The 72089-nt window shown below is 37.0% G+C and overlaps 5 protein-coding genes across 15 annotated transcripts; 2 read left to right on the forward strand and 3 right to left on the reverse strand.

Annotated features, from left to right (window-relative positions):
* Positions 1-432: 432 nt before the first annotated feature.
* On the reverse strand, positions 433-23355 carry LOC115212755 (zinc finger protein 676-like). 5 transcript variants are annotated; one of them, XM_036503744.1, is made up of 3 exons: positions 23290-23355; positions 16742-16850; positions 433-3596 (listed from the first exon to the last, which is right to left on the reverse strand). In XM_036503744.1, the coding sequence occupies exon 3, from the start codon at positions 3035-3037 to the stop codon at positions 1940-1942; it is 1098 nt and encodes a 365-aa protein (XP_036359637.1). In that variant the 5' UTR covers positions 3038-3596; positions 16742-16850; positions 23290-23355; the 3' UTR covers positions 433-1939. The 5 variants fall into 5 exon arrangements, with proteins under 5 accessions (XP_036359637.1, XP_036359634.1, XP_036359635.1 ...); XM_036503741.1 differs by lacking the exon at positions 23290-23355 and adding an exon at positions 20763-20985; XM_036503742.1 differs by lacking the exons at positions 16742-16850; positions 23290-23355 and adding an exon at positions 20763-20985.
* Positions 15679-16554, reverse strand: LOC115213178 (zinc finger protein 708-like). Its single transcript, XM_029782113.1, has one exon. It carries the CDS (start codon positions 16552-16554, stop codon positions 15679-15681), a length of 876 nt encoding a protein of 291 aa, XP_029637973.1.
* A 113-nt stretch (positions 23356-23468) lies between the features above and the next one.
* On the forward strand, positions 23469-27849 carry LOC115213035 (zinc finger protein 708). Its single transcript, XM_029781941.2, has 2 exons — positions 23469-23671; positions 25648-27849. Exon 2 carries the CDS (start codon positions 25850-25852, stop codon positions 27152-27154), a length of 1305 nt encoding a protein of 434 aa, XP_029637801.1. The 5' UTR covers positions 23469-23671; positions 25648-25849; the 3' UTR covers positions 27155-27849.
* Positions 27850-32909: 5060 nt separating this feature from the next.
* LOC115212975 (zinc finger protein OZF-like) lies at positions 32910-39202 on the forward strand. 3 transcript variants are annotated; one of them, XR_004999603.1, is made up of 2 exons: positions 32910-35289; positions 36856-37176. XR_004999603.1 is itself a non-coding variant. In XM_029781839.2 (2 exons), the coding sequence occupies exon 2, from the start codon at positions 37416-37418 to the stop codon at positions 38697-38699; it is 1284 nt and encodes a 427-aa protein (XP_029637699.1). In that variant the 5' UTR covers positions 33058-33328; positions 37335-37415; the 3' UTR covers positions 38700-39202. The 3 variants fall into 3 exon arrangements, 1 of the variants encoding a protein (XP_029637699.1); XR_004999604.1 differs by having other exon boundaries at positions 32910-33328; XM_029781839.2 differs by lacking the exon at positions 36856-37176 and adding an exon at positions 37335-39202 and having other exon boundaries at positions 33058-33328.
* Positions 39203-49635: 10433 nt separating this feature from the next.
* LOC115213019 (zinc finger protein 493-like) lies at positions 49636-57013 on the reverse strand. Of its 5 annotated transcripts, none has more exons than XM_036503732.1 (3): positions 56485-57013; positions 55237-55432; positions 49636-52876 (listed from the first exon to the last, which is right to left on the reverse strand). In XM_036503732.1, exon 3 carries the CDS (start codon positions 52702-52704, stop codon positions 51148-51150), a length of 1557 nt encoding a protein of 518 aa, XP_036359625.1. In that variant the 5' UTR covers positions 52705-52876; positions 55237-55432; positions 56485-57013; the 3' UTR covers positions 49636-51147. The 5 variants fall into 5 exon arrangements, with proteins under 5 accessions (XP_036359625.1, XP_036359626.1, XP_036359628.1 ...); XM_036503733.1 differs by lacking the exon at positions 56485-57013 and adding an exon at positions 55680-56085; XM_036503735.1 differs by lacking the exons at positions 55237-55432; positions 56485-57013 and adding an exon at positions 55680-56085.
* Between the last annotated feature and the right edge of the window lie 15076 nt (positions 57014-72089).

The following is a 72089-nucleotide window of genomic DNA, read 5'->3' on the forward strand; positions in this document are numbered from 1 at the left end:
GTGAGGTGAGTAAACTCCATTAGATGTGTGGTGTTAGTGCAAATAAACAATGGTGTGCAAAAGAGCTGAAAAATAAAATAAAATGAGTAACAGAAATTAGCTGTAATGTAGAAGATAGAAGAGTGTTATGTATATGAAGGGTGAAAAGTGAAGCAAGCCAAGTGGAAGGAGCTTGTGGAAGAGGCAGAAATGGTGAAGGCTACACCAAGATGCTGCAAATGTCACAGCCGTAAATGAGAAAAATCAGACACGAGGAAAAAATATCTTGTGGTATTTGGTTGCATCCATTTACGTATTGAGTTAAAAACTCATCTGAGGTGACTGTCTTTATTCTTCTGTAATTAATAAAACAAATACCTGTCAAAAACTGACTACAATCTCTCCCAAATATGTGGCTCTGTGACTAAGATGTGCATTCTTTTTTAATATAAATAAAATAGAGAAAACATTTTGCTGTAAAAATGATTTTTAATTTCATCTCTTTATAAAATATAATTTTAGAATGAGAATATACTTTGATAAATGTGGTTTGAAATGCATAATATACAAATACACAAGCAGAATGAATGGACCAAGTGTTTGGAGATAAGCGTGTTTACATAGTCCAAGAGTTTCAGCAGGTGTTTTAATAATAACAGCAGTTTATATCATTATTGTTTCAGCATCTATTTTTCTATGCTTGCATGGGTCAAACAGAATTTGCTGAGGCAGGCTTTCAATAGCCAGATGTTCGTCCTGTCACCAAGCAAGACATATTTCCATATATGATAGGAAACAAAGGATACGGATAATTTGACAGTGACATTTGTTTACAACTATCACATGATGTCAAACAAGGACACACATATACACAAACATACATATATGTGTACATATGTATACACACACACGTCTTTCAAATCTACTCACTGTATGTATACACACACACACACATCTGTCTATCAAATCTACTCACAAGGCTTTGGTCGATCTGAGGCCATACTAAAAGACACCTGTCCAAGGTATCATGTGGAGGAACTGAACACAAAACTATTTGGTTGAGAAGTGAACTTCTTACAACACAGAAGTATGCCTGTGCCTCACTATATAGAAATAAACGTAGACATACAAACTCCACTTGGTTGAAATATATCTATTGCAATGTTCCAATAATTTCAATATATTATTTCTCCAGTGGTTATATTTAGAAATGAGTAAATAAAACCTGCAGCTATACAGACTCACACATACATATCACCATTTAATATCCCATATTTGCATGGGTTGGACGGAGTTTGTTTTCCACAGCAGGATGTCCTTCCTGTCATCAACCCTTACCGGTTTCCAAGTGAGGTAATATTTCCCATGACCAGACATTACTTTCACAGATGGTTGGAAATGAAGGACCCCACTTACATGATGGTGATATTTGTTTACAACTACTACATGAAGACAGTAACACACACACACATATATATATATACAACAGGCTTCATTGTTTCTGTCTATCAAATTCATTCACAAAGCTTTGGTCAGGCAGAGCCTATAGTAGGAGGTACTTGACCAAAGTGTCATGCAGTGAAACTGAAACTGAGACCATGTGGTTGGGAAACAAACTTCTTATCACAGTGCCAAGCCTGCATGTACAAATATGCATCATATATCAATATACATTCACACACACAGAGAAAAGGATTTAAACAATTTAGCAATGATGAAAAATAGTACATAACATATTTGTTTTATTGTTACAACTGGTTGGTTGTAACAACAAAAAATACTACAACTGTCATAGGTTAAGAACTTTTTCCTAATTTGAATATTTTTTATGTATCTCTGTCATTTTTAGAAACAATAATCCTTGAATATAAAAATATATTAGAAGAAATAATTTTGAGAAAATACCTACAAAATACCAGTTACATTTGTCTTCAGTCCAAAATAAATTCATATTAGATTATCACTTTCCTATGTGAACACGATAATGAGATAATAAATTTCTGTTTCTTGAAAACCCTTTCTCACAAATATCACACTGGAATGATTTTTGACCAGAATGAATATGACTATGCCCTGACAAACTGCTGCTACTGGAAAATGATTTACCACAGATTTCACAGTGGTAGGGCTTTTCACCAGTATGGATACGTCTATGATCTGTTAATGCACTATTTCGAGGGAATGCTTTCCCACAAAATTCACAGCTAAATGGTTTTTCTCCAGAGTGAACACGTTTATGATCTGATAAACCACTGCTGCAAGAAAATCCTTTTCCACAGGTTTGACATTTGTATGGTTTTTCTCCTGTATGGGTATGTTTGTGAACTTTTAATTGACTGTCCCAAGCAAATGTTTGCCCACAAATTTCACAGTGGTACGGTTTTTCACCAGTGTGAACACGCTTATGAACTGATAATTTGGTGTTTCGCAAAAAAGCCTTCCCACAGATTTCACATGTATATGGTTTCTCTCCTGTGTGAACACGTATGTGATAAATTAATTCGCTGTTACGAGAAAACTTTCTATCACAAATTTGGCAGCTGAATCGTTTTTCTTTGTGAAGACGTTTATGACATGATAAGGTGCTGCTAGAAGATAACGTTTTTCCACAGACCCCACATTGATAAGGTTTTTCTCCTGTGTGACTATAAGTATGATTTGTTAATGCACTCTTCTGAGAAAAAGCTTTCCCACAAATTTCACACTGGTATGGTTTTTCTCCAGTGTGAACGCGTTTATGATCAGATAATTTATTGTTACGTGAAAATGCTTTCCCACAGATATCACACTTATATGGTTTCTCTCTTGTGTGAACACGTATATGATAAATTAGTTCACTGTTACGAGAAAATGATTTCCTACAAATTTCACAGTGGTGTACCTTTTCTTTATGAATACGTTTATGATGAGATAAGTAACTGTTACAAGAAAAGGCTTTCCCACAAATATCACAGGGGTAAGGTTTTTCACCGGTGTGAATACGAACATGAATTGTTAAGTGATCTTCATGGGTGAATATTTTCCCACAAACATCACATATATGAGGTTTCTCCTCCATTTTTATATTTTCCAACCAATAATGTTTTTATTTTTTCCTGTGAACACTTTTCTTATAAAACAACTCTCTTGCCAAATAAAAATTACTTCAGTAAACTTAACAGTAGAATTTATTTTCTACAGATGTTCTTCAGCTCCAAGGTAACTCTGATTGAGCAAGCAGTCCCATAATCAAATAGCTGAGCCATAACCCTTCCATCTTTTCTTGGAAGTAGTCAAAATATACAGGACTATATTGTCCAATGTGTCCTTTATTTTGGATTTTTTAAGATGACATGGTATGATGATATGCAGTAGAATTGACTGCTATTTCTGAATTAGAAGATGTAGAATTTGGAACATATTTCCAGAAATGTCCCATTGATCAAATGTTTGTTTCAATGAAGTAATGTTTGTCAATTCAAGACATGTCTGTGATATAAAGACTTTTCCCTAATATTAATCATAATATTAACCACATAACACTGTTACTCTCAGGTAACTGAACTAAATATCACACACTGGTTATTTCAGCTAATAATGGTGATATCTGGTAGAATTCCACTTTTCACAACACAGACCTGAAATTAAATAAAATAATTCTAAGTAAGTAACAATGGGGTGTAGATTAGCAAAGCAGTTATGTGGTACATGCAATATATTTAAGTTCACAGATATGTGTTTGTGATGTAACCTCGCATGATTTGAGTACATAGTCTTTATTAGACTATTGGCTGCATCAGTGTAACAAGTCAGAGTGAGGCTTGCAAAAGATAAATGGGCAACTGCTAGTCTTTCTAAAAAAAAAATCTTGCTCAGGCCTACACATATATTTGCAGATGCATGGTCAACATTGAGCAAAGGAGGATCTCACATCCTACAAGACTAAAGCCTCATGTAACATGTTTCTTCTCAACGTTTTTCACAATAAAGCTTATCAGGGCAATATAGTTGACATTACAAACTATATTATCTTCAAAATTTTGGCAAATTCTTGTGGAAAATAGGGCACTGTCCTTGTTACATTTTAGCCACATACCAGCTGAGATTGAGCAAATCTACGATATAATGACCAAGGCATACAAGCTGGCTGTTGTATTTTATATTTTTTATTTTCTTCTGTTTTTGAGATGATAAAGTGTAGTGTGAGGGAGATTTGGCTGCTATTTCTAGCACCAACCCAGGGTTACATTATTCAATGTGACTCTCCATTTTGCAGACATTAGGATATGATTCGAAATTTGACTGCCATTTCTAAGAGACAAAGCAATCACTTAGCAGCTCCTTCACTGACATGGATACTTTTAATTTTAATGATTAATGAAAAGGTTTTGCAAATGAAAATTCATGGAAAATGTACTGTGTGTGTAAGATATTTGAGGACAGATTTATGTTTATGAAAAAAAACCCAGATAAACAATAACACATAATTTTATTATCAAAAATTGCTGTGAGGATAAAAATAAACCTTTTCTATAATGTTATTCAATAAAGTTGCCTTCAGTTTCAACAACTGCTTCTATATGAGATCTAAATCATCTACATGCTCGTATCAAGTGGTCCTGGTTCATTTTGGACATTATTCTGACTATGGCGGCTTTCAAAGAATCTTTGGTATTATGGGCATGTTTATTGACCTCCCTCTCAACAACACTCTACATGTAATAGTCCAATGGGTTGAGATCTGGGGAATTAGGAGGTCAAATATTAGGGGTTATGTGACCATGAAAATTTCCAGCCATCCATTCCTGTGTTACTAGAGCCATGTGTGATAGTACAGTCTTACTGAAACACATATGGCCTTCCATTGCATACACTGTCTATCCAGGGCTTAACAATTATTTCCAGGACCTCAGTGTAGGTGGCATTGTTAACTCTAAGGCTTTGTGGAAAAAGTAAGGAAGCATCACATGTCCTTCATTGCTGTCAACGCTTAAAACCATGACAGTTGCAGGAAATTTTTTATGCATAACACTTGGAATTTAGAAGGGTATGCACATAACCATCTGTCATTTCTTCTGTTAACTTTTTGATCTTGGTTGAAGTTTTTCTCGTTTGAGAAAAATCAAATCAAATCTTTTTTCTGATAAATTGACCTTTCCTCATCATATAAGACATATCTGACTGTTCCTTCTAACACATGGAGATCTTTTGTAAATGACCTTATGGACTTTCTGGGATTGTAATCAATGGTCTGTTGAACTTGCTGAATAAATTCTGGTATTCTGATGATTTCAGAGCGTTTAGAATACTTTTCATACTTTGATACTGGTGATATGTTTCCATCTTCAGTCTCTAGCTCCTTACAAACTCTGCAGACAAAAGATCTGGCAACTTTGAAAAATTGAGATATTTCTAAATCGCTATGCTCAGCCTTTATAACCACAATAACAACATACCTCTTCATTTCTTGAGTAAGTTGAGGGTCTACCATTATTATTTTCTGAAACAAACATTATACAGTTAGCAAGAAGTGCAGCAATGACCCAAAAAAGGTATGTCCTCAAATACCTTATGTACCTGTATATAATATTATTAAACGCCTATTTCACTTCTATGTTGTTTGAGTAAATTTACAATCAAAAGATTTCCAACCATGACCACCTAACCCTTTCTTAATGATATCTAGTATTATATTATGTAGGCTTCCTTTTTTAAGTCGGAAGAAGGTAATGTGATAGAGATTTTGTCTGTTATTTCTAGCAAGCTGAGCAACCACACAGAAGAGAGTCCTTCACTTCCTTGTTGATACTGGTCAGTAAGCGCAAGGAGTTAGTGGTCCAGGAGAGGATGTGGACAGTAGAGCATCCATACAACGTATTGCGTATTTTACACAGGCATAAGGCAAAAAGTGGGTGGGGAGACAGTCCACCCTAGTACTTGACTAGTACTTATCGGCCCCAAGAAGGATAACGACAAAGTTGGCCTGAGCATGTCTTGAATGGAGGGCGTGTAAAATATTGATTTCAAATTTCGGTAGAAGGCCAGCAATTTCGGGGGAGGAATAAGTCGATTACATGAACCCCAGTGTCCAATTGGTACTTATTTTATCGATCCCGAAAGGATGAAGGGCAAAGTCGACCTCGGTGGAATTGGAACGCAGAATGTGCAGAGAATGAGTAAAGTATTAATGGCTGAATGAGGAAGTATAAAGATAAAACAAAAGCATGAACATGTGAGATCTTATTTTCATATCTTCTTCCCATAAATTGAAGTCGAAAGAAAGAAGGGACCACCAATGTTGCCGTATGTCCTACTAGAAACAGCAGCCAAATGTGCTTTAACTTAAATTCCGGTGTCTTGAAAAGAGGGACACGCTAAAGTACTAGAATAATTATACTTGAAACGCTTTTGATCACGGGTTCGATCAGTCAGGAACTGGTATAGGAGTGAACAGAAACAAACCGAAGTTTTGTGATAAACCGACAACCGAATCCTACTTTACACGCGCATATAACGGTAACATACTAGACTTTGACGTACGTTTGAAAGAAAAGCCCGTCCCCCGCCCCATATATATATATATATATATATATATATATATATATATATATATATATATATATACACACGTTCTTTGTTCAGTCAAAAGCATATAAAACATTATCTTTGATTATATATATAGTTATATATATATAAAGGTCAATTAATCTGTCGTAAACTTTTCATAACCCGTAATTTTTCATCATTTGTCATGACATAATTCAGTGACAATAAGAATACATAGTAAATATGAGTCATTAAAATGTTTATTTTTCGTTCGTTGACTCCTTATGATTTTAACCTTTCAACTCACGTTGAGTGTCTGACAATAAACAACTTATCCCTACCTCAACACAATGCTCTCGTCCCTCTTGTCTGCTTTCTCTTGGATTTCCTTAAACAATATAGTTAAATGGGGCAGGATAGTTCACATCTTTACCTTCTTTAAAAGTCCCTTATCAACTGTCACTATCCAATATTTAAATATTTAAATATATATATCTCCAATATTGGAGTTAAGCATGAAACCTAAACAGAAAACTAAATAAACCAGACTATGGCGACGGCGAACAGGAAGTACAGACTAAACTAATCTATGAAACATTAGTAAACAGACTAATGTTGAATTTACTTTACTTTCTTTAACTTTTTCTACCTTTTATTTCGTGTCTCTTAATACTTCGTTATTTTTTTAAAAATCGTTTAAATAACAAGGGCTTTGAAAATCTGATATTGTTTTTTTTGTAAGACCAGACTATATATATATATATATATACACCTATAGATATATATATATATATATATACCTATATATATATATATATATACCTATATATATATATATATACCTATATATATATATATATACCTATATATATATATATACCTATATATATATACCTATATATATACCTATATATATATCTATATATATATATATACCTATATATATATATATATATACCTATATATATATCTATATATATATATATATACCTATATATATATATATATATATATATATATATATATATATATATATATATATATATATATATATATAATATATATATATAATGATATCTTTTATTTGTTTTTATCATTGGACTCCAGCCATTCTGGGGCACTACCTTGAATGGTTTAGTCAAACAAATCGACTCCGGTACTTATTTTAAACGTGGTACTGTTTTTGCAGAACTGCTAATTTACGGGGACGTAAACAAACAAACACCGGTTGTCAAGCGGTGGTGTGGGAGAAACACAAACATATATATGTGACGGACTTCTTTTAGTTTTCGTCTGTCAAATCCTGTTACAAAGTTTGGTTGGCCCTGGGTTATAATGGAAGGCACTTGCCTAAAGTGCTGCGCATTGAGACTGTACCCTAAAACACATCTTTGGGAAGCAAGTTTCTTATTATATAGCCACGCCTGCGCCTATGTTTGTATGTGTGTTTACATTTTGCCCCTCCCATCTCAGCAAAAGAAAAAAGTCGAATGAGAAGAAAAGAAAGTATCCAATACGAGATATAAAAATTCATCATATTTACTGAAAACTGTGACTCAGTTTCACGTTTCTCATTTTTGAACAGTAGATCGCGGGGATACGGCCGCTGAAATATCGAATGTGTGTGTGTGTGTGTCTGTAGGCATAACTACGCAAGTGTCCCCCCCCCCCAAAAGTTTTATCCTCAGAGCTTTCAGAAATATTAATATTTTTCTATGAAAATTTCTACAACAACCTTTCAGATGGTGTACATTACGATTTTATCGGAATCTAAAGTGAAAAAGAAAATTGGTGGGCGCACACACATAATAGTGACACTAAAGGAAACTGGGAAGTTTGAAAAAATATGTCAGCATATATGCGTGACGCCCAACAGTTTTCTCCCCATATAAAAAGGTAAAGACTCCCTTTGGTCATGAATGACCATGAGATTACACCTAGAAAGTTCTCCTCCAAGGCACAAGTCCAGGCAATGTTGCTTATGGAAGACCAGGAGACACCCATGCTCACCAGCCTACCCTCAGCAAGCCACTAATGTTATTCAAGGGAAAAGCAAAGGTCGATACAGCTTGGCACCAGTGACATCACAACTCGTTTCTGCAGCTGAGTGAACTGGAGTAATGTGAAATAAAGTGTCTTGCTCAAGCACACAACAAACAGCCCAATCTGGGAATCAAACTGCTAACTACCTCATGGTTGTGAGCCCAACATTCTAACCACTGAGCATTTTCCCACCCAATGCTTTCCCCCACATAAAATCTATATATATAAAGCTGAAGTTGTCTGTGTGTGTGTGGCAGGTTTGGTAGCCTTCAACTAACACTATCTCCTCCGAGACCCTGCGGCGCAAGTTGACCAAAATTGAGAGTATGATAGAAGGCTTGCCCTTCATTCCGTAGAAGAAAAAAAAATTAAAATCGGACCATTGTTAACACCAAAAATTATTTACATCAAAAGGGTGCTTTTTATCTATGAAAATCCCTATTTTTTACAATTTTTTTACTGCTGCGTCGCCATTTTTCGGTGTATTTCAACCAGGAAAATGTTCACTTAAAGAGAATAACAAGCTACATAATGCAAAAATTTTTAGTTCTGATATAATCGTAATCTACGTCATCTGAAAGGTATTTATAGAAAATTTTATTGAAAAATACCCATTTTTCTAATAATAATAATGAAATTATTGTATATAGTGCTCAGGTGCACCTATGAGAAAATAAATTGGTGAGAGTGCACACTTGTGTAAGTATGCTGATTTGGCATTTGAAACCTTGTCAGTTCTGTAATGGACGAAGGCAACAACATGTCAGGTGATCTTATCCTACATTTCAGACAGTAGTTGTTCTAGTGTATTTTTGTGTGTGTTAAGAGTAATGGAAAATTCCATGCAGTTTCGCACCAAATCAGGGTTATAAATTGGTTTCAAATTTTAGTAGAAGGCCAGCAATTTTTGGGGGAAGGGATGAGTTGATTACATAGACCCCAGTGTTCACGCTTGAAATGAAGTCAAATCCAGCAATCATCAGAAATGACTGAATGGAAGAGTATAGTCTGAGCGCTTTGTCACAGAAGGCGACAGAGTCATATCTGGGGTTGTAAAAAACCAAAACGAAATTCGTAGATGAAATCATAAGCTCCCTCCAGCGAAAAGAATATTTAGTTCATCAGAATTACGTCCCTTGGTCAGTGTACAAGGTGGTCGAGTTAAATCTGACGATTTCTTATTTCCTTTTTTCAGGAACGCCTATTGTGTCCTTTGGTGCCCACGTCTCCGTTGCTGCCGTCTATGTCACGTCTTAGAGCTTTTCAGAGTTCACAGAGATCTTCGCAGCAGTCATGACGTCACATTTTGATATGCAAATCATCATGATACACCTCTTTTCCAATATTCAGAGGGCTTCTAGTATTCGATATCAGCTAATTTTTTCTCAGCTACAACTTTAATCTTTATGCTCTTCAACGCTGTAATTCACCCAACAAGGTGACAGAAAATCCAAGCAAGGGAATCTGGGATTTGGCAATGCCACCATGAAGCTAACCTTGAACAAGTACCTTCGCTACCACTCATACAAGAAGTGCAGGGTCAAATTCTGCTAGCTAAGGCCAAGGAGAACTTGACGAAGCTAAAGAAGCTCCTGAGGCATCCTGTTGAGACAGGGATGATTTGGTTCTTCTCAAATAAAAAGGACTTCTGCCAGAACCAGTTGCACAACAGATGGCTTGCCTACAATCGATGTAATGTCCCAAGTATCATGAAAACTATGTTTCCCCCCAAACTGTGATGATCTTTTGGTGTGTCTTCAGTAAGGGAAACGTCATGCCACCCTACATCTTTGAACAGGGCCATATACTCACTTCAGACGGCTGTGTTATGCTGCTGGAAGGCCATACCTTTGGAAAAAGTTAGGAGTATAATTTCTACAACTTCACCAGCCCCAATTCCGGGCCTTCTATTTCCTGATTGTAATCCCATAGATTGCTATGTATGGGACGTGTTTCAGAAAGACACCAACCACTCCACCTGCAAAACCAAGGCTGAGCTGGTGGCCAAGATCAAGAAGGTATTTGGAGATCTTCTCAGGGACGCAATGAGGAACATATGCTTCAAGTTCTAGAGCCATCATGAAGTTGTGGTGGAAACTGAGGTTGGCTACTTTGAGTAGATTGTTATCTCTCAGCCATAGATATTTATTGATTTTCTAAAAATACTTTTATTTTTGAATGAGATATGCTTTCTTTCCTTTTATGCAAACTATCAAATTTAGCCCCAGCGCCCAGTAAAGATATTGGTTTGCAGTGTGAGGTAGGGTAGGGCAAGAGTAGGGTGAGACAGAGACTTGAGGAAATGAGGCTGAGTGTAGTAAAGAATTAATTTTAAAATGTCTAGCCATATACATGCATGTATTAGCTTGCATATATCAAGGCTTTGTGTGAAGAGGGACCTAACTTCATAGTGATTCTTCACATTGTGGTAAGGGAAACACCAAGGGGAGAAGAGCCAATGTTTACCGTAAATCCTCGAGTATAGTCCACCCTTGAGTATAATACACAGGGGATTTTTAGGGGGCTGTACCTCTGAAAAACCTAAACCTTGTGTATAATATGCACCACTTCTCTAACTTGAGTTGTGCATAATTAAGCCAGCAGCACCTAGTCGAACAAACACTTCCGTGCATGCGTAATACAATAATGGTGATGTTTTTAACTGTTATATGGGAATGTAAATATGTTTGAAAATTGTTTTTGTTACATGTTATTCTGTGTTCTGAATACTTTTATTTTAATAAATGTTGCTTACTGCAAGTTATGGATGATTCTTTTATGACTTCATTGCTTTCAGGCTTAGCTTAAGGTATTTTTGCGCCCGACATCACAAAATGCATCTGAATAGACATTACCGGACAGCAAATAGAGACTCGGACATTGCTTAGAATATATTTTTCATTTTAACCTCGTATATAGTACGCACTAGGGATTTTGACCTTTAAATTTTGGGAAAAAATGCAGATTATACTCGAGGATTTGCAGTATATTTATGGTGCAGCCAATCAGTTCACTTAAATATATCTTCACCTAGAACAGGAGCAAAAAGAAAAAACTCATTTTTAAAGTTCAGAAACTCTCCATTGTACTGTTGTTCCGTTGGAATCCTTTGTCACTATCTCCAGGTTTCTGTGTTGTAGTGACCATGTCACATTATCTCTACATGAGCAGCTAGCCTCTATTCTAGATTTGGACCTATATACTGTTACTTCCTTTGTATTTGCATAGATAAAAAAGACCATCAAAGTATGCCTACTGAAGTTTTTTTGTATCCATGTGTTTAGGGGTGAATAGGGTTGCAAACCATAGAAACCTTAAGGTGATGTATTAACTTGGTGGGAATAGGGTTGAGCATTTAACTAATCCTGTATTAAGTGTCAGCAAAATACAAATTCAAAAACATGAGGTGAATCCTAATCTTTCCAATGGCATCTTTCTACAATAAACAATGAGTTGAGGAGCCTATCATTAATAAAAGAATAAAAAAACATTAGATAACTGGACAGGATGGCCAACATATATGATCCTAGGTCCTTCCAGTCAAGGCTAAGCTGCAACTAAACTATGCCATACATGCCTTTGTGCATGGGTCTGCCAGATCAAGGCTGCCCTATGACCTAACTGCAAAATACTGCTCATCTTTGTCATCAACCTTTTTATACACCTCCATATTTAAACATCACATCTAATCACACCTTCCTTAAATGTTCCATACTTAATTACATACAGGGTCAGGCAAAATGATCTGACACATTTGTAGATTAAATAAAAGGCAAATGAAGTAAAGAAACAAAAAAGTGTTTTTATTTTTGAAAAGTACATATAATGCCATTTTGTTTCATTATGTTTTAAAAATTAAATCAGTCAAATGGGATCCTTCGAAGAAGTACGGACCCCATATACCGAATTCTGCCACAGCACACCATACAGTCACCCGAGGACAATGCAAAGGGCGTTCATGCAACTCACGAGGGTTGTTCTCGGCCCAGTATCTGAAGTTTTGCTTATTCACTGTGCCACACAGGTGAAAATGTGCCTTGTCACTGAACAACACAACTGCTGCATGGGGGACATGTTGAATTTCCAAACACAATGCTCTGTGAGTTTCAGCGTCTCTTTCGCTGAGTTCTTGTGCCAACATCATTTTGTATGGATGCATTTGAAGATCATTGTGAAGAATTCTTCGCAAACTTCTTTCGGAAAGTCTAAGAGCCTGGGCGTGTTTAAATGTGGAACGGTGTGGAGACTGTTGAACTGAAGCTCTTACCACTGCCACATTTTCTGGAGTTCTGGCGGTGCAAGGTCGGCCGGTTGATTTTCATTTCAATGCAGATCCAGTAGCTCTGAAGTTGGTAACCCATAACAAGATCGTGTTTCGAGCTGGTACGGGATCAAGATTGAAGCGCAAACGGAACGCTCTTTGTGTTGCAGTTACAGAATCGTTTGTTTTGATAAACGTTTCCACAATGAAAGCGCGATGCTCACCAGTCCAATTCATGGCAGCAACTGAAAAAGAAACGAAAAACAATGGCTTTTATTTAACCTACAAATGTGTCAGATCATTTTGCCTGACCCTGTATATCATCTATTTCTAGTTCCTGTGAGCCTCCTTGTGCTCACTCAAACTATAAGAAATAGCAACCAAATTTCTCACCCTATTGTCTTAAAGAAGAACACTTCATGGAATGTAGTCCTGTACTTACTATGCCTTAAAAAAGGAATGCCTATGATCCCAGATCTCACCTCTAGTTAAACAATATTTAGTCCCCAACAAATTTACAAAAACCTGAATGAAACATTACAGCTAACCAATGAAAACTTTGCCATTTATTTTCATTTCAAAAAGGTTTAAATATTTAAAAGAAATATTTGTATTGTCAACGTCTTCTTGAGTTTTTCCACAGTAAAAGGGTTACAGCAATATTTTCTCCAAATCATGTAAAAATATTTCAATTTACATATGAAAAGAAAGTCTTCAAGCTCATGAACAGTCCATTATAACTATACATAGCATTGAAATTTGGTTTTATTACGCTAAGTACACATAAGGAAAAAATGTTTTTTCGTAGATGACGCATTAAAAAAGAAAATTCATGTGTAATAAACAGCTTCTTGTTTATTATAAAAATTCATTTAAAGACAGTAAAATCAATACCAGTAACGTATGGATGTCAGTTAAATCAACTAAACCCTTTCCCAAAATGTGTGAGCCAGTATTAGCAAACCTTATGAGAAGTGAATTTAAGAGCAGTGGTTTGGCAGAATTGGTAAGGTAACAGACTTGTGGTAGCTGGTTATATTCTGAGGTTAGATTGTTCTGGTGACAACTTTGTTTTTCTTTCTTCCACGGTTGATAAAGTAAGTACTAGTCAAGTATTGATGATAATATAATTGAGTGTTTCCTCCTTACAAAATATGACGCCTTGTGTCCATCTCAAAGATCAGTGTTATAAATACATTTATGAGAAGAAAATTGGCAGAACCATTAGTATCAGAAGAAATGGCTTGTGATATTCTTTCAATCCTTTACGTGCTGAGTTCAACTTTATATTTAACGATAGTGAATAATTCTTTCTCCCAAATTTCAGGCCTCGTGCCTGTTAGAAACAATTGATATATAAACCCTCAACTTCATATATCACAAATAAAGCGACTGTTAACATAGTTTCATGGTCCTTGCTAATTCAGAGTTATTTCCCTTAGACCATATTTTAAAATTTAGGCACAAGGCCAGCAAATTTAGGGGAGGGGTTCGTCCAGCGGTTCTCAACTGGAGTTCATATGACCATAGTGGGGTCCATACAAGATTTTGTTGTTAAAATTCATGTGAAATAAAATTGGTTATACTTCAACAATACACAAAATATTTCAACAACTTTTTTTTACACAATTCCTAATATTCAGTTGTGTCTGGGGAGAGTCATTTTCTTTTTGTGCCTTATAATTTAACACACTCATTGGTAAAATTTCCACTTGTTTCTTATTTTTATTTTCCTAAAATGTTCGTTGCGTCTTGCAACCTTTTCAATAGTCTTGACTCTCCTAATATTCAGTTATAAAATATAATAATATTTTATTCAAATATTGAATGGCTGGGGTGGGGGGTCCAGTAGATTAAAATAGGAACCAAAGAGGGTCCATAAGCAAAAAATGGTTGTGAACCACTGGGTTAGTCCATTACATCGACCTAGTACTTTACTGGTGCTTTATTTTATCAACCCAGAAAGAATGACTACAGATAGCAACGAATTCCTTCAATTCATTGTATGCTCAAATCAAAGACCCAGTCTGAATGCTTGCAGCAGAAAGGATTCTGTGAAAAAGCACCCAAAATGCCAAGTGTTGGTGTTAAACTGGGTAATGGATTAAGTCAACCACCCAAGTATACTATAGCCGAATTTGAACTTAGAATGCAAAGAGCTGGACCAAATACTAAAGTTCTTATGGTGTCACCAATCAACTATTCCAGATTGGTATCTTCTTTTATCAATATCGAAGGGATATGAGACCATGGTGAGATTTGATCTCAGAGCATTTTCAGTCAAGGACTCTGCCAACTTACTTCTTTTTACATATTGTTTAATGAGAATTTTTTCCAAAGACCCAACCCTGAATTATTGATTCTCTTTACTTGAAGGCTACAGAATGTGGATGGTCAATTAACACAGGCAACATTAAGAATATTCACTAATTCTGTTTAGTTGGTCAAGTACTAAGTAAAACTTCAATAATATTTCTCAATGATTAAGGAACCAATCTAATGAAGAAACTATCCAAAAAGTGACTTAGCTAAGATTCTTTGCTTTTATATCTTTCTCCATGTGAACAAGTTTGTGTCTTTTTAAGTTTCCATTTGAAGAGAAGGTTTTCCTACAAAAATCACAGTGGTAGGGCTTCTCACCTGTATGAGTACGTTTATGTATAATTAAGTTATTGTTTTGAGCAAATAATTTCCCACAAAATTCACAATGAAAAGGTTTCTCTCCCGTATGAACCAGTTTATGTTTATTTAAGTTAGTTCTTAGTGAAAATGCTTTACCACAAATGACACAGCAGTATGATTTCTCTCCAGTGTGAACCAGTTTGTGTCTTATTAAAGTACTATTCTCAGCAAAAGCTTCTCCACAAATTTCACAATGGTATGGTTTTTTCCCCAGTGTGAACTCGTTTGTGAACAGTTAACTCATTCTTTCGGGAAAATATTTTTCCACAAATTTCACAGTGGTAAGGTTTATTTTCACTATGAACAACTTTATGCTGGATTAGATTTTTATTGACAGTGAAGGCTTTTCCACAAAATTCACAACAATAAGGTTTCCCTGGCTGGTGAATTCGTTTATGAATGAACAGGTAGTTGTTTTGAGAAAATGCCTTTCCGCAAATGTCACACACAAATGGTTTCCCACCAGTGTGTATTACTCCATGTTGAATTAAACCTTTTTCTTTAGAAAAGCTCTCTCCACAAGTTTGACACTGAAACGGTTTTACTACTTTGTGAACACGCTTGTGAACCAATAAATAATTCTTACGAGAAAATAATTTCCCACAAATTCCACAGTGATATGGTTTCTCTTTTGTATGAATATATTTGTGTTGAATTAAGTAATTTTCAACAGCAAATGATTTTCCACAAATTCCACATTGATAGGGTTTTTCACCAGAGTGAATAAGTTTATGCTTTTTCAAGTTACTGTTTTGCGAGAATGCTTTGCTACAAATTTCACAATGGTATTGCTTCTCTCCAGTATGAACCAATATATGCTTAATTAAACTGCTTTGCACAGGGAAAGACTTGGCACAGAATTCACAATGGAATGGTTTATCACCAGTGTGGGTACGTCTATGATCTGTCAAATGACTATTTTTGGTAAATGCTTTGCCACAAATGTCACATTGATATGGTCTTGCTATTGATTTAACCATTTTGGTATTAATTAAGTTGCTATTTACAATAAATAATTTCTCTTCATAATCATTTGTTTGTTCACTTAATAACTGTTTTTCCATGCTAGCATGACTTAGAGGAAGTATTTAAGATAGGATTTTTACAGCCAGGTGCAATTCCTGTTGCCAAGCTTGTTTCATAAGAAGGAACATTTTCCCTCGTAATAATATAGAATAACCTTATATATATATATATATATATGTGTGTGTGTGTTTTATGCTTAACAAGGATGTTTGTAAAGGGATATACCACAATTTCAGGTGTTCAATATGAACCACATGTTCCGCATTTAAAAATACTCATTATGAGAGAGTATTTCAGAAGCACAAGATATATTTCATGAACACAGTAAGATGACCTGAAATACAAGAAGAAAACAAACATTGACCAGTGGTTGGCATTCAAACTTTCAAATTAAATAAGGTTTTGTCTGAGAATACAAAACTTCTGATTTATAACTGTTAATTTTGTTAAACCTTTTTCCTGAAAATATTTCTAACGAAAAACATAGATTTTGTGCTTCAATTAATTTTGAAAATAATCAAGAAATTACAGGAATTTAGGAAAATTGTTTTCATTATTAAGCTTATGTTTGGAACATAACAAAAATTTCTTACATAAAATTATTATAAACGGTTTAATTAAAATAAAGGTATTTTTAAATAAGAAATTTTGTATTATAGAACCAATAATTTAAATACATGATTGTTGTGTCTTTGTCTATGATGGCTGTAACTCTATGTAGTACATGAGAGCTGTAGTTCCAAAATGGTATACAATTATCAGGCTGACTGTTATCAAAAGTGTTACCTTGATAGTCTGTAATATGTTGCAAATTCAGTTTAGGTAAGGATATACATTTTAGACATCCAGTAGGGAAGAAATATATTTTTGACAACAGTTGACTATGGACAGTGATATATATATTGTAGTGTAGATGGTAGATGTTGTAGAGTAGGTAGAAAAAAAATTGTAGTGTGGGTAATAGTAAGAAGTGTAGTACAGACAGTCTCTGCTCCTCTGACTTAACCATTTGCAAGCCACATCTATCAAAGTCTTCCTGTCACACCTATCTCTACTCTTCATCTTACTCTAACACTGCAGTCACCACTACGCCCAGTCCCACTTACTGAACCCTTCTAAACTCCTTCCCTGCCCATAGGCATCAACTTTCGTTGTTCATTGACTGACATACTCTCCAACTGCATCAATCTCACCTGTTCTGGGGAGTTATCAAAGGTCATGAACACAGTTTCTTTCTCCAGACCAAAAAAGTTTTTTTAATTAAAAAAAAACAAAACAACTATAGCGTTTTGTGTTGCTCGCTCATTTCTACAAGAACTCACTGCTTTTTGCAGTTCATTATTGGAAGTGATGACAGCAGAAATAGAAATGTACATCCAGACAGTCTCCCATACAAAATTGTTAATTTGCATTGTTATTCTATTTCAGATAACAACTAATAATATCCAATGTCTTTCTACACATAATACACTACTGAAACATATAATGACCGCTGTTGTTTAACTCCAGGTCTGTCTTGGGTTAATATAGGGCGTTACGATTATCAGAAAATCAAAAAAAAAATGTGTGTAATAGGTGTAAAACAACTTCCTATGAACGAATATGAAAAAAAAAATTCGCGCACGCGAAAGGGGGGTGGGGGAGAGGCCTCGGAAAATTCACATCGGGAAGTTCCGAAAGCGTCTGAGGAGCTGACCCGGGCACCAAAACAAAAAAAAAATAGTGTAATATGTGTAAAACAACTTGCTCTAAACGAATATGACAAAAAAATGCGCTCTCGCGAAAGAGGGGTGGGGGAGAGGCCTCGGAAAATTTATATCGGGAATTTCCGAAAGCGTCTGAACCGGGCACAAAAACAAAAACAAAAACAGCGTAATAGGTGTAAAACAACTTGCTCTAAACGATTATCATGAAAAAAATGCGCGCTCGCGAAAGGGGGGTGGGGGAGAGGCTTCGGAAATTTCACATCTTCAGTCCACGGCCTTTAAACTAAGAAAAAATAGTGTAATTGGTGTAAAACTACTTGTTCTAAACGAGTATCAAGAACACACACTCACACATGAATCATAAACTCCGTATTTTTGTACATATTTCGCAAAAAAAAAAAATAAATAAAGAGAAGAAATTCTGGAAAAAGTGAAGAAATGTTGGATCTCATTCCTTGGTTAAAGCTATTTTAAACATTAAATTTATGCTTTTCTTTGAAATAGTTCAGATATATGCAATTCTTCTCACTTATTAAGATGCATTTATCAGAAAAAAAGAGACAGAAAAAATTATTATTTTGTGTCAATCCTTCCCTAATTATCCTTTATTAATTAGTTTTGGCGTGTATTTTTTTCCCAAATTTATTTTTTCACCTTTACAACACTGTTTAGTAAAGCAATTAATTATCTTTATAATTTGCATATTTGACTTATTAATCAAAATTCTCTAGATGTAATATATACTAAGTAATGCATCCTTCATTTATGTGTTCCGTTCTGTATTATGCATGCGTGACTGTTTGTATGTAAGTGTGTTTAACTGTGCACATGAATGTGAATATTAAAGAACATATTTATTTACTATGATTGTTATTTTCAGAACAAATAAATCTTTTGGCTGTTATGTTATTGATGTTATTATTATTGCTAGTTAAAGGGTGGTGACTTGGCTGAATATTTTGAGTCTTGTAGTATGTAGTTGTGTTAGTCAATATTCTGAGTTCAAATCCAACTCATTTCTTTATCATCATTATCGATGGACCACTCAAAGAGGTATGTATACATTATCATTTTCGTAACATAATTTCTGTAGTATTTCAAGATGTTTCTGACACGTATTTTGATTCACATGGCGGAGATCCAACATTTCTTCACTTTTTCCAGAATTTCTTCTCTTTATTTTTTTTTTTTTGCGAAATATGATTTTATGATTCATGTGTGAGTGTGTGTTCTTGATACTCGTTTAGAACAAGTAGTTTTACACCAATTACACTATTTTTTCTTAGTTTAAAGGCCGTGGACTGAAGATGTGAAATTTCCGAAGCCTCTCCCCCATCCCCCTTTCGCGAGCGCGCATTTTTTTCATGATAGTCGTTTAGAGCAAGTTGTTTTACACCTATTACGCTGTTTTTGTTTTTGTTTTTGTGCCCGGTTCAGACGCTTTCGGAAATTCCCGATATAAATTTTCCGAGGCCTCTCCCCCACCCCTCTTTCGCGAGAGCGCATTTTTTTTGTCATATTCGTTTAGAGCAAGTTGTTTTACACATATTACACTATTTTTTTTTTGTTTTGGTGCCCGGGTCAGCCCCTCAGACGCTTTCGGAACTTCCCGATGTGAATTTTCCGAGGCCTCTCCCCCACCCCCCTTTCGCGTGCGCGAATTTTTTTTTCATATTCGTTCATAGGAAGTTGTTTTACACCTATTACACACATTTTTTTTTTGATTTTCTGATAATCGTAACGCCCTATATTAACCCTGTCTTGATTGTGCAAACCGCAATGATCAAAATTCTAGCCGTCACCACATCTCGTCTTTTATTCAGACATAATCTAACAAGGGCCAAATTCTCCAATGTGTCCCTTTTTTAAAAGATAGTATCATAGAATGTGATTTGGAAAAGTTTTGTCGATAATTTTAACAACCTTGTTGAAGCTATCGTTAAAAATGTAATTGAAGTGTCAATTAAATACGTCTGTAATTACAAATATTTGTTAAATAAATAACAGCCAAAATCTCCTCCAAATCACACACTTCAATCTTAAAAAAGGAAGGCTACGGTCATAACTGGAAAACTTTTAATCATGGTTAACCTGGAGCAAAATAATAATGAACGAAGGAGCCTCTACGTGAACCTGTTAGAAATATTAGTCGTATCTCTCTCTTTTAGCACCCCAGAGGACAGGCGCAGTCGATAACGGTGGAGTTTTGGAATAGCTATCACTACACCAAAGGAAAGAAAAAGGGTAGGGGAGTTCGGTGGATTTTTGTTTTGTGTAACAGGAATTACGTTTCTGAAAGATTTTTTCAAACATTTTTAACATTTTCCACCCCTCCCAATTCTCTGTTTTTTTTCCCTTCCCTATATGGCAGTGACAGCTATTCCAAAATTCCGCCAGATACTGTGGCCCTCACTATAAAAGATATAACTGTCACAGCTATTGATCTTAGGTCTGCAGGAAAACGCTGACCTGGGGCTAAACAACAACTTTCAGCAACTATTTAACTTAATCGCACTGCATAAAAGCTATCTTCTACATACCGATCTTCTCTGTCTTAACTTCTGTATTTCTTGTCTCATTAGAAAACAACATATTCCTCCTTATATGTCCTCAATCTGTTGACGCAAAGTCTTGGACTCAAACCAAACAAATCAGAGGAGATCTGAAATACAGCATGTTGTTGTTCACCGGAAGTACAGGCTAAACTAACCACATATGAGACAGGACACACCCATTAAGACACGTGTTTATTTTTAACTGTCAAACTCGTGCTAAAACAGAAAAAATTATCTTAGCTAACGAGGAGCCTCAACGTCGTCTCTCATAATGCTAGACATAGCAACCAAAGTTTCTTCAATAGAATTTATTGTCTTTAAAAGGGGGGGGGTGTACACTGTATAATTGGTATACCTACACAAGTGTGCCCCACCGATTTTGTTTTCTCATATCTTTCAGAGAAATGGATGTTTTTTTTATGAAATTCTCTAAAAATACCTTTCAGATGGTGTAAATTCTGATCATATTGGAATATAATGTGAAAAAAAAATGTAGTGGGTGCAAATACATTACATATATCCCAACGAAATGAAAAGAATTGTGATGTGTGTGAGTATGAATGTATGGGCACCCACATTTTTTTCTCACATTAAATTCCGATATAATCGTAATGTACGCCATCTGAGAGCTGTTTGAAGAAAATTTCATTAAAAAATCCATCCATCCATCCATCCATCCAATTGTCTGATCTACTTGCTTTTATTTCCAGAACACTAGATACATGCACATAACCAATTTAACTAGAACATATTCAATATCTTTCATATTGTAAGGCGGCGAGCTGGCATAAACGTTAGCACGCTGGGCGAAATGCGTAACCGTATTTCGTCTGCCGTTACGTTCTGAGTTCAAATTCCGCCGAGGTCGACTTTGCCTTTCATCCTTTCGGGGTCGAAAAATAAAGTACCAATTACGCACTGGGATCGATGTAATCGACTTAATCCGTTTGTCTGTCCTTGTTTGTCCCATCTGTGTTTAGCCCCTGGTGGGTAGTAAAGAAATAGGTATTTCGTCTGTCTTTACGTTCTGAGTTCAAATTCCGCCGAGGTCGACTTTGCCTTTCATCGTTTCGGAGTCGATAAATTAAGTACCAGTTGCGTAATGGGGTCAGTCTAATCGACTGTCCCCGTCCCCCAAAATTTCTGGCCTTGTGCATAGAGTAGAAAGGAATATCTTCTATATTGTAAACCTTTAATAATCACATAGAACATTACAGAAACGTTCTATGACATAATATAAATTTGGTATCGAGAGCTATACCAGCCCTCGAACAGGACGTCACTGCACTGTTTCAAAGGTCCCAACCACCCCGTCTAGAGTGAGGAGCACATACTGCAATAACTTGGGATTCAAAAGCCAACAGCTATTTACAGCTAGTCAACAGCCTAGCCAAAACATCTGAGGGATCTTCATGGGGTAGGAGTAAATGTTTTCATGAAACAATTTGACCTCCTACTATCAAAGCCTCAGATGAAGGCAGGAAACTCAAAAAAAGGTAGCAGTGTCGAACTATCTCCTTCACCAAAAGCCAATCATATAAGATTGGCCATTGAAAAGGTGATTACACTGGCGGTGCTCCAGCATGGCCACAGCCTTAGGGCTGAAACGTATAAAAGAATAAATACATTTTGTACATGTTAATATAAACTTCCATATTCTCTTGCCGTTAATTATTTAATATAGAAAATGTACGGAAGCGCATATTTAATTGTATGGTCATACTAGCTAATGAACGACCTCTTATCTAATTATCGATGACAATAATGAGCCCTAAATATACCCACCATATTATGGGTAGTTTTAGGTAATCCAATGTATTTAAAAACTGACCAAAGTCCTGTCAAGTCTGGCTTATAGAAGATGAAGAACTGGAGAAGTGATAAGATAAAAATGAATAAAATCAATTAAAATAAGATAAATGGAAGGAACAGAACACACGACAGAGAAACAAACAGATAGTAAATGAAGGATCTTTTCGGTTTGAACGGCAGTTTTTTCTAGCGGTGTCATATGAAATTGGCACCCATAATTATGACCCTAGTATTGATCTATTGCATTTCAATCTGTTTTAGGGTTAGGGTTAGTGGTGAGGGAAAGGGTATCTTTTTTTCTTCAGAAATGTAAATAAACATAATCTGTTTCTTAAACGAGGGACATATTCATACGGCACAGAATGTTTTCACCTCAATAGACGTTATTGATTGGTTGAAATTGCAGAAATTGAAGAAAAAACAACAACAAATATCTTACAAACTATAGAATTTTCTCAATAAAGCCAAGAGAAAAAGTTGTTTTATAAACACATTCTACCAGTATACGAAGTTTAAAAGTGTTTAGTTACGTGGAAATTATTTTTAAAAACTGCCGGCCAAACCGAAAAGATCCTAAATGAATAATGTACAAACTACAGTTCGTGAAACTGAAAGTAGTACGTGTATGTGTGTGTGAGAGAGAGAGAAAGAGCGTGTGTGTGAGGGTAAATGTGTATTCGGATTGAGAAAATCTACTAACGCGGACATTATAACAATGACGATCCTATTTTTTATGAATGTCTTTCCACCTTTCCATTTATTAAAATAGTGGGATTTCTTAAGGAAATTTGGCTGTTATTTCCTGCAGATCAAGAGACTACAAATTTGCCACTTGTTGATTGACCCGTGATGAAAGTGTTAGTATCGATTAGTATATTCTATACTTCCTGTCAGCCATAACATGCCGTTCAAATTTCTGTTGATTTAGTGTGGTGCACCCAGTGTACACATGTAAATACTGTGTAGTGTCGGCAGTGGCGATTCATGAAGTTGGAGCACAAAGGATATGTTGTTTAACTATGTAGAGTGTTTAAGGAGAAGAGAAAGGAAGAAGATCAGACAGAGAAGAGCGGTATGTTGAGGTAAGTCAACTCCGAGTGTGTTGTAATCTGTTGCTGTCGTTTAACAAGTGTCTTATTGTTGACATCTGTTGTTTCATGATTCACGTGTTGTTTACAGCAGCCAAGGTTTATTGAAGGTGTTTGTTTTTTTTTCTTTAAAGATTTTAGTGTTATATACATAATTACATACGTAACTAACGAGCTAGTTTCTCTGTGTTCACTCGACCTGCGAGAAATATCAGCCAAATATCCCTCAAACTCTGTTGATTAATTACAAGATTAAAAGTAAAACGAAATATATTGAAACGATACAAATTAAATGTTCCTTCCAATAACTGACAAATGTAGGATATTGTTATTTAGTCCCAAATCATGTCCAATCGAGAGTACTTCATCGGCGATTTCGGTTGTAGACTTGCTTTAACGCTAACGACACGAGATCTTCCACATTTGCTGGTGGTTTTGCTTTGTTTTTCTAGATATGCTCCAATCTTCTTCCATTGATTTACCATATCTTCCTGAAGGCTGTTCCGAGTACTCGTCACGATTTGTTTTCTATGTTCAGTCGCACTTGTTGCTTGTAAATTTTGCCGTAGCCACTCAGTGTCATTTCTTCCCTATTCACAAATATATCTTCACTAACTTCTTTGTCGTAGGGTTCATTCATCTTCTTAAAAACAAATAAATGAATAAAGCGTTGAGTAAAGACAGCTTCTTATGTTTCTCATATGTGAGTTCTGTGAGTATTGGGAAAAAGTTTTGCGGTCTATTGTACATTTTCTATCATTTCACCTTGTGTAGGTACAATTTTAATATCAGGTCACCAACTCTCTGCATGTTACAGATGCTGCATCACCAGTACTGTATACACGTTTAAACATTTCTTCGTCCAGTGTGCTAATAGATTTCCTTAAAAGCAAGTCTCATTAAGCTGTTGTCACCAGACAAAATGTTTAGTCTCGTTTCGTCCGTCTTTACGCTCTGGTCCAAATTCTGCTGAGTTTCACTTCGCCTTTTCAATCGATAAAACAAATACCAGTTGAGCACTGGGGTAAGTGTAATTGAATAGCACCCTCCCACCAAAATTTCAGGGGTTACTTAGAAGAAAGCAAAAAATTATATTCTTTGCCAACTTCAGATTGCTGGCTATCACTACTTTTAGTGGAGGGTTTGATGTATTTCCGAAATTTCTTCAAATTAATTCATACTGTCATTTTCTTGACTTTTATTGTACATATTGAGTACCCTTTCCTCTTGATTGTATCTTTAAATGTGTGTATATGTGTGTGTTAAATTGTACAATGCTTGTATACAAACAGCAATGGTACATGGTGGTGGGATGTGTAGAGAGTTAGTGACAGGAAGACTAAAACAATGGTTCTGTAACTTATACTAGCATGGAAGAACAAATGTAAAAAAAACTAACAAAATTTATGCAACATACACATTGATTGACATCCATTGTTCTATACTTGGATCAGGAGACTGTTTTTATGAATTTTTACTGGCATAAGTATTGGTTTAAAATTTTAGCACAAAGCCAGCAAGTTTGGGAGAGGGGGAAAGTCATTTACACCAACCTCGGCACTCAACTGGTATTTTATCGCCTCTGAAGGTATGGAAGGCAAATCAACCTTGGCGGAATCTGAACTCAGAACATAAAGACAGACAAAACGTCACTAAGCCCAGCATGCTTATGATTCTGTCCACTTACCACCCTAAGTACTGGGTATAATATTGGTGTTTATATATTCATAGCTTAACTTTATCTGCTGTCAAAATATAATGGCTGATGGCATGATGATTTGATCAGAAGTTGAGAACATTATCATCGTTGCCATTTTAAAGTGTGATAATCCAGTGAAAGTCTGTTTGTTTTTATGTTTCATATATGTTGCAGAGAGTCAAGATTTAAAACGATATCCTTGCTATTAATTTTTAATGTTATTTTACTTATCATGAACCCCATATTAATGTTGGTTCTGTTTGTATTTCAGAAAGATGTTTGCATCATGAAAAGAGGATTTCTATGCAAAGATGTCATTTCCTGATTTAAAACTAAAAAGAGCTCCCTTGAGAGTTCTAAAAAATCCTTCAAGGTAGCTGTGAAAGAGATTCTTTTGTTTTCCGGAAGATATATTCACCAACAATAATTATCCTACTTAATTTAGGTCTTCAAAGTGGGAAAATAGCAGCTTGATGGAAGGCAAAATGATTCTTACAGAAGAACCAATCCACCACTGTGAAATTTGTAGTAAAAACTTTCTAAGCTCTTGGCACTTGAATAAGCACAAGCAATCCCACACTGATGCAAAACCACACCACTGTGGAGTGTGTGGCAAGTCGTTCACATTTAATTGCAACTTGCGAAAGCATAAAATGATCCATACTGGAGAAAAGCCATTCAGCTGTGAAATATGTGGTAAAGTGTTCACAAACAAAGGTGATGTATCCAGACATAAAGTTGTTCATACAGGAGAAAGACCATTCAAGTGTGAGATTTGTAGTAAAAAATTCTTACGTAATTGGCAATTGAATGCACATAAAGTTGCACATATGAGACAGAAACCATACCGTTGCGAAATTTGTGATAATACGTTTATGTCTAATACCAACTTAAAGAAACATAAAATGATTCATACTGGGGAAAAGCCATTCACTTGTGAAGTCTGTGGAAAAGCATTTATATCTAATAGTAACTTACGTATTCATAGAATGGTCCATACAGGAGAACGTCCGTTCAACTGTGAAATCTGTGGTAAAGCATTCCCCAGAAGAGGTCAAATAACACGGCATAAAGTGGTTCACACAGGAGACAAACCTTACCAATGTATTATTTGTAATAAGAGGTTTTCATCCAATAGTAGTTTAGCCATCCATAAAATAATTCATACAGAAGATAGTCAATTTCGCTGTGATGTTTGTGGTAAAGCATTCTCTAGAAAAAGTGATGTCACTCGACATAAAATGGTTCACACTGGAGAAAAGCCATATCACTGTGAAACATGTGGTAAAACATTCTCATGTAAAGGTAATTTAAGAAAACACCAAATGGTTCACACAGGAGAGAAACCATACCACTGTGATATTTGTGGTAAAACGTTTGCGAGTAATGGTCATCTAACGAAACATAAAGTGGTTCACACAGGAGAGAAACCATACCACTGTGCGGTTTGTGGTAAATCATTCTCACAGAGTGGTTATTTACGTTTACATAAAGTGATTCATACGGGAGAGAAACCATTTGACTGTGATATCTGTGATAAGACATTTGCTAGAAAGAGTGAAGTAATTAGTCATAAAGTCATTCACAGTGGAGAGAGACCTTTTCAGTGTGATATCTGTGGGAAAACCTTTGCTCGGAAGAATACTGTAAGGATCCATAAAGTTGTTCACACAGGGGAGAAACCATTCGACTGTGATATCTGTGGGAAAGCATTTTCAAACAAAGGTCTGGTGACAAAACACAAACTGATTCATACTAAACAGAAATCCTTGTTATGAGCCTTTGTTTGAACATTGTCACACAATAGTGATAGAAGGGTCTCTTAAATCATTCATACATTAGAGAAAATATAACGTGATAAAGTTTGGGGTTATGTAGTAGACTTAATGGTGTTCTTTAGTTCCTAATCAACCTTTGATTTAGTAAATGTATCATCAAAAATATTCCAATCATACCCATCTCATCTTTTTAGAGTTATCTTGGACTACATTATATATAATGTGTCCAATATTTATGATGGTGGAGTTTAATTTGAGGGAAATTTGGCTGCAATTTCAAGCAGTTGTGCAACCAGATGGAGGCTCTAATAGTTGATACATGTGTACAGTCATATATCTATAGTAAAGTTTGGAATTCTAATTCAACTAGTTTGTACTGAAGAGTATATCTTGAAATGTGTGTAGGAATGAAACATAGGATATTTGATATTTTATCAGCAATGGACCAACATGAAATAGAAAAATCCATAGCATGGTTAAGTTCCTAGAAAAACATTCCCTTGAAATGTTCTCTTCGGAGCAAACATAGTTCTAGATATGCTGGAGAGAAAGACTCCTATTAAGAACTTTGTTGTCGTTTAACATCCGCTTTCACTGCTGGCATGGGTTGGATGGTTTGACTGAGGACTGGCAAGCTGGGAGGCTGCACCAAATCCAATCTGATTTGGCCAAGTTTCTACAGCTGAATGCCCTTCCTAATGCCAACTACTCTGAGAGTGTAATGGGTGCTTTTTAGGTGCTGGTCAGGTGACACTGGCATCGTCCACATTTGAATGGTGCTTTTTATGTGCCACTGGCATGGGGTACTGGTATCAGCTATGCTCAAATGGTGCTTTTTACGTGCCAGTCAGGTGGCCCTGGCATCAGCCATGGCTATGATTTCACTTGGTTCAACAGGTCTTCACAAGCACAGCATATTGCCTGACAATTGAAGGGTGCTTTTGTGTATTTGATTGTTGGAGGGAATGAAAGTAACCACATCAAATTGAGTTATATTTTCGTTTAGTCTTAAATCAGCATTGATCCAACAAACGTTTATCACAAGCATTTCTAACATGACCCTCTCATTTTACCCCTGATATTGTGTACCCTGGACTACATGATTCTATGTATCCATTTTTTAAGATGGTAGGATATGGTCTGAAGGAGATTTACCTGCTATTTCTAGCAGGTTGAACAACCACATAGAATTAAACTACCTTTATCTTCTGGAGAGGATATTTTTGCTCTAATGAACTAGCAAGGGAGCCTCTATGTAGTCACTTGATGTACTAGAAATAGCAACCAAATCCGCCTTAAATCAAACTCTACCATAATGAACAATGTAGTCTAAGATATACAAAAAGATGGGATGGTCTTGGCTGGAATGCTAGGTGTTTGGTTAGGGCTGTTCTTGAGCTTATCAGCAACAACTACATGAGAACTGAACAGGGAATATATTTTAAGGGATAATTGTTAAATTGCTGTAGAGACAATACTGTACCATCTTCTGATGTCCTGAAGGTAATCACACAAAAATATGCTAGAAATGTTACATAAGTGCGACAATCTCTTGTGATATTTTTCTCCAATTTATCAAAATGGTAAAGGGAGATTTTTGATTTTTAAAAGATAAATGTATTTAATAAATTTATAAAATACTTTGTGAAACTGGTATTTATTTCTGAATTTAATTCTTAATATTACATTGTTGTCATTACAAAGCTGTGGTAAATGGTAAACTTATATACAGTGGGCACAGCTAGGACTATCTCTCCAAAATTAACCTTTCTTTTCGAGGTTAGGAAATATTTCAGCCCCCGGTTGCCACTGATACTCTACAGGCTAAAGTGAAGCCCACATTGGAGTACTGCTGTTATGCACACAAATAACTTGGATTGCATCCTAAGATAGGCCACTCAAATAGTTACACTATTAGGTACATTCCAACCTTTGGTCCTTCTCTCTATCCTTTCTTTTGCTACAGAAATGGTCTCTGTTTCTTGGAGCTGATTAGCCTCCACCACTTAGGCAGTTCTAGGAAAGTTTCCTGTAGGAAAATTCACCTCAGGATTTTTGGCCGTAAGAAAGTTTGCCGCAAGACAAAAGATGAATTGCTCCACTTAGTATATAATTGTTGCAACCAATAAGAAGGGGTAAAGTAATTTCTTTATTCATTCGACAATATTTTTTTGTGTAGCAAAAATGTTTGCAGCAAACTTTCTGGATACGATATATGAATAGATAGATGGATAAATGTATATATATATATATATATATATATACACACACACATATATATATAATTATAATATAAAAGGATAAAAATGTTTAAAATTTTATCAGTGGCCAGCAATTAAAAAATCAGGCCTATTAAGGTGAAATCATAAATGCAATTATAATTAAGGGCAAAGAAAAAAATTCTTGTCTATATGCTGAAAGGAGACACTAAATCGTCAAACCACATTAAATATCATTACTATTATTATTGCACACGTGTCGAAAAGTAAGGGAACAAGCTAATGGAAATTCATAAAATTGAATTATCTCTGGATCTGACCAATTTCTGGATTAACCCAAAAGTTTTTTCTTCATCAGAGAACACAAAGGAAATAAATGAAATGCTTATACATACCCATAGAAAAGCAGATGCAATGTCATGAATGCACATAAGTACCCCAAATATATAGATATGGATATATTTGGGGTACTTATGTGCATTCATGACACTATGTCTGCTTTTATGTATAATTTTATGGCTAATTTTTGCTTCTTTACTGCCTTGTACCTCTTGAGAGCAGTGCCAATCATCTCAATATGTTTGGTGCTTGACACCACTAAGATGATGTAGAAATATGCTGATATGGATCTCTCACATCCTAGTTTGCATGGAATGCCCCTCGACACCTCTAATATGTGTAGTATTGGCTCCAGAATCAGTACATAGAAAAGTGATGAGAAGGGACATTTTTGGCAGACCAAACACATGATGTTGACTAGTTCCGAAAGGATACCATTCATTAACCACAGAGCAGATATTGCTATATATTGCAGCAATCCAAACCCTGGAAACAAGTCTGAAGCCAGTTACTTTGAGGACTGCCACTAATTAACAATGATCAACTCTATTAAAAGCTTTTGATTATTCTAAGTTGATCAGAACCCTATCCGTGCCTTTTCCTTAGCCACCCTCTCTATAATGTATCACATGAAGTGGAGGTTGTTGTGGATAGATCTGTTAGTGATAGCGCATGTCTGCACCTCCCCCACTAGACCACTAACAATAAGTGCTAACCACATGTTTAACACTTTGGCCCAAAACTTAAACACTGCATTTAGCAGAGTTATGGGCCTAAAATTATTGATATGGTCCTCGTTTTACAGGTCATTTTTCAGCAGCATTACTGCTCCACTGCTCACAGAACTGGGAATTCTGTTCTGCTGCCATTTGCAGTAGACATATGCCAAGCAATCACTGAACAGTCTGGCATGTAAACATAAAGCTTGTAGGGCAGATCATCTAAACCAGGCAATTTGATTCTCATGCATCCACTCATCACCTCCTGCATTTCATTGGCTGTTACTGGCCTTTTGCAACACTCTACCTCTGTGGTTGAGAGCCTCGGCAGTGGGTTGAGGTAGGCACTAAAGTCCAACTTGTGATCTGGCCCACCACTGCCCCTGAACAGTTGAGTGAAGTGCCGCTGAAAAGCTGCACACATCTACTTGGGATTGAGTAACACACACCCATCTTGGTCTGTCAAAGACCAGATAGTGGTTCTGTTGTCATGACATACCTCTGCCACTTGGGTCTATCAAACAGCTTTTTGTCTCCTCGTGTCTAAGAGCACGTGCCTTAACTCTGACAACACAGCCTTTGTACTTTGTGCTGAAGAATTGGTTGAGAGCCAATCTTGCTGCAAGCACAGCAGTTGTGCTGCCTTTTGTAAAAACCTCTTCTAGCTTTTAACTAACTCACCCACTAATCTAGTTCTCTCAATCGCTACTCCTTTACAAAATCATATTGATTCTACTCTAATTGCCCTTTTCAGAGCAAATCACCATTTGTTGTTAATGATTGCTCTTGTCAATGCCCACTCAACTAATTTACTAATCTGGTCTCAATAGGTCTGTACACTGGAAAAGACGGGCTCAACTTCCAGTAACTAGGACCCTAGATCACAAATGTGTAGTTTGTATAGTCAACTATTTTGTAATGTGGATGGCTTATGCTAACCTTATCAACTCCCCTACAAATAAACTCTGTCTAGATATGATCTGGATGACCCAATATAGCTAGTTCATGTCTACATTGACACATTTAGGAAATTCAGTTGGTACCTGTCAGAGAATTGGAAATGTCTGAGCAGATTTGCAAGCTTTTTACACACTTCTCCTCTATCTACTAGTTCCACACAGTCCCAGCATGCATCTTAGATACCATTCCAGTTTCCCATTAGCACTAAGGAGGACTTTCCTAGAAAGGTCTCAAGGCATCTGAAGAAATCAAGCCATCCTGCCCCTGCCAGGGCGTAGACAGTCTCTAGCCTGAAAACATAGCCATCCCTGCTGGTCATATCCAGCATCACCAACTTACCTTCTGAGTCTAGGAAGATCGTCCATATCATGAGATCCAAGCCTTTCTGAAACAACACAACTTTTCACCAGATCCCAGACAGCTTGGAGATGTGTAAACCTTGTAGCTGCCAAAAATGGGTTCAAAGACTCATGCCTTGAAAATTCTGGTCTCACTGATGGCCACCATATTTATGTTCAGTGACCTGAGGTCATTGAGCAGGTGACCCTGCTTCCAAGATGACCCTACGCCACATGCATTTATGCTGCCTATTCTGAGTAAGGCCATGCTAAATAAAGAATGGAAAAATGTGGGAAAGACCATTTACCTTAGTCTTTTGGAGGAAGGATGATTGCTCCATCCTTCTGGTTAGTTGTGCGTTCTTTCACAAGAATATTTGTGTACATCCTTTTTGATATTGTCTCTCAGTAGTCCCCAGTTACCTTGGGGAATTTCATTTTTAGTACTGGATATGTGTTTTGGTCTGATGGAATAATTTTTATGTGTGTTGGTGGTGCGATTTTTTTGGACAATATGTAATTTGTTTCTGATATGCTAGTGTTGTGTTGCATGTAGTGGAGTAGCTTTTTGTTTTTAATGTTTATTGCTGTGTAGTATGTGTTCTTTTTGTTGTATTTGCTGTTATTGTTATTGCAGATGAGGGATTGGTTGTGTTTGGGACAATGTGTTGTATTGTTGATGCTGGTTGTGGAGGTGAGCTTGGTGGTGTTGCTGTTGGTAGTGATGGTAGATTGATGTTGGTGTTGTGTGTCCTATGTTTGTGATGCATTTTGCAGTCATTTTTTTAATGGATGAATTATCTATTCTTTTCTTTCCTATTTTATTCACAATTTTCCACTCCCCTTCACTCTGTGACTGAGTGTGCCATGTTGGGTAGGAACATGTCTTCTATCTGTGGTGTTGTTACATGTGTTGGTGTAGATTCTGGCATGGCAGATGGTGGTGGAGCTTCTGCTATTGTTATTGCTGCTGCTTTCAGGTTTTTTGGATAAAGTTTTCTGAACTAACCCAATAAGTTTACAATTAATCCCATGAAATATTGACGAGTCCCGCTAGTAATAATAATAATAATCCTTTCTACTATACGCACAAAATCTGAAATTTGGGGGAAGGGGACTTAATTTCACTGATACTTGATTTATCGACCCTGAATGGATGAACGGAAAAGTCGACCTCGGTGGAATTTGAACGTAGAGACAGATGAAATGTCGCAAGAGATTTTGCCCAGCGTACTTAATAATTCTAGCAGCTCGCAAAGAAAATATACTCAAATTAAGATAGAATTTGACCTATATCAAGAAACATTATAGCGGCTCCGGAAGTGATTTACTTGACCTGCGCATGCTCATTAAGCCCTAGCGGGAAGTGCACGTCGAAGTTCGTCTAAAGATTTATTTACCTTAATATAAGAAAAACTATATAAAACGTAGAAATATATATAGAATACAGAAATGATTACTAATTTACTGTAGGATAACTGTAAATTAATTTAATGAAGTACTTGTGATAGTTTTAAACCTAATGATCTGCTGTGTGTCGCCTATATCCTGCTATTTATCGATGTTAAACTGCAAGTGATAGGAAAAGAATACACTGAGGTGAGATAACATTTATTTATGTACATTGGCAGACGAAACTCCACCTGCATATTATTTACATAATATCGATAGTTTTTTCCAACCTGTGTTGATACATTTTATAATTCTATTGTGTGAATCAAAATATGAACGTTGACGCCAAGACACTTGCTAACTCAGCAAATTGATTTGGTAAGGATAATGTTCTTGGATGGGCGGACGGATGCCAATATGTTTTGGTGTAGATTCTTTTAAAATTAAAACAACACTGGTTTTTATATTACGTATTCCTTTTTTTATTACAAAAAATAGTCCTCGGATTTTAATGTTTTGAACATCAGGGATTTTCCATTTTCATATGTAATAAACTGAAAATGAAATAACAGTGCTGATAATTTCTTGAAGTGAAACAATACCGCTTTCAAATGCAGTTGTCTTCATCATCTTACATCCACTTTCCATGCTGATATGGCTTGGACAGCGAGACATAAATAGATGGATTGCTCCAGTTTCTCTGTTATTTTGCTTGGTTTCTATGGCTGGATGGCCTTCCTAACACAAACCTCTTTATAGACTGTATTTGTGCTTTTTTTTCGTGACACTAGCACTAGCTTAGAGGGTGAAAAAGAGAATGGACGGAGTTATAACTTCAGGTGAGGTGTTGGAAAAAGTTGTATACTGGGCGGAATGGATGTATTGTTGGAAGAAGTTACAGTATGATGGGAGGAATGGATTTATTGTTGTTTTTGGAGGGTGTTAGAAAGATTAATTGAGGGCGAGGTGGAAGAGCCGGAGCACATTCCCAAAGTAACGTGCTTTACAAGGTGACTACAAAAGAACATGGTAATTATTCTGTTACTAAAGAACAATATACTCCTCTTCTTAGAGAGAGTGAACCTAATATTCAAAACTGTATAATTAAGAAATTAATATTAAGCATTCAGAGTTAATATATAATTTAACTCCCGGTTACCAAAAAAAAAAAAAAAAATGTGTAAATAGGTGTAAATAAATGTGTAGAAAACGAATAGGAAAACAAAAATTTACGGTGGTGAGAGAGCTTTCGGAAAATTCACAAGATCCGATTTTCCCCTCATAACTTTCAGGAAAATGGATATCCTTTTAATGAAATTTTACAGAAACACCTTTCAAACCGCATAGCTTACGATTATGAAGAAATTTTAGGGGAAAATGTTTTCTGAAGGGGTGAGGAGAAGACTGTCGGAAAATTCACACGATCCGTTTTTTCCCCTCATAGCTTTCAGGATCTAGTTAAGCACCCGGTCACCAAAACAAAACGAAAATGAAAACAAAAATTTGCGCAAACGAATGGAGGGTGGGTGTTTAGAGGACTATCAGAAAATTCACCTGATCCAATTTTTTCTCCTCATAACTTTCAGGAAAATGGATACCTTTTAGTGAAATTTTACAGAAACACCTTTCAAATGGCATAGATTACGATTATAAAGAAATTTGAGTGGAAAATGTTTTCTGAAAGGATGGGGAAAGGACTCGGAAAATTCACATGATCTGTTTAGCATACTTTTCTTATAGAAAATATTTTTTCTTATACACACAGCTTCTTTTTTTATTGTTGTTTATATTCCACCAAGATTCCACAAATTTCTTTATCATCATAATCTATGCCGTTTGAAAGGCTATGGAAAGGTTTACTTGAAACCTATCCCTCATTTCATTTTCGATATTGTCACCTTTGAAAACTAGTGCTCGAGAATTTTGAAGATAGCACACATAGAAACATACACACACAAAATATTGAAAGACCGTAGAGAGACATAAAAGAATCAATCTAAAAGCCAGGAATTCAATATCAAAATATCTTCAACAATATCTTGCAAGATATTTATTTATAACTTCTCAACATGAAGAAAGTCTGTTGCACAAGTTCTTCATAGAGGCAGCCAAGTTATACCTTCCTCTCTTGAATTGTTGCCATCAAATAATTACCAGCGAAGATGAAGGTATGTATATGTATGTTTGCACAAATTGTTGTTTTCATATTTGTTTTCTACACATTTTTTACACCTATTAGACCTTTTTTGTTTTGGTGACTGGGTGCTAAACTAGATCCTGAAAGTTACGAGGGAAAAAAATGGATCATTTTCCCCTCAAATTTCTTTATAATCGATCGTAATCTATGCTGTTTGAAAGGTGTTTCTGTAAAATTTCATTGAGAGCAAAAATCAGATTGTGTGAATTTTCCGAAATCCTCTCCCCACCCATTGGGAAAGCATTTTCCCCACAAATTTCTTTAAAATCGTAGTCTATGCTATTTGAAAGGTATTTCTATAAAATTTCACTAATATATATCCATTTTCCTGAAAGTTATGAGGGGAAAATCCCATCTTGTGAATTTTCCAAAAGTCCTTTCCCCACACACCCATTTGCGCAAATTTTTGTTTTCATATTCGTTTTCTACACATTTATTTACACCTGTTAGATTTTTTTTTTGCTTTGGTGACCAGGAGTTAAACTATATATTAACCACATACAGTACTGAGTTAAATTATCATACAGGTATGATATTTCCACCTGAACTTCCATTATAATTTTATTTCACCAATAAACATCCAGAAAAGTTGTTAATCAGTTTTTCAAGTATCTAGCATTATCTACAACAATAATTTGAACCTGTATTGGTTTTCTCCTTTTGGTTTCTTATCAAGATTTGAAGAAGGAACACTATACTGAATCATATTAATGTTCTTCATTTCTCAAAACAACAGTAGTATTGAAAGGTTTTTGCTTTTCGTGGTTTGGTCTAAAGGAAAAGTTATGCCTATGGTCTCCACAGAGATGGCTGTGATGCAGTTTTTGCTCTTGGAAAACAGGCCAATGAAGTTTCAGAAAAAGGCACTAAAGAATAAAGTACATTAGTGACTTCATGCTAATCATTCTGATCATCTTTTTCTGATGTGTTGTAGGATGACCAACTGTGTATCACTGCTGTTTTAGGAGTAAGAGTTCCATAGTTCTAATAATTTTATTAACAGTTCTATTACTTGTATTAAATCAACTCTTCTGTTTAACTAAGTATACCTGGTTTAAATCTGTTAATAAATTGGCCAGTGTATAACACTTTATTGCAAAATTGGCAAGCATTCATATGTTTTAATATTTCATTATGAATGTGCTATTTTCATGTGAAGTCTTAACCCATAAGCATTCAAACTGGCCATACCTGGCCAACATATACAACTTGTTTCATGTTGAAACTGGCCAGATCCAGCCTCTCACCTCGACCCTACAGCATCATTCTAAAACTAAACAATCACATTCTCAAAATCTCTAAACTACAAGATAATGCATGATTAATTCAAAACAATATAAGCAAACATACATTGCATTTGACGGAATAATGTGGATACTAAAGGGCTAATCTCCTTTGAAATACTGATCTATTGTCTACGTTTATGAAACTATGTGATACTGATGTGATTAGTTATTTATACATGATACGATTAATTATTCATACATTCTACAATTTATTGATAAATGTATCTAATATTTATTTTATTTTATTTCAGGATATATTTCTACGTCTATGAGGATTTTCTATAGAAGAGGTTCTACAGTTAACAGAGCTGATATATATATGGTTCTTGAAGATTTGAGTACCCAATATAATTGCTTCTCAGATGTGCGTCGTACTTTTTTTGCTTAGAACAGTGCTTCTGATTTCTTTTAATTACTAAAAATTAAATTACTGGAAAATTGTTGTCTTTGAGGTCGTTGCCAGTGTCACTGGACTGGCTCCTGTGCAGGTGGCACATAAAAAACACCATTTGAGCATGGCCATCGCCAGTACCGCCTGACTGGCTCTCGTGCCGGTGGCATGTAAAAACACCCACTACACTCTCAGAGTGGTTGGCGTTAGGAAGGGCATCCAGCTGTAGAAACTCTACCAGATCAGATAAGAGCCTGGTGCAGCCATCTGGCTCGCCAGTCCTCAGTCAAACCATCCAACCCATGCCAGCATGGAAAGTGGACGTTAAACGATGATGATGATGATATTTACTTGCAAATGTCTTAACAGAAGGGAAAAATAAGATCAGAATTTTAAGTTTGAAGTTTCTATGTTCAAAGAATGTTTCAGAAAGCTGGAAAGCGTTACAAATGTAATATTTGTGGGAAAACACTTACTACAAAATGTAAATTATCTATTCATAAGTGCACTCACACAGGGGAAAAGCCATACAAGTGTAAAATATGTGGAAAAACATTCTCTAAAACAGGTCATCTAAAAGCTCACTTACATACTCATACGGGAGAGAAACCACACCGCTGTGAAATATGTGGGAGAGGTTTTTCTACAAAAGGCAATCTGACAGCACACACACTTACTCACACTAGAGAAAGGCAATACCACTGTGAGATATGTGGGAGACCTTTTACTCAATTTGGTAACTTAACAAGACATAAACGTATTCATACTGGCGAAAAACCATTCAAGTGTGACGATTGCGGGAAAGCTTTTTCTAATGTGAGTGACTTTCAAAGGCACAAAAGTGTGCACTCAAAGCCATACCACTGTGAAATATGTGAGAAAACATTTGCTGTGAAATCTTCCTTAATAGTACACAAACGTTCTCATACTGGGGAGAAACCGTATCAGTGTGAAACATGTGGGAAGGAATTTTCAGACAAACCTGTATTAAGAAAGCATAAGCGTGTTCACACTGGGGAAAAACAGCACCACTGTGACATCTGTGGAAAAGCATTTCCTGAAAAATATGTTGTAACAATACACAAACGTACCCATACGGGAGAGAAACCATATCACTGTGAAGTTTGTGGAAGAAAATTTGCTGATAAGAGCAGCTTAAGAGGACACAAACGTGTTCACACCGGAGAAAAGCCACACAATTGTGAAATCTGTGGCAAAGCATTTGCTCAAAATGGTTCTTTAGTGAGACACAACCGGATTCACACTGGGGAAAAACCATATCACTGTGAAATATGTGGAAAATATTTTTCAAATAATACCATATTAAGAAAACATAAACGAATTCACACTGGGGAAAAACCACATCACTGTGATATTTGTGGGAAAGCCTTTTCTCAAAAGACTTTTCTAACAGTGCACAGACGTACTCATACTGGTGAGAAACCATATCACTGTGAAGTTTGTGGGAAAGAATTTTCAGAAAAGGGTAGCCTAATAGGACATACACGTATTCATACTGGGGAAAAACCGCACCACTGTGAAATCTGTGGCAAAAGATTTTCTCAAATTGGTACTTTAATACGACATAAACGCACTCACACTGGGGAAAAGCCATACAACTGTGCTACTTGCGGGAAATCGTTTGCTCGTAGTGATTATAAATATACTCATAAATGTGCTATTGATAATGGAAACAAACCTTAGCACTGTGTTTTGAAGGAAAGCATTTTTTACATAATTTACTAGTTTTCTTACTCAAGCTTATTCACAAGAATAAAATCATAACTGTGACATTTCTGGTAAAGCATATATGAGAGAGTATTAAGACATATGTTTATTGGATGTAAAAAAAAATTTAGACAAATAATTTTCTGTGAGTTTTGTATGGATAACAAAACAATTTAAAATGACAAAACATTAACTACTACTACTGTTATGCAGAAAGAGTGAAAGGAAGGGAAGCAACCCCAGTATAGGACTGGCATTTTATTTATCAACCTCAAGAGGATGAAAGTTAATATTGACAGAATTTGAACTCAAAACCAAATGCTAGAAGGATTATTGTAAAGCAATCTATTTGATGCTCGAATGACTACCAATTGGTTTCTTTATACACGTATATACAGTTTTAATGTAATTTTTTATACATTCTTTGAATATGTAAATTATGTACAGAAAAATAAATGTAATTTCCACTGTCTCTTTAATCTGAACTTAAGTTTCTTTTTACTGTCTGTTTCACTAATATTTTGAATAATTTATCTTTTTATTTTGTATCTGCTTCAGTTATTAGACTGTGGCTTTGCTGGGACACCACCTTGAAGAACTTTAGTCAAATCAATTGACCTACAAATTTTTTTTTAAAGCCTGGTACTTATTCTGTCAATATCTTTTTGCCAATCAAACCAACACTGGTTGTCAAATGGTGCTGGTGGGGCAAACACAAAGACACATTTTATATACAATGGGCTTCTTTCAGTTTCTATCTATCAAATTCACACACAAGGCTTTGGTCAGCCCGAGGCTACAGTAGGAGATACTTGCCCCAGGTGCTATGCAGTGGGACTAAAACCGGAACCACGTGGTTGGGTAGCAAGTGTCTTACAACATAGCTGTGCCTGTGCCTATTTAAACAATTCTTTTTAATAAGGATTCTTATTTCTGACTCACCATGTTTTGCGATGAGGCATTCACTCCACTGACAACAGTAGCATATTTTCATCCAGCGCTTACATAAGAAGTGCATGCATAGGTGTGTTGTTGAGAAGCTTGCTTCCCAACCATGTTGTCCCAAATTCTGTCCCATTGCATAGCACCTTGAACAAGTGCCTTCTCTAACCCTCAACCAAGTAAAGCCTTTTGAGTGAATTTGATTCATAGAAATGGATAGAAACCTGTTGTATACCTGCTACAACAAATTCTATCTGACTCATGCAAGCACGGAAAAGTGAATATTAAATTATAATGATGGCTCACCATCTGGTCACCTCACATCTATGCCAGTGAGATACAACTGTATTTCACTTGTATACATCAGCTGCTGATGTTTTTAAAACCCTTACTGTATCACATTTCTTGTACATAAATCCGCTTTTCACAATTTTTTTAAAGAAAATAGTCAATAGAGGAAGATAAATGCTCAAGACTTTTACAGGCATTCTTAGATTTGTTAGATTCAATTGATCCATATTGAGAACATCTATTTGTTGATACCTTGAAAAAAAAGAAAACATGGGTAGAAAGGGAATTTCAGAAAATTTGCAGTTCTGGGTTGGAAGGACTAGTGTCATATGGGACTGGTATGTGGGGTAAAAGGAGCAGGGGGTGGGTCTCTGTAGAGGATGTTTATAGCTTCACAGTATAAAGGAGCAGACACTGGTAACTATAAAAGAGACTGGGTAAAAGCACTGGATTTATAAGTAAGAGATAGCAACATGATGAATACAGACTAGGGTGTTTGTAGCAATAGCATTGTTCCTTAAATGTGAGAAGTATTCCAGTGAGTTTTCTATCAATGAAAGAAGACATAGTTTTTGTTGCTAGCAAAGGTAACACCCTCATCTTCCTGCTCTTTACTATGGCAAAAAAGCTTCCATCTTCTAACTAGTTACCCTTTGTGTGACTCTTCTAGCAAAGTCTATGTAAAATTGGGAGATATCACCATCAAAATTCCCTGTGTCAACTTAACAACTATGGATATTTGCTCTTTCTTGATTGCAAATGGACATAACTTCTTAGTAATATCTCTTACAAAACTGTCTTCTTGTAATCTCAAAATGACTTCTGCTTGGCTAGTATCACTATGTGTAGTTCTAGCAACTTACTTGAAGGTGTTTGGTAAATGAGATGGTTTGAACTTGTGCCATTTTCTGTCTTTGAAAACATTCCTTAGATGTCTGCCTGATTATGTTCACTTTTACAACATTCCACATCATAAAATCAGACAATTTAGCAACCCATTTTAGCTTGGTTCTGTTGTTGGTCTTGCTGCTAGTCTTGGTACTACAGCCATTGTTATCACAGTTGCAGTTGTTTGTGTTGCTGTTGCTGCTACTGTATTTTGTGTTGGTACTGCCTTGCTATTGTTTGTGCTGCTGTTGCTATCACTATTGTTGATGTTGGTGCTCCTGCTTCTTGTTCTCTTTGCTGCTGTATGTTGGTGTTGGCAGTAGTGAGAAGGACCTCCTCTCTACTTAAAAAAAACAAAAAACACAGGAAGCTCTTAAGTGCTTTTCAGCACTACACACATGACATCTTGGTTCTTCTGACCGCAAACACCACTTGCAGCTCCACTCTGCTGGGCAGGTGGATAAGGTCTGGGATTTTACCCACAGCTTCTATTTTGATCTGAAGGAAGATTTTTGGTGTTGTCCCCAGACCCAAACTGCCTCTCTGTTTTTCATTGAGGACAATACAGGCCAAGTTCCTCCAGATGTCCAACACTTATAAAACTCTCCCTACCTTAATATGCCATATTTAGATTAAACCACACTATTGAAATGCGTGTAGTGATGTAAACTTTCAGTTTTTGTTTACTTAGCATTACATCTCATAACAAGACCAATTATGTCTGGATACAGTCATGGATTTGCAGGATACCTGGGACCAGTGTACAACAGTTTACCTCCATATGGAATACTGAATTGACTAGTTGAATTACCCAGGATTTTTCTGAGTGTTCTGTTTAGCCAGAGATACTTCTTAGTTGATTTGCCTCAATGTATTCGATCCCTTCTATATTACTATATACTTACACACACACACATGTATACATAAAAGGCCTTTTTGTAGTCAAATAAAGTGATGCGTAGAGGCAGCTTGTATTCATTTGTTCAGTCTATAAGTAAATAAGACTACAAAAGGGAGAACATTAATCAGCTATGGAGAGATTTATGCTAGGAATATCATTACATGAGCGTATTTGAAATGAAATAATTCTTGAACAAAGTGAAGTGAATGATGTGATTCCAGAATACCACAAACACAAGTTCTGCTGGGCCAGACATGTTGCAAGGCTCACAGACGACAGGTAGACCTGTGAAATTGTTAAGTGGTATCCAAGAAATTGAAAAAGGCTGCTTGGAAGATCTCCATGATGATGGAAAGACGATTTAGGACAAGATGGAAAAGGATGGTACAAGAAAGAACTGGAAGTACATTGTGATTTTACGCACACATGTAAAATCACTGAGAAATATAAAATTTTGAATTTTTATAAAATAAAAAGCATGTGAAAACTTGTAAATAAATTGGATGCAGTTTAATGTTTTACAAATTTATTGTTATGCATCAACATATGCATGAAAATTAAATATTGTTATTGATTTTAAAATATTGTATGTTTTTTTTTCTTTCACTGTGCATGACCTTATGGCAGCTGAGGCATTTTCAATTTGTCTTCTTGCCTCAATTAAATTCCCTGAAAATTGAACACTCATAGAGAGTCGAAAATGTTTCAACTGTAAATTGTCTCAAATTTACCAAGTCAATTTATCATTCTCTGGAATGAAACAACCCCCTTCCACAGTTGTAGAGTCTCAACCATTTTCTCATTGGAGCAAGTCCATGCTGAAAAACAGGATGTTAGCACCAAAGTGGAGTAAATATGAATGGAAGAAAAGAAACAGGAAAGGGATAAAGAAGATAAGTTATGCAAACTCAGGCCTGTGAATCATTTGTGTAATGTAGCCTATTTATATATTTTCAAAGCAAATTTGATATTGACCAAACTTTGAAAACTCTTATAAATTTAGTTATCAAAAATCTGCAGGGATGATAAGAATCTAAATGAGGGACAATATTTTTCAGAATGTATACTAATTCATAGATTGACAACTAATTCTTAAGAATGATAAAAAGCCTTGATGGGGCTTAATTACATCAATGTTTTTAATAATAATAATAATAAAACATTGTGTACAGTGCTCAGGTGCATTACAACTCCTCTAAAGTGTATATATAATCAGGTGTAGTTTCGGCGGATTTTGGAAAGCATGAAGGCCTTAAAGGATGCAGTGTCATGGCAGTCAACAACTGATGCAGGCAGTTTATTCCATGCTTCAGCAACTCTGAGCGTGAAAAAATGTTTCCGAAAGTCATGGGAGCTGTGTTGTTTTCTGACTTTGTAGGCATGTCAAAAAGGTGTTCAGTGTTGTTGTTGGTGAGGTGGTTGATAACTTTGTGGGTGTTTACCAAGTCCGTCGCCTAATGCCGGAGCTTCAGTGAATCCATGCCCAGGGAAACAAGGCGCTCAGAATATGGTAGGTGTCTGATGGAGGGTATGCGTTTGGTTGCACGTCTCTGGACAGATTCCCAGGAGGTCAATGTTCTGAGCAAGATAGGGGTTCCAAACTGATGATGCGAATTCCAAGTGTGGTCGTACCATAGCTGTATACAGTTTTAAATAGATGGTTGGAGAGCGGCTAACAAAAGTCTTGCTGAGTGATGCTAAGACACCCTTGGCCTTCTTGACAATTTTTAAGTAATAGTTTAAGGTTTAATATCTTACAAAGAAAGTGGGCTCAAAAGTAAGATCAGAAATGAGAAAGGTGTGATGATGAATTTGATGAATAGTTCCACTGTGACTTGATGTTGTGAAAAATGGATAATTAAGTACCTGTTGTATATGTTTAGAACTGTTAACTTGACCTGTGAGTTCAAGTTCTTCATCAACTTCGTTATATCATGGGCTTTATTTTATTGGTCAACAAAAGTGCATCATTACAATACCAAACATTCAGATCCTAGTCAAACTCCATCCTAACAATATCATTGATACATAGCACTGTACAGGACCAGTAACATTGCTCTGCTGAATTTTTGAGGCATAAATGATGCACTGGTCATGAAAGAAGAGATAGGAGTGTTTAACAAAATTTAATGCAACATAACCTACAGTACAATATTACAAAATAACTGAGTAATCTATCATACATACATGCATGGCCAAATATATGTGGTTCAAAGAAGTATGACAGCTGATTCTTTAATCAACCGAAGGAAATGGTTTTTCTAGGCTGCAACTTATAACAGAAGTGTTGTCATATTTTTTTCTTTCTGTTTTTTTTTTTTTTTTTTTTTTTTTTTTTTGTAAGAGTAGAAGGATTTGAACTCAGAACAAGCACAAACACTGCAAAACATCTAGTCCAACACTCTAATTCCACCAATCCACTACTCTGGACTGGTACTCTATTTATCAACCTGAAGGTGCGGCAAGCAAATGATCTTAGTAGAATTTGAACTGTATCCAACATGCTACTATCTGTAAATCTGCTGCCATGCAAATTTACTGAAGTATCATATGCTTGTGAAAATGTGTATGAGTATTTGCATGGCAATATTTAGAGATAAACTCTAAAGAAATATGTGATGTATGATACTGATCTATTCACACATGGACAGTTGCATATACAGTAATCCCTTGCCATATTGCAGCTTATCATTTAAGCTTATGTCGATTCCTCCGTGGTGTTGTTTTACATTTATAATAAAATATACAAATTTTAATGCTAAAAAAATATACAGTACAGTACTGTTTCTACTTTGTGGATTTTCACCTATTGCGGTGGGTTTTGGAATGTAACACCCGTGATAGTCGAAGTGCTACTGTAGTTGTGTCAAGAAGAATACAAGGTATAACAGATAAAATAGCAATGTCAAAGAGAAAAAAGTCACCAGCACTGTGTTCACTGAAAATTTCCAGTGTTACAACTATTATTCTGATTCTTAGTTCAAATTAACATAAATTAACATATATATACACACATTTTCATGCACTTGCTGTAATTCTTTATACTTTATGCAATTCTTCTAAATTCTGGCAAAAGAGAGATATTTTGAGGGGAGGGGGAAGTCAATTACATTAACCCCAGTGATCAACTGGTACTTATTTTATCAACCCTAAAAGAATGAAAAGCAAAGCTGACCTCAACAGCATTTAAACTCAGAACATAAAAACATCAGTAAGAATGTTGATAGCCATTTTCCCCAGTGTTGTTAATTCTGCCAGCTTGCCTCTTAATACTATAAAATATTTGATGCAGTAGTAGTTAACCCATATATGTCCCTGGTTGCGTTTTCGCAATGCAGAACCTGCTCCTACTCGTTTGGACACGAACTCGCCAGGAAGCATCTGACTGAGCATATGAAATGTTCAGTAGGCAGTTGATACCTGTAGCCAACAGTTGCATAATGTCCTCCTCCAGATTCTGAATGCTTACCATAGCATTTAATCTAAAGTAGCAGGAGTACCCGGCGTTGCCCGAGTGCATTAGTTCGAAAAGGCTTAATAACTAATAAAGCGATTAACACCCACTCCCTTAAGCACCTTTCACGCTTTATGGCAAGGTGAACACCTAAGTAACTCTTTAAGGGAACCGCACGTGTAATATTACAACAACAATCAAGTGAACAAATAAAGCAACGAAAATTATAACAGCAATAATGTAGGACTGAAATATGGCACCAGTACGGTAAGTCTACAAAACTTCCTTATAAACATTTTTAGTTTTCCCCTGGTGAATGAAGGCATGTAAACTGTTCCTACAACCCACTCTTGAGCAGCCAATGTACAGTTGACCGTATGAAAAGCATGGTTCGGCTAAGTAAAGTCCAACGACAGACAACGACTGCCCCTGGGACTTATTAATGGACTTGACGTAACTGAATCTAATCAGAAACTGAACTCTGCGGAATGTGAACGGTAAGTCAGCAGCTGAAGGCACAAGGAGAATTCGTGGTATGAAGACGTCTTGACCTTTACCACAGACGGTCATAATCGTTGCTTCAATGACATTGGGAAGTAATTTTGTGATAACAAAGCATGTACCGTTGCACAATGTCAGTGAATTTAAATTCTTTATTATCATAAGAGGGCTACCTATTTGAAGAGTAAGAATACGTGGAGGTACATCTGAAGGCTCCAAGAAATTCAGTGGGATAATCAACTACCTCATCCTAATTGGGAATGGTGTCTACTGACTTAAAACTGCAAACAGAGCTGTTTGTTTCATGAATCAACGCCTGGAGCTGACATATTAAGGCTAGGACGGTAGCAGGTAAGAAGAACTGCTATCTGGTAGCCTGGTTTGCATAGTCACCAAAGTAGTAAAGTTGTAGAAATTGAGGCAAGGAAATATCGATTGGCTGAAGAGAACCAAGCATGTGATATATTTGCCCCCGAACTTTAAAGGATGGCATGAATTGTCCTGTAATGATGTTAGCCCTGAATGAAGTCATTTGGAAGGCGCAGTTGTAGGTGCGAAAGTGCTTAAGAAATTCAGTAGAGAAAGGCGAAGCCCCAGTCAAAAGGTCAACCAAAAGACTGGGGGGATTTTCTAATGGAGGTATTTTAATCTTACCATTTGAGCAGCACATGCCTGGGGTTTCCTCGGGTCACTTTTTGGCCTAACAAAAGTTGCAGATCCTACTCATTGTGCCAACTGTAATGTCCAATCTGCTGCTGTAGTCACAGCTGGGATCATAAGTGAAAGCCTTTAATGACCAAAACTTGAGGGCCGTTGAAGTCTTAGCCTGTCAGCTGCAAATGTTATTCCTCTGCCGTTTACCCGAACATTTTTTCGAAATCAATTTATACTTAGAACCTCCTCAGACACATAAGCAGTGTGCGTGTGAAGTTTATATTTACTTGTTTAAGCGTTGTACTGGATAAATTGAGAAAACAATTAAAATAGTTCAAATACTAAGAAATAAGCATACTCCATTTCATTTTCACCAATTAATTTACGAAGGAGGGAATGAGTTACTTCCCTTGGAAGCTTTAAAAAAAAAATTACACCTGCTGTTCAACCATGCCCAAATGTTATCATTTTGTTTTACATATTTCATTTTTATTATTCATCATCAATAGCAACTTCTGCTGAGAAGAATGCATGAGTGTGTATGTTTGTTCCTTTGTGGCAATGTTTGGTATGTCATGGTTGCTGTGGTTTAGTGCTTTCTTTCTGAAGAGATTTCGCATAAATCTATTCACATATATTTACTTTCACTACTCCCATATACATATGTATTGTCATCATTTAACATCCATGTTCCATAGTGGCATGACTTGGACTACTATATACAGTAGTGGTAGGGAACATGTCTAGAATCAGGTGGTGGTGATATCTTTGCCAGTTCTTCTGTATTACCTTCTGCACTTATGCATACAAGAATATGAGAATTGCCTATAACATAAGCATAAGGCCAAAAACATGTGAGTGGAGAATAGCTGATTATATCGCCTCCAGTACTTGACTGGTGCTTTAATTGCCTACTCTGGAAGGATGAGTGGCAGAGGTAATCTTATCAGGATTTGAAATCAGAACTTAAAGGGCATGAATAAATACTACAAGGCATTTGTTCAATGGTCTAGCTATTCTTCCAGTTTACTAAGTATATATAAATAAACATAGTACTTACACACACAGGTGTGTGTGTGTATATGTATATATATATATATATACTCTTTTTTCTTTTACTTGTTTCAGTCATTTGACTGCGGCCATGCTGGAGCACCACCTTTAGTCAAGCAAATCGACCCCAGGACTTATTCTTTGTAAGCCTAGTACTTATTCTATCGGTCCCTTTTGCTGAACCGCTAAGTTACGGGGATGTAAACACACCAGCATCGGTTGACAAGCGATGCTGGGGGACAAACACAGACATGCAAACATATACACACATACATTTACATATATATATACATATATACAATGGGCTTCTTTCAGATTTCGTCTACCAAATCCACTCACAAGGCTTTGGTCGGCCTGAGGCTATAGTAGAAGACACTTGCCCAAGGTGCCACGCAGTGGGGCTGAACCTGGAACCATGTGGTTGGTAAGCAAGCTACTTACCACACAGCCACTCCTATATATGATGATATATATATATATCATCATTGTTTAACATCCACTTTCCATGCTGGCATGGGTTGGATAGTTTGACACGGAGTTGGCTAGCTGGAAGCTGTCCAGACACAAACTGTCAGTTGTTGTGGGTTCTCTGGCTGGATGCCCTTCCAAGTGCTGGGTGTTTTTTATGAGCCACCAACATGTGTGCTTGTGCAGCACTGGCACATGTGCTTTTTATATGGCACTGCAACTGAAAGGACAAGTCTGTATGTGTGAAAGACAGTAATTTAACTTAGCTTGATGCATCTTATCAAGTACAGCAAATTGCCATATCTCCCAGTCCCTTGTCTTATGCCTGCTTATACAAATCCAGATCGGTGGCACTTAAAAACCAACAACTTAACGAGTTCATTGCCAGGCCCGCCATACTGGCTCTGGTGCTGGTGGTACGTAAAAAGCACCAACCAATCCTGACCGACGTAAGTACCCCGGTACTGGTGGCACTTAAAAAGCACCATCTGAACTTGATTGTTGCAAGGCCCGCCTAACTGGCTCCTGTGCCAGTGGCATGTAAAAAGCACCCACTACACTCTCAGAATGGTTGGCGTTAAGATGAACGACCAGCTGCTGACACTCCAAACCTCAAACAGTCCAACCCATGCCAGCATGGAAAACGAACATTAATCGATGATGATGATACACTTCATTTTTGTATCTGGTTTGCAAGATTCCTTATGTGAATTTATGTGTTGAAATAGATTTTGTTGTGTCTGGGGAGAGTCATAGTGCCTTAATATAACATATTCACTTTCCACTCATTTATTTATTTCAGAAAGCTTTTTTGTTACTGCATTTGCAACCATATCGAAGGATTTTGACTTTGACTGTCCATTATTGAAGCTTTTTTTTTTTTGAGAAATTGTGTGAGTGTGCTTAGGTATATGTGTATATGCATGTATCTTATATATTCGTGTTTGTGTGCATGCCTTTGTGTATGTATGTGAGTGTAACTCTGCTTCCTTGCATGTGCATGTTTGAGTATGTCTATGTGTATGAGTATGTATGTGCACCTGTTATGTGTGCATGTGTGTCTCCAAATGTCTTTGTATAATCTCTTAAGATATTTCCTAACATTTTCTTGTCCCCACTTGTGCGCCCTGATCCTGTCCTTTTTGTATCATTTGGAAAACTTCATACAGTAAATGGAATCTTGTGTATATTTATTTTACAAGTTTAGCAAAAGAGGAATATAATTTTCATTATCTTTAATAAGTTTACCTTTAATATATTTTTATATACAACAGAGTTTTTGTAAACTAAATATTTAATGGAAATGGGGTTCCATTAATGTGACTGGAAGAGCTGTATTTTGTCATTTATTGTTTCAAGCCAGTTTATTATCAAGGACAGGCAAGCAATTATTTGTATGTTTGGATAGGTAGTCTATTGTAACTCAGATGAATGGAGCTCACTAAAAGCAGGAAGCTTTCTGAGTTTATAGCTATTGTTTTGTGAGGCCTTAACTAGAAGATTTATACAGTCTATATATAAGATCCGTTTAATCATAGTTAAGGGATTCTCTTCTAAACATTGCCTAAGTCTTCTATTCCAACAAACCACAAAGAGGCTGATCACATCTCCAGCAATACTGATAATGATGACAGCTCCATTTTTCATGTGTAATTTGTAGTTGAATCTAAATCTATCACCTTTCAATGCATGATCACCTTGCTCGACCAATTATAGTTTTCTGGAGTTTGGATGGGTTTATTGTCATGAATCAACCTATACACGAAAATGAAATGTTTTTATTGATTTTAAAATATTGTAAAAGAGTTACTTTCAAAATTTTTCTTGCTTTGAGCATGGCCTTATGGTAGATGAGGTTATTTTCTGCATGTCTTCTTGCATCAGTCCAATTCCTTGAAAATTAAGGTCTTGCAGAAAGCAAAGAAAACTTTGAATATCAATGAGATTGAGCAGAAAGAAAATTGAAAAAGTTTGTACTGTAAATTGTTCCAAACTCTCTGAGTCAGTTTATATTACCCTTGTTCAGTGGGGTTCTTTTTTTTTTTTTTTACTGTTGAGGTTATGGTAGGTAGTCTGCCTTGATCAAATCTGGTGAGGTAAAATGTTTTTTTTTATTTCATATCTATCTAGTCATTGACATTGTTTTAGGAAAAGATCCAGTTTTAATTGATATCGAGTGTAGAACTCTACCTCACTTTCATAAATAGTCTCCACAGCAAAATTAATGATTACAAATACCACTTAAATCCAAATGAACACCCATAAACACACAAAATTCAAAAGTACTGAAGAAAAAACAATGTATCTCGTTTGTGGCTGTAACAGACCAGAAGTGGATGGTAAGAAAAAAACTCAAGCAAACTAATTAGATGATTGAATAAGAAATGGCCTAGATAATTGTTTAATTAGTTAATTAATAATAACAAAAAAAGAAGCAAAATTTAACTAGCGTGTAATTTTATTGGTAAAATTACTCCTACTGATAGTACAACACACACACATTAGAATAAGAACAGGATGGAGAAAGCTGAGAGAACTTTTGTCTGTTGGCAACCAAAGGTTCTTTCCTCCAAGTGAAAGGAAGGTTGTATGATGCATGTATAAGAACAGCAATACTATAAGGTAGAGAGATATGAGCCTTGAATACAGAGGACATGAGCAAGCTAGAGAGGAATGAAGTTAGTATGCTCCACTAGATGTGCAATGTCAATGTACATGTGTGACAGAGTGCAAGTATATTGAGAGAAAAGTTAAGCATAAGAGGAATTAGATGTAGTGCGCAAAAGAGCAGACTGTGCTGGTTTTGTCATGTGATGCATATGGATGAGGACAGCAGCATAAATCAAGTCAATGTACAACTACACAGGTTTGGGTCAGTGATGTTATTTAAAAAGGATATATTGGATGAGAAAATTCCATGCGCTGACAGTGGAGAATAGAAAGAAGAGGTAATATCAGAATGTGGGATGGTGAAATGGCAGAATTGTTAGCATGTTGGGCAAAAAACTTAATGGCTTTCAGTCTGTTTTTATGTTAGGAGTTCAAATTCCACTGAGGCTGACTTTGCCTTTCATCCTTTCAGGGTTGATAAAATAAATACCATTTGAGGACTGGGATTGATGCAATCAGCTTGCCCTCTTCCTAACACCGCTGACATTGCGCTAAAATTCGAAACCAATATCAGAATGTGGGTCCCACAGACCAGATAGCAATGAATCGAGATAAAATGTCAATGTACTGTAAGAAAACCACGTCAATGAGGATGACAAAAATTAAAATGGTGTGGTTGAAGAAGATTTCTTTCCTGTATGAATTATGAAATGCTTATTTAAGTCACCTTTATACCAGAAAGCTTTACCACAGACTTCACATTTGTGTGTTTTGTCACTTGTATGAGTTACATAATGTTTCTTTAAGTCTTTAATACACAAATAGGATTTAGGACAAAGCTCACACTGAAAGGGCCTCTCTCCTGAATGAAGTAACTTATGTTTTTTCAAGGTAGAACTTTCTGAAAAAGTTTTATCACAATCTTCACAGTAGTATTGTTTCTCTCCTGTGTGGACCTTTCTATGTCTATCTTTGTTTGATTTTAATGAAAATGATTTACCACAAATGTCACAACTAAATGGTCTCTCTCCACTATGAACCACTCTATGGTTCTTCAAGTAATCATTGCACGAGAAAGATTTACCACAAGTTTCACAGATGTAAGGTTTCTCTCCAGTATGAAGGGCTTTATGCCTCTTTAAATTATGACTTTTTGCAAATACTTTATCACAAATATCACACTTTTGTGTATGGAGCATCTTATGCTTTATTAAATCAGCGTTATCCCAGAAAGTATTACCACAAAAGTTACAGTAATAAGGTTTCACACCTGTGTGAGCCATTTTATGCTTAGTTAAATCGCTTTTTCTAGGGAATGATGTATCACAAACTTCACATTCATATATTTTATCTCCAGTATGAATCAACATATGCTGCTTTAATCCACTGTTAATTGGAAAAGTTTTACCACAAATTTCACAGTGGAATGGTTTCTCCCCTGTATGAATCATGATATGCCTTTTTAGAGTAGAACGTCTGTTAAAAGATTTGCTGCACACATCACATGTATATGGTTTCTCTGTTGTATGAACAAGTTGATGGTCCATTAAGATACTTTTGTAAGCAAATATTTTACCACAGATGTCACAATGATATGGACTTTCCCCAGTATGAATCATTCTGTGCTTCTTCAAGTAACAATCACTGAAAAACATTTTCCCACAAATTTCACAAAAAAATGGTTTCTGCCCAGTGTGAATCATCTTATGCTTTGTTAAGTCATTTCTTCTGGAGAAGGCTTTGTCACAAAAGTCACATTTGTATAATTTTTCCCCTGTATGAAGCACTATATGTTGTTTTAATACACCTTTACTTGAGAAGCATTTACCACAAATTTCACAGCGGAAGGGCCTCTCTCCTGAATGAACTAAAAGATGGTATTTCAAAGCACCATTTCGAGAGAAAGTTTTATCACAAATCTCACAGTGGAATGGTTTCTCTCCTGTGTGAATAATTTTATGTTTCTTTAAGTTAGGACTTCTTTTGAAAGTTTTACCACAAACATCACATTTGTATGGTTTCTCTACAGTATGAACAAGTTTATGTGACTTTAAATAAGTATTAGATATAAATGTTTTACTACATATATTACAGTGATATAGTGTCTCTTCAGTATGAGGCTGCTTATGTAAATCAAAATGTGAAATGCATGAGAACTTTTTATTACAAATCTCACAGTAGTATTTTGTCTCTTCTGCATCAACCATAGAGTCTTCCATTATACTGTTATGCTTTCTAACAATGCAACTTTAAATACTTACAATATGACTGTACTTTCAACAGACAAGATAAGTTTTCAATTTTCTATAAATTCTGCAGTGTATATTTTAGTTAACACAGTTCAATGATTCCATCTTCATTTAGAAATAGTTTTCATGATACAAACAATTCCTGAAATATAAGAAAACTGACATTAGCATGGAGTTAACTATAATAACTTCAGTAATATAAAACTGAATATCTATAGCAGGATAATATTTAATAGGAAACCAGTTTAAAAAACTAATGGTACAGCAAAAAAAAAAAGTTCTTAACATGTGTAAGATTAAGTACAAATTCATTGGCTTTTCTTTGAAATTCAAAGTCAATATAAATTCTAAAACATCATCTCATAAAACAAGGAAATGTGTAAGAGCTGCGGAAATACAAATCTTGAGGAAGATATGAAGACAAACTAGCAAGTTTGTATGGGCAGTGAGAATTTCAGAGTTAGTGGACAAGTAGCTTTGAAGTTGAACTGTTATTTACCACAGATAAATGAAACTAAAAATTAATGGTGTTAAGTGTATGAAAATTGTAAAGATACAGATCTCGCAGATGCATGATGAAGCCAAGCTAGATAGTCATACAAAGCATCAAGGATTCCAAAGCTTAATAATTTATGGTATTATCTTATTTTTATTTTAACATACTGTAATGCTAAATAATTTAAGAAGGCAAAACTAACAGTGGTGAGTCATACGAAAATTTAACTGTGAAAGTCACTAGCAAGAAGAGTTTTAATATATGAAAGGAATCATGACATAACAACCAAACTATTGGTAATAGAGTTTTTTAGAATAAGGCATTACAAAGAATCTTGGAGATCAAATGGTATGATTTTGTAGGAAATAAAATGGGTCAAGACAACGAAAGTGCCGTACACAGATGAAGAAATGAGAAGTAGATAATGTATCTGAAGGTTGGGTAATATGCCAAGTAGTAGAACGGACTGTCAAAGGACCAGAAGGAGGGAAAAACTTAGGCCCACTTGACTGAAGACAATGCAATGCAGATAGGACATTAAGAATGGGCAACAAAATAGACAAAACTGGCAGAAATGCATTGTGGCCCTTTCCATTAAATGGCATTGGAGGCTTTCTGCTAGTTAATTTTTATAATTAATATAGTTAACGAAATGCATTTAAAAGATCATAAATGTACTTTACAAGTGAGTGAAGTTGTAAAGTCATGCAGTTACCGAATTAGTTTGATTATAAGCATAAACTTCAAGGAATGCATTGAGTACTCTTTCCCACCAGTTCTAGACACAAACGTATTTATTTAACATGATTATATGTACATCTTCATGGAGTTAACAGTTTTTTCGGCATTCTTTCGATATAACTCGACAAAATAAAAAACATTCACTTCGGGTATTTCCGTGGGTTGTGGAGTATATATATATATATATATATATATATATATAACGAAATTATGCCAGCAATGTCTCATTTAAACTTGAAGAAAAAAAGCCTTTCATATTTGTTTTTACCTGTTTCATGTGTGTATGTAAAATCCGCAAATTTCCAAGCAGAAAGCAGAATCGAACTGTCATTTTCTTCCACGGAAATACCAGTGAAATGTTTTGATTTTGTCGAATTATATCGAAGGAATGCCTTTTTTCTGATGTCTACTTAGATTTTAACCTAAATAAAGTGCCAGTTCAGGGCGAGGAATTTGCAAGTTGGACAAAATATGCCTTGCGTTATCTGTACTGGTTCTTTATTTTCAGCTACCGTTAACTTTACTTTTTATCGTTTATTCGTCGATAAAATAAACTACTAGCCAAGAACTGTTGTCGACTTAATCGACTAATCCCTCCAAATTTCTGATTTGTGCCCGTAGAGACAGCTATTTAGATTAGTTATTTACGTTCTAAGTTCGTTTGCAACTCTACTGATGCAAACTAAATCGATCCTTGCCTTTTCCTTGGGCAACATCAGTAGCACGGAGCAAAGAAACTAATACAGTAACTCTTTCCCCAGGGGCAGATTTTCTTTTTATCATAGTCAATCCCTGGCCATCAGACATCATTCAAGAATCGAGCCGACTTTATTATAGGCCACACAGTATTTGTTGATAAGTTGGTGGGTGAATAATTCATATATATTTCACAAGAGCTGTACACATCCATTTAGATAGATGTACCTCACACCAATGAATCAAGTCTTACGAATCAGTCCACTATATTGAGGGAGCACAAATTTGAGAACATATTGTTAGTAGTTCTTGAGTGTTTTAGCGGAGTTATAAGCATTCGAACTAGACCTCCGATCTTCCAGTATTGTAGTATAGTTTCAAGAGTGTTTACATTTCTCAATTACCATCTACGGCAATCCCTTGATACTGTTTAAGTAAACTCATATAACATTTAAAATGTCAGTCTTCACAAAACGCATTACCGAAACATAGATAACAATAAAATACATCTGTAAACTACTAACACAACAACTATATATGCTAAATAAATCAGACAAAAGATATCTTACATCAACACTGCTTCTTCTGGTCTCAGTTTCTTTCTCTTTTTAAATAACACATCGTTTAAGTACCGAGGGAACTTCTACGTGCAAGAAATAACAGCCAAATCTACCCCTATTGTCTTAGAAATAGGGACGGAACATTGGCTAGCAATTACAATAAGATGGTAGCGTGTATTTCCCGAAATAGCTAGATAGTCTATACCTGGGAAAAATATGAGAAAGTCAAGGCTGGAATGTGTTTGATCAAAGATGAAAATAGCTAAACAACAATAAGAACAATATATTCACTATTTACACATAAACGACTGGATTCCAAAGAGGTGGTGTAACACGGTCTGGCTGACCGGTAAAGAAGACAAAAGTAAGCGATCATTGCCAGCACATGGCTAAACTAAGTAATAACGATTCCTGTCAACAACGGATGAGATATTCAAGAAGGAATATCTGACCTTTCACCTGAACCTGGTGGGAGCTTTAACCGTTCGACTTACAAGATACAGTCGTCATATTTCCTTCAAATAACATCCTTCTCTCTTTCAAAGAGGGATATATTAGATGATGAAGTCCGGGAATTCTTTGTTTGTTAATTTGTCAGGCAGATAATTTCTTTCCTGTGGTAGCGATGCTGTTTTTTTGTTTCTTGTTCTTTTATGGTAATCATAGGCCGGCTTCTTTTGTGCGGTCGAGTTTTGTTGTTAACTTTGAATTTTTTTTTAATTAAGAGGTAGAATAACATAGATCGTTAAATAAGCCTTTTTTTCCCCGTTAAGATTCGAGAGAATTTTTCAAAATACCATTTTTTTGCGAAGACCGGAGATTAAGCGACAGAAAAATGAGGTCACTGGTAGCTAAAGAGTTAGTGGTGAGTATTAGTAGCAAATTTACTTTAGAACTGATCATCAATTTTTATTTTTTTTAATTTTTTGTTTTTAGATAAAAAAAAAAATGAAAATATTAATTTTAGATAATATTCAAATAAAATATATTGTTTTATATGATAAAATAAGAAAAAAATTCTGGTTTATCTCTCGGTCGAAGTTAGAAATTATTTCGTAAAATAACCTGAAATTATCATCTCAAACATTTCATTCACTTAGTACATGCCATTAAACTTCAATATTCAGCAAGATTGCTCCGTTGCTTTGGGTATAGAATCCTTTCCTTTCGTATCAGTAACAACGATATTTTACTGTTTCCAGCAAAATGATAGAGCTACTGTTTTATAAAATTCAGTCACTAAGAATCAGGGCTTACCTCATGATGTCTTCTGAAGAGATTAACATTCTTAGTCGCCAAGCTCTAGAAACATTCCAAGTTGCAGCCAAGCTTGAGAATTCAAAAGGTCCGAGTGATATAATCTTTTAGTCATACTTTTCACCTGTATCGTTTTACTATTACAAATCAAGAAGATAATGGTGCACTTGCTTTTACTGACACAAAAAGGGAAAGATGCAGAGAAATATTACAAGAGGTTGCTAAATGGTAAGAATGCATTAAAGAGGCACCAGCTCTTAACAGATTTACAATTGGTAGCACAGTTAAGGATATGAATTCATAGAAAGCAGCTGGACAATTAAGGATAGTTGCTAAGACATTGAAAATATCTAGTGAAGTAGGACATAGCCACTCACAGAGTCAATCAAGTTGGAGTGTCAAACATATGACTGGCATAATCAGTGGTTCCCAAAGTGGGTGGTTAAAGATCCAGTGGGAGCGCATTGAAGAAAATTGGGATGATAACGAGGTAGCCGAAAGGGGGCAATGAATATAAAAAAAAAGAAAATAATGGGTTAATTAGGTTAAGTTTTATTTGTAAAATATGGTTGTTTTGAATTTGCTTCAGAAAGTGGGCTGTGTTTGTGGTGGTGAGTGGGAGGGGGTGCTAGGAATGTAGCCTGGGAGCTAAGTGGACACCCAGCCTGGAAAAAGTTTGGGAACCACTGGACTAGTTTAAGAAAGGGGTAGAGTTACAGCACAACTTACTTGAGAGAAAATCACTTAGATGAGATGTAATTCAGGTTTGTGCAAAATCAAAAGTATCATCAATGTCTTCTTCCAAGCATAACAATTGCAAAATAAGTTCGTAGCTAAGAGTAATCCACTATACCTAGCATTTGTCAGTCTGCAGAAGAATACCACCAGCTGTAGCCTGGTGATTGCTAAGAAAACATATGTACATGGCTTGTAAGGGATCTGCAAGCCTGATACAAAAATGTCATTAGCTAGGAAGGAATTAGTAATGACTTCAGTGTGCAGGTAGCTATTCATCAAGGTTTGGTTCTTAGCACTACCTGTTTGTTATACTTCTTGGCTGAGGAATTTAAGACCAACTGCTCATGGAAACTTCTGCTTGCTGAATCTGTCAAAGATTCATGAGAAATTCCAACAACATCATTGAAATTGAAAACAACATCATCATTATCATCATCATTTAATGTCCATTGTCCATGCTGGTGTGAGTTGGATGGTTTGACGGGGCTGGTAAACTGGAAGACTGCACCAGGTTCCAGTCTGATTTCACATGGTTTTCATCAGCTGGATGCCCTTCCTAATGCCAACAACTCTGAGAGTATAATGGGTACTTTTACATACCAACGACACAGGTGCTATTTGCCTGACACTGGTATCTGCCACGACTGTGATTTTACTCAGTTTGATGTGTCTTCTTTTCAAGCACAACATAATGCCACAGGTCTCAGTCATTGCCTCCGTGAGGCCCAACACTCAAAAGGAACTTGACCTCTTTGCCTCCAAGGGGCCAAACACTCGAAAGGAACTCAGCCACCTTACCTCCATGAGGTCCAACACACACACACAGATATATATATATATATATATATATATATATATACACACATATATATAACTGTGCCAGGATCCAGTCTGATTTGGCATAGCCTTCCTCAGCTGGATGTCCCTCCCTATGCCAACCACTCCGAGAGTGCAATGGATGCTTTTTATGTGCCATTTGTGTGACACTGATATCAGCCATGACTGCGACCCTGCTCGATTTGATCAGTCCTCTTCTAAAGCTCAACATATATGTCTACATACATGTATGCTGTCATCACCATTGTCATCATTTAACATCCATCTTCCATGGGCCGGATGGTTTAACAAGATCTAATGAGCCGGAGGAATGTAGTGAGCTCCAATCCCTGTCTTGGCATGGTTTCTATGACTTGATGCCCTTCTTAATGTCAACCTGAGGTAGACCCAGGAAAACTTGGGACGAGTTGGTGAAGCACGACCTTCGAACTTTAGGCCTCACCGAGGCAATGACCAGCGACCGAGACCTTTGGAAATATGCTGTGCGTGAGAAGACCAGGCAGGACAAGTGAGTCCAGCCCACTTATGCATGTCTTTCCTCCCTTGGACACACAAAGACCTGTTGAGGCAAGCGAAGTGGAAATCGAACCTCATCCGACAACAGGCACCTATGCCAACCCCACTTCTCTGCTTACGAAGACCTGTTGGAGCAAGTGAAATCGAAATCGGAATCGAAATTGAACCAATCCTATGACTGGCACCCGGCAGTTGCCAGGACCCCTGGACTGGTGGTACGTAAAAAGCACCATCCGAATCGTGGCCGATGCCAGTGCCGCCTTGACTGGCTTCTGTGCCAGTGGCACGTAAAATGCACCAATCCGACCGTGGCCGTTGCCAGCCTTGCCTGGCACTTGTGCAGGTGGCACGTAAAAAGCATCCACTACGCTCACGGAATGGTTGGCGTTAGGAAGGGCATCCAGCTGTAGAAACACTGCCACATCAGACTGGAGCCTGGTGCAGCCTTCTGGCTTCCCAGATCCCCGGTTAAATCGTCCAATCCATGCTAGCATGGAGAACGAACGTTAAACGATGATGATGATGATATATATATACACATATATATAAACATGTGTATATATATATATATACATTCCTCATTTATTTCAGGGTATTTCCTTTTCTCCCAAAATTCCCTAAAATGATTTCGGCTTTCAGCTTCTCTCGCGTTTTTTTTTTCGGCATTTCCTGTTTCATTAAGTTTTTATTTCGAACCACGTCCTGCCGTAGAGAATTCTCCCTCGTGGCGTCTCCTCTCTCTTTCTCTCTCTCTCCCTCCCCATCTCCGATCTAACACACCAAATCGTCCCCTCCCCCAAACCCCTAATCTCTATATAAACCAGCGTTTGCTCTGTCCTCCTGATCTCTATATAAACCAGCATTTGCTCTGTCCTTGCCTCTACTCGATTCTCACTGCTTTGCTTCGGATGATAAACTCAGATCTCAGAAATGTGCAGCTTAGATATATATTTTGACGCTAACCTTAGTTCATTACCGTTTAAGCGTTGATCTAACCCTAATATCTTCTCCGTATATTATCTATCTCTCTATCTTGTTCCTCTCTCTATTTTTATCTCTCTCTATTGTAAATATGATGCTACTAGCTTCCTATTTGTCCTTTTCGATACATTTTCTATATTCCTCATTTATTTCAGGGTATTTCCTTTCTCCCAAAATTCCCTAGAATGATTTCAGCTTTCAGCTATTCTCGATTTTTTTTTTCGGCATTTCCTGTTTCATTAAGTTTTTATTTCGAACCACGTCCTGCCATAGAGAATTCGCCCTCGTGGCGTCTCCTCTCTCTCTCTCTCTCTCTCTCTCTCTCACTTTCTCTCTCTCTCTCTCTCTCTCTCACTTTCTCTCTCTCTCTCTCTCTCCCTCCCCATCTCCGATCTAACACACCAAATTGTCCCACCCCCAAATCCCTAATCTCTATATAAACCAGTGTTTGCTCTGTCCTAATTTAAGCGTTGATCTAACCCTAATATCTTCTCCCTATATTATCTATCTCTCTATCTTCTTCCTCTCTCTATTTTTTATCTCTCTCTATTGTAAACATGATGCCGCTAGCTTCCTATTTGTCCTTTTCGATACATTTTCTATATTCCTCATTTATTTCAGGGTATTTCCTTTCTCCCAAAATTCTGTAAAATGATTTCGGCTTTCAGCTTGTATCGCGTTGTTTTTCAGCATTTCCTGTTTCTTTAAGTTTTTATTTCGAACCACGTCCTGCCATAGAGAATTCTCCTTCGTGGCGTCGCCTCTCTCTCTCTCCCTCCCCATCTCCGATCTAACACACCAAATCGTCCCACCCCCAAACACCTAATCTCTATATAAACCAGCGTTTCCTCTGTCCTCCTAATTTAAGCGTTGATCTAACACTAATATCTTCTCCGTATATTATCTATCTCTCTATCTTCTTCCTCTGTCTATTTTTTATCTCTCTGTATTGTAAACATGATGCTACTAGCTTCCTATTTGTCCTTTTCGATACATTTTCTATATTCCTCATTTATTTCAGGGTATTTCCTTTTCTCCCAAAATTCCCTAGAATGATTTCGGCTTTCAGCTTTTCTCGATTTTTTTTTCGGCATTTCCTGTTTCATTAAGTTTTTGTTTCGAACCACGTCCTGCCATAGAGAATTCGCTCTAATGGCGTGTCCTCTCTCTTTCTCTCTCTCCCTCCCCATCTCCGATCTAACACACCAAATCGTCCCCCCTCCAAACCCCTAATCTATATTTAAACCAGCGTTTGCTCTGTCCATGCCTCTACTCGATTCTCACTGCTTTGCTTCGGATGATAAACTCGGATCTCAGAAATGTGCAGCTAAGATATATGTATTTTGACGCTAACCTTAGTTCATTACCGTTTAAGCGTTGATCTAACCCTAATATCTTCTCCCTATATTATCTATTTCTCTATCTTCTTCCTCTCTCTATTTTTTATCTCTCTGTATTGTAAACATGATGCCGCTAGGTTCCTATTTGTCCTTTTCGATACATTTTCTATATTCCTCATTTATTTCAGGGTATTTCCTTTTCTCCCAAAATTCCCTAGAATGATTTCGGCTTTCAGCTTTTCTCGTTTTTTTTTTCGGCATTTCCTGTTTCATTAAGTTTTTATTTCGAACCACGTCCTGCCATAGAGAATTCTCCTTTGTGGCATCGCCTCTCTCTCTCTCTCTCACTTTCTCTCTCTCTCTCTCCCTCCCCATCTCCGATCTAACACACTAATTCGTCCCACCCCCAAACACCTAATCTCTATATAAACCAGCGTTTGCTCTGTCCTAATTTAAGCGTTGATCTAACACTAATATCTTCTCCGTATATTATCTATCTCTCTATCTTCTTCCTCTCTGTATCGTAAACATGATGCTACTAGCTTCCTATTTGTCCTTTTCGATACATTTTCTATATTCCTCATTTATTTCAGGGTATTTCCTTTCTCCCAAAATTCCCTAAATTGAATTCGGCTTTCACCTTGTCTCGCGTTTTTTTTTTTCGGCATTTCCTGTTTCTTTAAGTTTTTATTTCGAACCACGTCCTGCCAAAGAGAATTCGCCCTCATGGCGTGTCCTCTCTCTTTCTCTCTCTCCCTCCCCATCTCCGATCTAACACACCAAATTGTCCCCCCACCGAAACCACTAATCTCTATATAAACCAGCGTTTCCTCTGTCCTTGCCTCTACTCGATTCTCACTGCTTTGCTTCGGATGATAAACTCGGATCTCAGAAATGTGCAGCTAAGATATATATTTTGACGCTAACCTTAGTTCATTGCCGTTTAAGCGTTGATCTAACCCTAATATCTTCTCCGTATATTATCTATCTCTCTATCTTCTTCCTCTCTCTATTTTTTATCTCTCTCTATTGTAAACATGATACCGCTAGCTTCCTATTTGTCCTTTTCGATACATTTTCTATATTCCTCATTTATTTCAGGGTATTTCCTTTCTCCCAAAATTCCCTAAATTGAATTCGGCTTTCACCTTGTCTCGCGTTTTTTTTTTTTTCGGCATTTCCTGTTTCTTTAAGTTTTTATTTCGAACCACGTCCTGCCATAGAGAGTTCGCCCTCATGGCGTGTCCTCTCTCTTTCTCTCTCTCCCTCCCCATCTCCGATCTAACACCCCAAATTTCCCCACCCGAAACCCCCAAATCTCTATATAAACCAGCATTTGCTCTGTCCTTGCCTCTACTCGATTCTCACTGCTTTGCTTCGGATGATAAACTCGGATCTCAGAAATGTGCTGCTAAGATATATATTTTGACGCTAACCTTAGTTCATTACCGTTTAAGCGTTGATCTAACCCTAATATCTTCTCCCTATATTATCTATTTCTCTATCTTCTTCCTCTCTCTATTTTTTATCTCTCTCTATTGTAAACATGATACCGCTAGCTTCCTATTTGTCCTTTTCGATACATTTTCTATATTCCTCATTTATTTCAGGGTATTTCCTTTTCTCCCAAAATTCCCTAGAATGATTTCGGATTTCAGCTTTTCTCGATTTTTTTTTCCGGCATTTCCTGTTTCATTAAGTTTTTATTTCAAACCACGTCCTGCCATAGAGAATTCTCCCTCATGGCATCTCCTCTCTCTTTCTCTTTCTCTCTCTCCCTCCCCATCTCTGATCTGACACACCAAATCGTCCCCCCCCCCAACCACTAATCTCTATATAAACCAGCGTTTGCTCTGTCCTTGCCTCTACTCAATTCTCACTGCTTTGCTTCGGATGATAAACTCGGATCTCAGAAATGTGCAGCTAAGATATATATTTTGACGCTAACCTTAGTTCATTACCGTTTAAGCGTTGATCTAACCCTAATATCTTCTCCGTATATTATCTATTTTTCTATCTTCTTCCTCTCTCTATTTTTTATCTCTATGTATTGTAAACATGATGCCGCTAGCTTCCTATTTGTCCTTTTCGATACATTTTCTATAATCCCTATTTATTTCAGGATATTTTCTTTCTCCCAAAATTCCCTGAAATGATTTCGGCATTTCTTGTTTCTTTAAGAAAGGACAAATAGGAAGCTAGCGGCATCATGTTTACAATAGAGAGAGGAAGAAGATAGAGAGATAGATAATATACGGAGAAGATATTAGGGTTAGATCAACGCTTAAACGGTAATGAACTAAGGTTAGCGTCAAAATATATATCTTAGCTGCACATTTCTGAGATCCGAGTTTATCATCCGAAGCAAAGCAGTGAGAATCGAGTAGAGGCAAGGACAGAGCAAAGGCTGGTTTATATAGAGATTTGGGAGTTTCGGTTGGGGAAGATTTGGGGTGTTAGATCGGAGATGGGGAGGGAGAGAGAGAGAGAGAAAGAGAGAGGAGACGCCACGAGGGAGAATTCTCTATGGCAGGACGTGGTTCGAGATAAAAACTTAAAGAAACAAGAAATGCCGAAATCATTTCAGGGAATTTTGGGAGAAAGAATATACCCTGAAATAAATGAGGAATATAGAAAATGTATCGAAAAGGGCAAATAGGAAGCTAGCGGCATCATGTTTACAATAGAGAAAGATAAAAAATAGAGAGAGGAAGAAGATAGAGAGATAGATAATATACGGAGAAGATATTAGGGTTAGATCAACGCTTAAACGGTAATGAACTAAGGTTAGCGTCAAAATATATATCTTAGCTGCACATTTCTGAGATCCGAGTTTATCATCCGAAGCAAAGAAGTGAGAATCGAGTAGAGGCAAGGACAGAGCAAATGCTGGGTTATATAGAGATTAGTGGTTTGGGTGGGGGGGAAGATTTGGTGTGTTAGATCGGAGATGGGGAGGGAGAGAGAGAAAGAGAGAGGACACGCCATGAGGGCGAATTCTCCATCGCAGGACGTGGTTCGAAATAAAAACTTAAAGAAACAGGAAATGCCGCAAAAAAAAAAAAACGCGAGACAAGGTGAAAGCCGAATTCAATTTAGGGAATTTTGGGAGAAAGGAAATACCCTGAAATAAATGAGGAATATAGAAAATGTATATTATCTATTACTCTATCTTCTTCCTGTCTCTATTTTTTATCTCTCTCTATTGTAAACATGATGCCGCTAGCTTCCTATTTGTCCTTTTCGATACATTTTCTATATTCCTCATTTATTTCAGGGTATTTCCTTTTTTCGCAAAATTCCCTTGAATGATTTCGGCTTTCAGCTTTTCTCGATTTTTTTTTCGGCATTTCCTGTTTCATTAAGTTTTTATTTCGAACCACGTACTGCCATAGGGAATTCTACTTCGTGGCGTTGCCTCTCTCTCTCTCTCTCACTTTCTCTCTCTCTCTCTCCCTCCCCGTCTTCGATCTTACACACCAAATCGTCCCACCCCCAAACACCTAATCTCTATATAGACCAGCGTTTGCTCTGTCCTAATTTAAGCGTTGATCTAACCCTAATATCTTCTCCCTATATTATCTATCTCTCTATCTTCTTCCTCTCTCTATTTTTTATCTCTCTCTATTGTAAACATGATGCCGCTAGCTTCCTATTTGTCCTTTTCGATGCATTTTCTATATTCCTCATTTATTTCAGGAATTTCCTTTCTCTCAAAATTCTGTAAAATGATATCGGCTTTCAGCTTGTATCGCGTTGTTTTTCGGCATTTCCTGTTTCTTTAAGTTTTTATTTCGAAGCACGTCCTGCCATAGAGAATTCTCCTTCGTGGCGTCGCCTCTCTCTCTCTCTCTCTCACTCTCTCTCTCTTTCTCTCTCTCTCTCTCTCTCTCTCTCTCTCTCTCTCTCTCTCTCTCTCTCCTTCCCCGTCTCTGATCTAACACACCAAATCGTCCCACCCTCAAACACCTAATCTCTATATAAACCAGCGTTTGCTCTGTCCTCCTAATTTAAGCATTGATCTAACCCTAATATCTTCTCCGTATATTATCTATCTCTCTATCTTCTTCCTCTCTCTATTTTTTATCTCTCTGTATTGTAAACATGATGTTGCTAGCTTCCTATTTGTCCTTTTCGATACATTTTCTATATTCCTAATTTATTTCAGGGTATTTCCTTTTCTCCCAAAATTCCCTAGAATGATTTCGGATTTCAGCTTTTCTCGATTTTTTTTTCCGGCATTTCCTGTTTCATTAAGTTTTTATTTCAAACCACGTCCTGCCATAGAGAATTCTCCCTCATGGCATCTCCTCTCTCTTTCTCTTTCTCTCTCTCCCTCCCCATCTCTGATCTGACACACCAAATCGTCCCCCCCCCCAAACCACTAATCTATATATAAACCAGCGTTTGCTCTGTCCTTGCCTCTACTCAATTCTCACTGCTTTGCTTCGGATGATAAACTCGGATCTCAGAAATGTGCAGCTAAGATATATATTTTGACGCTAACCTTAGTTCATTACCGTTTAAGCGTTGATCTAACCCTAATATCTTCTCCGTATATTATCTATTTCTCTATCTTCTTCCTCTCTCTATTTTTTATCTCTATGTATTGTAAACATGATGCCGCTAGCTTCCTATTTGTCCTTTTCGATACATTTTCTATAATCCCTATTTATTTCAGGATATTTTCTTTCTCCCAAAATTCCCTGAAATGATTTCGGCATTTCTTGTTTCTTTAAGAAAGGACAAATAGGAAGCTAGCGGCATCATGTTTACAATAGAGAGAGATAAAAAATAGAGAGAGGAAGAAGATAGAGAGATAGATAATATACGGAGAAGATATTAGGGTTAGATCAACGCTTAAACGGTAATGAACTAAGGTTAGCGTCAAAATATATATCTTAGCTGCACATTTCTGAGATCCGAGTTTATCATCCGAAGCAAATCAGTGAGAATCGAGTAGAGGCAAGGACAGAGCAAATGCTGGGTTATATGGAGATTAGTGGTTTGGGTGGGGGGGAAGATTTGGTGTGTTAGATCGGAGATGGGGAGGGAGAGAGAGAAAGAGAGAGGACACGCCATGAGGGCGAATTCTCCATCGCAGGACGTGGTTCGAAATAAAAACTTAAAGAAACAGGAAATGCCGCAAAAAAAAAAAAAACGGGAGACAAGGTGAGAGCCGAATTCAATTTAGGGAATTTTGGGAGAAAGGAAATACCCTGAAATAAATGAGGAATATAGAAAATGTATATTATCTATTTCTCTATCTTCTTCCTGTCTCTATTTTTTATCTCTCTCTATTGTAAACATGATGCCGCTAGCTTCCTATTTGTCCTTTTCGATACATTTTCTATATTCCTCATTTATTTCAGGGTATTTCCTTTTCTCCCAAAATTCCCTAGAATGATTTCGGCTTTCAGCTTTTCTCGATTTTTTTTTTCGGCATTTCCTGTTTCATTAAGTTTTTATTTCGAACCACGTCCTGCCATAGGGAATTCTACTTCGTGGCGTTGCCTCTCTCTCTCCCTCCCCGTCTTCGATCTAACACACCAAATCGTCCCACCCCCAAACACCTAATCTCTATATAGACCAGCGTTTGCTCTGTCCTAATTTAAGCGTTGATCTAACCCTAATATCTTCTCCCTATATTATCTATCTCTCTATCTTCTTCCTCTCTCTATTTTTTATCTCTCTCTATTGTAAACATGATGCCGCTAGCTTCCTATTTGTCCTTTTCGATGCATTTTCTGTATTCCTCATTTATTTCAGGGTATTTCCTTTCTCCCAAAATTCTGTAAAATGATATCGGCTTTCAGCTTGTATCGCGTTGTTTTTCGGCATTTCCTGTTTCTTTAAGTTTTTATTTCGAAGCACGTCCTGCCATAGAGAATACTCCTTCGTGGCGTCGCCTCTCTCTCTCTCTCTCTCTCTCACTCTCTCTCTCTCTCTCTCTCTCACTCTCTCTCTCTCTCTCCCTCTCTCCTTCCCCATCTCTGATCTAACACACCAAATCGTCCCACCCCCAAACACCTAATCTCTATATAAACCAGCGTTTGCTCTGTCCTCCTAATTTAAGCGTTGATCTAACCCTAATATCTTCTCCGTATATTATCTATCTCTCTATCTTCTTCCTCTCTCTATTTTTTATCTCTCTGTATTGTAAACATGATGCTGCTAGCTTCCTATTTGTCCTTTTCGATACATTTTCTATATTCCTAATTTATTTCAGGGTATTTCCTTTTCTCCCAAAATTCCCTAGAATGATTTCGGCTTTCAGCTTTTCTCGATTTTTTTTTCCGGCATTTCCTGTTTCATTAAGTTTTTATTTCAAACCACGTCCTGCCATAGAGAATTCTCCCTCATGGCGTCTCCTCTCTCTTTCTCTCTCTCTCCCTCCCCATCTCCGATCTAACACACCAAATCGTCCCCCCCCAAACCCCTAATCTCTATATAAACCAGCATTTGCTCTGTCCTCCTAATCTCTATATAAACCAGCATTTGCTCTGTCCTTGCCTCTACTCGATTCTCACTGCTTTGCTTCGGATGATGAACTTGGATCTCAGAAATGTGCAGCTTAGATATATATTTTGACGCTAACCTTAGTTCATTACCGTTTAAGCGTTGATCTAACCCTAATATCTTCTCCCTATATTATCTATCTCTCTATCTTCTTCCTCTCTCTATTTTTTATCTCTCTGTATTGTAAACATGATGCTGCTAGCTTCCTATTTGTCCTTTTCGATACATTTTCTATATTCCTAATTTATTTCAGGGTATTTCCTTTTTTCGCAAAATTCCCTTGAATGATTTCGGTTTTCAGCTTTTCTCGATTTTTTTTTTCGGCATTTCCTGTTTCATTAAGTTTTTATTTCGAACCACGTCCTGCCATAGAGAATTCGCCCTCATGGCGTGTCCTCTCTCTTTCTCTCTCTCCCTCCCCATCTCCGATCTAACACACCAAATCGTCCCCCCGCCCCAAACCACTAATCTCTATATAAACCAGCGTTTGCTCTGTCCTTGCCTCTACTCGATTCTCACTGCTTTGCTTCGGATGATAAACTCGGATCTCAGAAATGTGCAGCTAAGATATATATTTTGACGCTAACCTTAGTTCATTACCGTTTAAGCGTTGATCTAACTCTAATATCTTCTCCGTATATTATCTATCTCTCTATCTTCTTCCTCTCTCTATTTTTTATCTCTCTGTATTGTGAACATGATGCCGCTAGCTTCCTACTTGTCCTTTTCGATACATTTTCTATATTCCTCATTTATTTCAGTGTATTTTCTTTCTCCCAAAATTCCCTGAAATGATTTCGGCATTTCTTGTTTCTTTAAGTTTTTATTTCGAACCACGTCCTGCCATAGAGAATTCTCCCTCGTGGCGTCTCCTCTCTCTTTCTCTCTCTCTCTCTCTCCCTCCCCATCTCCGATCTAACACCCCAAATCTTCCCCACCCGAAACCCTCAAATCTCTATATAAACCTGCGTTTGCTCTGTCCTTGCCTCTACTCGATTCTCACTGCTTTGCTTCGGATGATAAACTCGGATCTCAGAAATTTGCAGCTAAGATATATATTTTGACGCTAACCTTTGTTCATTACTTTTTAAGCGTTGATCTAACCCTAATATCTTCTCCGTATATTATCTATCTCTCTATCTTCTTCTTCTCTCTATTTTTTATCTCTTTCTATTGTAAACATGATGCCGCTAGCTTCCTATTTGTCCTTTTCGATACATTTTCTATATTCTTCATTTATTTCAGGGTATTTTCTTTCTCCCAAAATTCCCTGAAATGATTTCAGCATTTCTTGTTTCTTTAAGTTTTTATTTCGAACAACGTCCTGCCATAGAGAATTCTCCCTCGTGGTGTCTCCTCTCTCTTTCTCTCTCTCTCCTCCCCATCTCCGATCTAACACACCAAATCTTCCCCACCCGAAACCCCCAAATCTCTATATAAACCAGCGTTTGCTCTGTCCTTGCCTCTACTCGATTCTCACTGCTTTGCTTTGGATGATAAACTCGGATCTCAGAAATGTGCCGCTAAGTTATATATTTTGACACTAACCTTAGTTCATTACCGTTTAAACGTTGATCTAACACCCCAAATCTTCCCCACCCGAGACCCCCAAATCTCTATATAAACCAGTGTTTGCTCTGTCCTTGCCTCTACTCGATTCTCACTGCTTTGCTTCGGATGATAAACTCGGATCTCAGAAATTTGCAGCTAAGATATATATTTTGACGCTAACCTTACTTCATTACCGTTTAAGCGTTGATCTAACACTAATATCTTCTCCGTATATTATCTATCTCTCTACCTTCTTCCTCTCTCTATTTTTTATCTCTCTCTATTGTAAACATGATGCCGCTAGCTTCCTATCTGTCCTTTTCGATACATTTTCTATATTCCTTTTATTTCAGGGTATTTGCTTTCTCCCAAAATTCCCTGAAATGATTTCGTCATTTCTTGTTTCTTTAAGTTTTTATTTCGAACCACGTCCTGCCATAGAGAATTCTCCCTCGTGGCGTCTCTTCTCTCTTTCTCTCTCTCTCTCTCCCTCCCCATCTCCGATCTAACACCCCAAATCTTCCCCACCCGAAACCCCCAAATCTCTATATAAACCAGCGTTTGCTCTGTCCTTGCCTCTACTCGATTCTCACTGCTTTGCTTCGGATGATAAACTCGGATCTCAGAAATGTGCAGCTAAGATATATATTTTGACGCTAACCTTAGTTCATTACCGTTTAAGCGTTGATCTAACCCTAATATCTTCTCCGCATATTATCTATCTCTCTATCTTCTTCCTCTCTCTATTTTTTATCTCTCTCTATTGTAAACATGATGCCGCTAGCTTCCTATTTGTCCTTTTCGATAAATTTTCTATATTCCTCATTTATTTCAGGGTATTTCCTTTTCTCCCCAAATTCCCTAAAATGATTTCGGCATTTGCTGTTTCGCGGTACCCCCGCCCTCCCACCCCTTCCACCAAAACCTGAAGTTAGTACGAAGTTAGTACCTCAGTCTGTTTCTCCCCCTCACGCTGACACTCCCACACCCCTATAGTAGGGCTATTCGATCATATAGCGCAAAAACTGTAGTGTATGAAGGTTGTAGTCTAGTGTTTATTTATGAAATTTGCCAATCGCAAGTCTTCTTTTCAGGTACATGACACTTCTGTCCCACATCCCAGGGTCCCACAGGCCCACTCCTCTCACACCCTCAGTGTTGGCACACTCAATGTTGGCACATTGAAAGGTAGGTCTGGTGAGATTGTCGAGCTGCTTGAACGGAGACGTGTGGATGTGCTGCATCCAAGAAGTAAGGTGGAGAGGAGGTTCCGCTAGGCTCCTCACAGGCAAGGAACACAGGTACAAGATTTTCTGGGCAGGGAACACTGACGGGGTTGGGGGCGTGGGTATACTTCTTGCAGAGAAATGGGTAGATAAAGTAATCGAGATAGTCAGAGTAAGTGACAGTGTACTTAAGGTTAGATTAGTGCCTCACCATTGGTCAGCTACCACCATCTTGGCATATGCCCCTCAAACAGGGCTACCGGAAGGACAGAAAGACCAATTCTACGACACCCTATTACAAACTACCTCGTTGACAAATGACAGTGACCTTCTATTTGTGGCAGGTGACTTCAATGGACATGTTTGAATGCATGTCGGGGGCTACGGTTTTGGTTCTCGCAATGAGGAGGGAACCGGGCTGCTGGAGTTCGGCGATGCAAATGACCTAATGATTTGCAATACCAGCTTCAGGAAACCCACCTCTCACCTTGTCACTTACCGTTCTGGCAGACACACTACCCAGATCGACTACATCCTTGCCAGAAAGAGGGAAAAAGGGCTGCCCAGAAGAAGAATAGCTCGGAGGAGAAGAGTCTGGAAACTTAAAGATCCTGTAAATGGACGGAGATTTAGAGAAGTTCTACTCGAAGCTTTCGATGAAATAGAAGGGGATATAACATCACATAATGTGGAAGCCAACTGGAGGTTTCTACGGGACAATCTGCTGAGAGCTACTGACCAGATCTGTGGATGGAGCAAAGTCCCATCTCGTCCCAGGGTAACGTGGTGGTAGAATAATGTTGTAGACAGGGCTATTAAAGACAAGAGACAGGCTTGGAAGGACTGGAGGAAAGGCGGTTGTAGGGAATTGTATCAGACTGCGAAAAGAGAAGCTGGGAGACAGGTATATCTAGCTAGAGGGGAAGCAGATAAGAAAAAATTTGCCAATGTTCTGCGCCGTGAGGACCAAAGACTTGAGTTGTTTCGTGTTGCAAGACAGTGTGTGAGAGAGAATCGTGATGTGGTAGGAGAGAAATGTGTTCGCATGGATGATGGTTCACTTGCGTTAAATGAGGATGCAAAGAGAGAGGTTTGAAGATGCCACTATGAAAGGTTGCTCAAAAAAGAGAATGAACGGGATAAAGAGAGTCTGCCGAATGTCGACCCAATAGAGGGACCAGCTATCCGAGTTGACAGTTCCATGGTAGTTAAGGCAATTGGAAGCATGAAGACAGGGAAAGCCCCAGGCCCGTCAGGAATTACTGCTGAGATGCTCAAAATATCTGGCAGTGTCGGCTATAGCCTAGTCACCCGTATAGTTAACCAGGTGATACATGAAGGAGTCATACCCAATGACTGGTGTAGTAGCATAATAGTCAACTGCTACAAAGGTAAAGGTGACGCCCTAGATACAAGTAATTACAGAGGTATTAAGCTGTTGGATCAAGTAATGAAGGTTACAGAAAGGGTCATTGCCCAACTGATTAGAGAGAGAGTCAACCTAGACGAGATGCAGTTTGGTTTTGTGCCAGGGAAAAGCACCACTGATGCCATATTTCTGGTGAGACAGCTGCAGGACCTTGCTCTAATTGCTGAGTGACTATCAGAACTGGAGGAGAAGTTTCAGGTGTGGAAGCAAGGATTAGAATCAAAGGGCCTTAGAGTCAATCTAGCTAAAACCAAAGTCCTAATAAGTAGGAAGGTAGACAAATCTCAAACACCTTCAGGTAGATGGCCCTGCTCGATCTGTAGAAAAGGCGTAGGTAGGAACTCTATAAGATGCACCAAGTGTAAGCTATGAACACATAAGAGGTGCAGCAATGTCAAAGGAAGGCTAACCAGGAAGATAGTTTTTGTATGTGGCAGATGCTCTGGTTCAATAAAGACTGAAGATGCG

This window comes from Octopus sinensis, linkage group LG6 (genome assembly GCF_006345805.1).
Source record: "Octopus sinensis linkage group LG6, ASM634580v1, whole genome shotgun sequence".
Lineage (NCBI taxonomy): Eukaryota > Metazoa > Mollusca > Cephalopoda > Octopoda > Octopodidae > Octopus > Octopus sinensis.

Excerpts from the sequence above, each read along its gene's own strand:
- LOC115213035 (XM_029781941.2), top strand. The coding sequence starts at position 25,850 with ATGGAAGGCAAAATGATTCTTACAGAAGAACCAATCCACCACTGTGAA.
- LOC115212975 (XM_029781839.2), top strand. The coding sequence starts at position 37,416 with ATGTTTCAGAAAGCTGGAAAGCGTTACAAATGTAATATTTGTGGGAAA.
- LOC115213019 (XM_036503732.1), bottom strand. The coding sequence starts at position 52,704 with ATGGAAGACTCTATGGTTGATGCAGAAGAGACAAAATACTACTGTGAG.
- LOC115212755 (XM_036503744.1), bottom strand. The coding sequence starts at position 3,037 with ATGGAGGAGAAACCTCATATATGTGATGTTTGTGGGAAAATATTCACC.
- LOC115213178 (XM_029782113.1), bottom strand. The coding sequence starts at position 16,554 with ATGGAAAAACAGTTATTAAGTGAACAAACAAATGATTATGAAGAGAAA.